The sequence below is a fragment of the Dromiciops gliroides genome, chromosome 1 (assembly GCF_019393635.1).
Source record: "Dromiciops gliroides isolate mDroGli1 chromosome 1, mDroGli1.pri, whole genome shotgun sequence".
Classification (NCBI taxonomy): Eukaryota; Metazoa; Chordata; class Mammalia; order Microbiotheria; family Microbiotheriidae; genus Dromiciops; species Dromiciops gliroides.
The window spans coordinates 32,119,995-32,180,717 of NC_057861.1; the positions used below are offsets into that span (position 1 = coordinate 32,119,995).

Consider the following 60,723-nt stretch of genomic DNA (forward strand, 5'->3'; position numbering starts at 1 on the left):
CCATTGTTTATTGGAAAGAACCAGAGGTCACCTTAACCACAAAAGTCCTCTTAGTTACAAAAGCTCAGATCAAGCCAGTCTCAGGCTTTCACATTTGTCTAACCTGACTGAAGACTCTCCCTGGCCCAGATGACCTGGCCCTGTTTTATCAAGAGGCCAGTGACCCAGGCTGGTGTTTGGGACCATGGTTGCTGATTTACAAAAACCTGGCCTTTGCCACTCCTCACCAGAATGATATGATCTCTGTGAAGCCACCGCCGTCAACCACCATTCTCTGTTCCTGGGGTAAAAGGGAAGTTCCCTATTGTAAGAGGAAGGGAGGTGGTTGTTGCTGCTTTTTTTAAAGGCAGTCAGTATGAAGGGCTCCATTACTCAGGGGCACTGAACAAGAGATAACAAGCAAACATTAGCACCATCAGTGTCAGCTCTATTGGAGGAGGTGGCATACATTGACTAAGCTCTTTGGATCATCCAGTTTCTTCCAGAACTTTGATCGCTGGAATTCAAGAACAGAACATGTGAGTATTCCCCAGGCAAAGCAATGACAAGATCATTATTAATCATTTCTTTTATTAAAGTTTCCTACAGACCTACAACTCCCACTTCCAATCCAGGCCCCTGGAACGAGAGGGCAAAGCCAGCCTCTCTGTGCCATTTTTGCCATCTCAGAAACAAAACACAAAGGTAAATACTCTGGGCTGCTGACTCAACTGCTGAGCCAGCTTTTCTTGAAGAGTGGAGCCCAGCTAAAGAGGTATAACAAAAACACTGGCATCTCAAGCCATAGAGACAACTGGCAAGTCCACTTGACGGGTGTGGCACCTAGCATCCTATTACAGTTTATTTGCTTTAAAAATGGTTGGCCATACAAGTGGAGTTCAAGTATGGAATCATGACTGTTTATGGGAATAAGTACAAAAGTTGGCACCAGTTACCAGCAATCACAGACAGAAAGGAACTCAATTTCAGCTCTACCTCTTTTCTAACTTCCAAACACCTTGGCCAAGGCCCTGCCTCCAGTGTCGGGCTGGGGATGCTCAGAGATACCACGGACAGAGGCCTTTGGGTTAACAGCTGTGCAGGACCCTGGCCACAGCCAGAACGGAACACCGAGGCTGAGCGAGGGCTCAGCCAGATGGCGTGGTACAGAATGTACAACCCATCAATGGCGCTACTAAGAGCCTTGGCCTCACCCATCCAGCAGTCCTTCCCACAGACCAATTTGAAATGTTTTTCCATGGTCCCTTCCTCCCCGCAACCCCCCAACACTGTGTTCCCTGCAGCACCATATTCAGAACCTAGCCCCATCTGCACGTCACACGGAGTGCAGAGAATAATGCTAAAGACATTTTGGGCTCAATGGGACAGGAATTTTCTTCTGTTTTTGCAAACGGATGAACATTAGCGCCATGATAAGAAAAAGCCTTTCCCTGAAAGGAGAGCCACTGATTGGGGGGGAGGTGCCCCCAAGCCAGACTAAGACAAAGTCCTCCCTAGCAGCCTATTCCCAAGCCCTTTGAGTCAAAAAGGTGGCCATCAGGTGATTGGAAAGGCTACCAAGAATCACAGGTCCAATCACCAACAGTGATCCTAAGGCACGGCACAGACGTGCAACAATGAGGAATTTGCATTTTATCTGCATGATAAGTATTTTATATTTTGATAGTTTCCCTGAATGGTGCTGTGAGCATCAGGCTCTTTTTTTAATAGAAAACAGGAGAATCTCACAAGTTGCAAAAATATTTCTGGAATATTTCTTAGCGAAATGATTGGGAGTGAGCTCTTTGGGGTCAGGTATGGGAAGGAGAGGGATGAAGAGGAAGTATCAGGTACAGAACCCTTACTACAAAAACCCCAGTCCCAGCTCTCTCTGCAATGCTGTCCACAGGGCCTGGATTTCTGAGGCTGTGGAAGTGTAGACAGCGTGTAGGCAAGTGCAAACTTTGCAGTGTGGCTTCTTAAAGCAGCAAGGTTTGGGGAGTGGAAGGTGAACGGTGCTAGCAATGATCTCCCCCCAAAAGCAGATTCCATGGAAAAAGTAAATAGACCCAATGTAACACTGCTGTGCCCGTTTGGGATTTGACAAGCAGCAGAGAACCCCAATCTTGCTTTGCCCCTAAGCAAAGACAGTGCCCATCCAATACTAGCCCGATCAATGTGGAATTGGCCTTTGAAGACAGAACTAGAATGAAACATGCTGAAATGAACTGCAATGGGAACACAACTCTGAATACGGCTGGAATAATGGCAGGTAGGGAAGGTTTTCTTCTACCCCGACTTAATCAGCTATCAATACTAGGACGTTAAGACATCTCACTGAGAGCTGCAGACAAACTCTGAGGATGTTGGCTTCATTCTCCAGCCCAGCTTATACAACCCGTTGGAATTACACCAATCAAGTTGCGTCACACTACCTCCCAAAGAAACTATGATTCTAAAAACACAACATGTTCTGGCCCCACAAGAAATGGGGGCCCCAGACAAGACAGTCTGACATTTTCCTCCTCCCATGCGTGCGAGGCCCAGAAGGTACCCCATGGATTGGGGAAGTTTCATGGGAAGAGGGAGCAATACCAACTCCTTCAAAGCACTGCCGTAGGGATGGAGGTGCGCCTACAGACTCACTGAAGGATGAAGCCAGGGTGTGGAGGCAGCCTCGGAGGAGGTCTCTGAGGGAGGGCCGGGGGGTACGGTGAGGCAAACTGAGGAGGGTATCCTGGCTGGGGGTTGTGACTAAGAGATGGAAGGCCCATCCTGGGGGGAAGAGGAGGGCACTGCAATCCTGGGTACGGAAGAGCCTGTCCTGATCCCATGGCCACTGTAAATGGAGTCGCGAACCGTCCAGCAGGGACTGGGGGTGGTGGTGGAGGAATACGCCGAGGCACAACCGAAGGGGGCACACTGGCATCTGAAGCTGGGTAGGTCACCATGGGGGCTGGTGTTGGATCTGGCACCCTGGGCTGCAACTGGACTTGGGCCTTTGGAAGTCTCTGGCCCTTGAGCACCATTTCCTGAAGTTTCTCAATTTTTACTCGACGTAAATGGGCTAGTTTCCGTTTGTTCTGATATTCGTCGATGAACGAATCTAGAGGGACCTCTCCATCAAGGAACTTCTCCGCCATGTTCTGAAATAAGGAGTAAATACCGAGTTAGAGGGTCTGGGATCAAAGCAGAAGCTACGATTCTGTGCTAGAGAGCCTCCGAAGCTCCCTGGCTCCCACATGAACAAACAAGGTGGAGGAGAAGAGAGCAGCAGCCTTACGTTCAGGCAGTTGGGCCCCATCACTTTGGGGACAGCCTCCTGAAGGAGGCCAGGTGGCCAACAGAGAAAGAGCTCTGAGAGTTCCCTGAAAGGTCTCCTCTTGTCTGCTCTCTCATGGCAGCTGGCTACAGAAAAAGGAAGACAGCCAGCTGTGCTCTGCTCCATACCATCTGCACTCCCAACCATCCGCATCTGCCTGAACAGCCCCTGGCACCACACCTGCACCCTGTAGCTCTCCAGCAAAATGCAGAAATGCAAGTTTCTAATGGATTGGCCCTGACGCCATGGACAGGGACCTCTCTGTTCTACTCTGGAGACCTTTCCCCAGTGCTGCAGCTTAAAGGGAGGGAATAATGCGATGTTCGATTCAACATGTATTGAGCACCTACTGTATGCAAGTATAAGGTCTTTATGCCAGGTGCTGGGAATACAGAGACAGAGGGTCACCTCACCTCAGTATCTTCTTCAATCTTGGCTCCCTCTGTTTGAAGAAGGGCGAGCAATGTCTCCAGAGAAGCATTGCTGGATTGCCGATCTGTAAGAAGCAAGAGAAAGGAAGGTGAGGCACCCAGACATTTCTTGGGAGTCCCTGGAAAACACCCCCCTCCTCCTTGGAAGGTACACATACCTTATCTTTATTTTAATTTGTGTGTGTGTGTGTGTGTGTGTGTGAGAGGCAACTGGGGTTAAGTGACTTGCCCAGGGTCACATAGCTAGTAAGTGTTAAGTGTCTGAGGCCGGATTTGAACTCAGGTCCTCCTGACTCCAGGGCTGGTGCGCTATCCACCGTACCACCTAGCTGCCCCAACACCTTACCTTTTACAGAGTTTACTTTAAATTGGGAAGTCAATGGGAGTCACATGTTCCTGCTGATAATTAACTAACTTCCTGGGAAACAGTGCTTCCCATTGCTCAAGAACACAAATGCTACTTGTGCTAATATACCACGATAGGCCACGGTATTAACAAAAAGAAAACTGCTCAAGCCAAATTCACTGTCTCTCTGAGTACCGTTAGAGTACTCAATACTCAGACCAAATCATTTCCTGAACTTTTTTCATACATAAAATATGAAATTTCATATTACAACAAAATGTTCTAAGCAGAAAGGTTTGGGAGAAAGGCAAAGGGAACAGTGACAGTAATTCTTTTTTCCACATTTAAGGAAATAGATTTGTCAATATTATGCTGGGGGGTTATATTCCATTACATGGGAGGAGCCACATGACAGCACGCCAATTCTGTACCTCCAATTCTGTTTCCAGAAGATTGCCATGCCCCTCTGTAGTCTAGGGAAGGTTATATAGTCTTAGGATAATTAAATAAAATCTGATTGTAAGAGACAACAAAATTGCAAAAATGACTTCACACTGACACTGAATGACTGCTAGCATCTAAACTTTGTCTAGGACTACCACCTACCTGGAAAACGCCCTCCCTTGCCTTTTTATTCTTAAAAAGGCTGCCCCAGGGAAGTTACCTAATTTGGTTTTCTTGATCTGATAGGCTTCAAAGAGAACCTGTAGCTCCTGGTATTTCTGGGTCAGACTGGCTTTCAAAGTGTCCAGTTGTGGTTGGTATAAAAGATTTCCTTCTGCCAGGCTCCGGTTGTTGGCAAGAGTCATCTCTTTGTTAAGCTGAACATTCTGTGTCTGCAGAGGACATGGAAACAGGAGAAGCAAAAGCGTATTATTTTAATTTATCAGCAAGTCCCACAAGGCCTCTCTCTCACTCCAAATGCCCCCACATCCATGTGGTTCTGAGCATCTTTACTCCAGGGCTGTCTACAGGGGAGGCAGGTTTCAGGTCATACATACACAGTCCTACTGGTTCATATACAGTGTTAGGGCCACTTCAATTACTACTCCCCTCCCCCAAAAAAAACTTCTTTAAAAAAGAGAAATGGCTTTTCCTGCATCTTTTCAGGGCACTGTTTGAACCATTCCTCAGTTATGTCTTTAATTTAAATATCTGCAGTGTGCCTCAAATTGCTGAATTTCCAGAGCCACCTCCTACTCCCACTCTATGGATTTAAGACTAGATTTTTTTTAAAAAAAGAGGTTTAAGAATCAATTCTTTCAGGGGGCTCAGAGAGTAATTTGGGGTGGAAAGTGGTACAGTGTCAACTCAGCCTTAATAATCAGATTTCGAGATCAAAGGAAAAAATGGGAGAGCCTAGGATTTCGTTAAATCTGAAGGGGCATTGATTCACTGATCTTCAGCAAGGGGGACGAGGTGGGAGTTGATGCTTCTTTCAGACCCAGCTCTTTAAAGCTGTTATAGTCTAATAAAAGATGACACAAAGTTGGAAAGGATCTTTCTTCTCCTTTGGTTCATCAGCCAACACCCTGCTTTCTGTAGTCTCCAATAAATGGGAAATTATTCAGTAGAACATTAAAAAACCCGCTTTCTTAAAACTTAATACAAACAGCTGGGAAGTAGGAAAGAAATCAGTCAATAAAGATTTATCAAGTGTCTACTATGTGCCTGGCACTGCATTAAGGACTAGAATAAAGAAGAAAAAAAGTCCCAAGCCTCCAACAGACATTTACCCAAAGTCAAAGCTTACCACCTACTCAATATTTTGAGGGACGTAGCAGAGTGCAGATTATGTTAAAAATAATAATAGGGGGCAGCTAGATGGCACAGTGGATAAAGCACTGGTCCTGGATTCAGGAGTACCTGAGTTCAAATCCGGCCTCAGACACTTGGCACTTACTAGCTGTGTGACCCTGGGCAAGTCACTTAACCCCCATTGCCCCACCAAAAAAAACCAAACAACAACAACAAAAAAACATTAAAAATAATAATAATAATAATAGGCATCTATACTTGCAGTTCTCCTTTTCTCTTTCTGAGGATCTCTTATATATACCACAAACAACCCACAGTGACCTCTCTAGGTTTTTCATTTCATCAGGACAAGATTCCTTACCAGTTATTTGTGAGAGTTTTCTGTCCACAGCCTCTGGTCCAACCCAACCTAGACCTCTAGTTTTCTCCTTGATATTTCTTGCAGCCTGGTCATCTGATCTATTTTAACTGCTATTTGCTTCCTCTCCCAAGAATTTAGCTTGCTCATATTCATTTATAGACCATGCAGAAAGCAAAGTATATTCAAAAGAATGTACCCACAAAGGAACAAAGACAAAAGCTTCTCCCTAGTTTTCTCCAAGATATCCACAAGACACCATAAAATGACAAAGCTCGGCTTTCAACTTTCCATACACATAATACTATCATGCAAATTAGCTGAGCCCCAGGCAGAGCTACAAAGAAATTAGGCCCAGCATAAAATCAATCAAGCAATAAGATAAAATTTAAATTAAAAGTAAGACTAGTCACCAGGCTCGGGGAAAGGAAGGCAGTGAATATTTCAAATTCAGGGCAGCCAGAGGAATAATCTACCTCCCCTGCGGTTTTCAGTGATTAACTCATACCATTCTGTACACAGGGGGAAGTGACAGGAAAAAAACCCAGGAGGATCAGAGCACTAAGGACGAGTTCTAAAAACCGTGATCTTTAATACACATCAGTTTATTCTCAGGACACCTTACCTCCACAAGTATAACTGAATTCATAAAAATACAAGAGCCATACAGGGGGCGTGATGGTAAAGAAACATGCCTAACTGACATTGTTCCCTTTCAAAAGCCAGTTTATGAGGCTTTTTAAAATTTTCCAAAGAACAAAAACACCTCAACTAAAAGATGAACTGTCTACTGGAAGTTAATCAAAGGAAACTCTCTTTGACTATGCATTACAGGCTCAGAAGTACCTTTCCCCTTAGCCCACCATACCTAAGAGTCATTTCAATAATTTAAGGTAGGGCAAGGCAAATAGTCTAGTATCAATTATAAGTTCAACAATAACTAAAATCGTGCTCTACCAGAACATTCTATTACTTGACACTTACTAGCTGTGTGACCCTGGGCAAGTCACTTAACACCAACTGACTCACCAAAAAAAAAAAAGTACAAGGGATACACACAATCAAAAACTCACAAATGGGAAAATAAACTATCTCCCAAAGAAACCATCACAAAAATATTCAATCTTCAAATGAACCAGAATTAAAATGGGGTTAAAGGGCACCAGTGAGAAAGCCTGAATGACCAACAGCACACTTCAACATATATGGGCTTTTACAGTCTTGGAATATCATAGACAAGGAAAAAAGATAAGGAAACTCATACCCAGAAGAGGCTAAGAACGATCATGAAAGCAAGCCTACCAATTACCAAAAACAAAACAAAAAACCCCAATAAGATATGAAAACTATTCACAATCAGCCCCGCCACCTCTGCCCTTTTGGATTGACTCAAAATTTAAATGCATGGACCTTGTCTAGAAGCATACCTGGGAAAACCTGTAGAAAGAAAGCACACCACATTTCAGACACAAAATTCACAGAAACCTCGTTACCTCAAGACACTAAGAATCCATAGTGACAGTACTGCTATCTTTGAGAAAGCAGGCCCTCCACTATTATCTCAAATGAAACAATTCCCGTAAAGCGATTTGCAAATTTGAAAGCACTATATCAATATCAATAATAATCATTAATAATAGTAATTATTGGCTGCAGCCGGCTCACACTCACAAATCATAACAATAACACTGTTAGCCCACCAGGCCCTGAGACCCAATGAACAGATGTCCTCAGCAGAGATCTGGTGTGTTTTTATGGTACTTACAAAAGGCATGCATGCATTATCCTGGGAGCACAAAGTAGCAGAGAACAAGAGGAGGCTGAGAGAGAAAAGCCTCTCTTAATTACCAAATGGTAGCTACACACATAATCTTGGGGAAAATGTCTGGAAGCAATAATGGTCAGAGCTGGGTCATGATTTATACTCTTGCGGAATGTCCTCCAAACCAGACAGACTACAAGGTGGAATTTGAAGACCCGGGCTATCCACGATCTGGCACTTCCATCTACAATTATAATCCTGCATCGACAAACACTGTGGTAGAAAATCTGTCATTGTTTCCATGCCACTTTTTCCAAAAAAATGCACTCTGAACTAATTACACAAGCACACAGAGGTCCTACATAAAAGCCTTCCTATTGGCTTACTTCTTAGAAAGACCCATTTGTGACAGAAAAAACTTACTCCATCCACCCACTTGCCTCACCAGACAGTCATGGATCACTGTGGCCAAAAGAATGAATTACACAGTAGCCAGCATTCATCCCGGTGAGGCCCTCGGTATTTAATTAGGCTGATCCTCAGAAAACAGACACAGGGGCTAGATCCACACTTAAAGCTTTTCTAGGATGAGGATCAGAGAGATGAAATGACTTACCAAAAGTGATCACTCATCTAGTGGAGTCAAATGCCTCATTTGAACCTAGGCCTTGCCTGACTGCACATGCCATATCCTTCTGTTGCACTATCATACACTACTTCTAAAACAGGCTGAAAGTGCCTAGGAGAAACTAACTATACAGCATTGTTCAAAAACTCAAAATAGAGGACAGATGGAATCTGTTCTAGGAGAGAGGGAGGGAGGGAGGGAGAAAAAGAGAGAGAGAGAGAGAGAGAGAGAGAGAGAGAGAGAGATACTCTTGACAAAGGACTAAATTTTAGAAAACATTAATCATCAGAATATTTGTATTTAAACAAAGAAACAGCAGAACAGTTGTCTCACTGGTTCTGTACAATTTTAAAGTTACTTATTTTGAGTTGTCTACCTCAATGATCTCATCTGTAAATTAGGGATTATATGGCACCAGGCAATTGTGAGAAATAATTAAGTCTGAAGCTCGTAGGCCTTAAAATTTCATTCAAGATTTTTGGGACACCCTGTATTTTTTTTTTTTAAGTGAGGCAATGGGGGTTAAGTGACTTGCCCAGGGTCACACAGCTAGTAAGTGTTAAGTGTCTGAGGCCAGATTTGAACTCAGGTCCTCCTGAATCCAGGGCCAATGCTTTAACCACTGCGCCATCTAGCTGCCCCAACACCCTGTATTTTTAATGACATTAAAGTACTTTAAAATAATATCCAGGTTCCAGCAAATAATGCTTATCTAGCTAGCCTATACTACAGGAAAGGCAAGAGACTGGCTCTTTTACTAAATTCTGTTATCTCCCCCAGCACTGAATATAAAAGGCACTTATTACATATTTGCTCAGTGAAGATTAAATATCCTTTATTAATGTTTACTATTAATAAAAACAGCCATGATGCCTAATAAGAAACTATTTTACACTCCCATCATGACAACCCAACCTTTGCTTGGAAGCAGAGGAAGAACAAAAAATAATTGATTATAATCATGATTGCAGCTAATTCTAAGCAAAACTACTGAAGAGACAGCAGTATTATTGCAGAGTAACACTGAACTGTATTGGCCTTCCAAATGAAAGCCACAGTCCTTAGTTTAAAAATTAAAAATTTTTTTAAAAAGGGATTCTGAGATGTAATTTCAAACATCTATCAAGATAAGCAAATAAATGATCTGAAGACGACTCACGCATGTCATTATCTTTTTTACAATGTGCTGAAAAATGACAATTCTGTTACACTCCATTAGTGTACTTGCCTTTCTCTAAGTTTTGAGTCATGCCAATCATTAACCAAAGCTTGTTTTGTTGACAAATTAAATGAAGTCAACGATTGTTTTAAGCACATGTGAACAAAAACCAGAATAATGAAATAATTTCTGTGTTAGAAAAATTCAAGTCATTAAGCCATGAACACAATAGATCTGAAGGATTAGCCTATAAAGATCAACTTTATGCACTAAGGTTCACCTTCCAACTGTAATTAAAAGCCCTATGGTTCAGGCTAACAATAACCAAAGGAATGGGTTGCCTCAGGGGCCAGTGGGTTGCCCTTCACTCCAGGTTTTGGAAGCCAAAGGTGCTTGACCATTTGTTGGGTATAATGGGGGATTCCTTATCCAGTCTATCTGGGTTAGATTAAATGGACTGTGAGATCTTTTCCAACTGAGATTCTATAAGCACCAAGCCAACACAGTCTCCAATTACTTCAATTCCAATTCCTACAGAAGTCTTACTGGAAAAAAAATAACAGCGATTTTTGGCTGGCTAGTTTGACGTGTTTAGATCAATAACAGCATGTAAAACCTTGTCTTGCAAGAATGCCCCAAAATACAGCAAATCCGTGGGCTGTGTGAAACCATCTCCAAGGATACAGCCTACTTGTAAAGGAAATTTACCAGCTGCTTATCAAGAGTTCAAACAGGACAACCTGCTCAACAAACAGAAAAATACATTACTTCATAACCAACAAACAGATTAACAAAAGCTAAAATCTGATGCGTTTGGCAGAAGACAGCCCAAGTCTCTTTGCAGAGATTAAATTTGAGAGAAATTAACAAATGGTGGTGGGATGGAAGCTAACACAATCTTGTCCATGTGGAACTGATTTGCTTGTGAAAAGTTAACATCATAAAAGTTTCAATTGAAGGACAAATGACCTAGTCTTCAAAATGGAGAGTGAGGAAAACAAGAAGAAATGGAACCAGTACAATCAATTTGATGGTTCCTATGTGTGACAGTAATCATTCTCATTTTTTGTTTTTTCTTTTGTTTTTTGTTTTGTGGGGCAATGAGGGTTAAGTGACTTGTCCAGGGTCACATAGCTAGTAAGTGTCAAGTGTCTGAGGCTGGATTTGAATGCAGGTTCTCCTGAATCCAAGGCCAATGTGTTATCCACTGCGCCACCTAGCTGCCCCAATCATTCTCATTTTTGCAAGACAAACATCAGAGACCATGTTTCTTTGTTAAATATTTGGTCAAGGGGCAGCTAGGTGGCACAGGGGATAAGCACTGGCCCTGGATTCAGGAGGACCTGAGTTCAAAATTTGGCCTCAGACACTTAATACTTACTAGCTATGTGACCCAAGGCAAGTCACTTAACCCCAACTGCCTCACAAAAAACAAACAAACAAAACAAAAATAAAGATTTGGTCAAATTAAATACTAACAATGGACTGTTCCATCCTCTCCCTACTGAACCATTTCTAGGTAGGTGACCCTGTGGTAACTAATGGAATTTGGCAGACTGATTGGGATGGGTCACACCTGGCCTGTCCTGAGTAATGCATGCTGCAGCTGTCAGCAGGAGAAACCACTCTCCACAGGCAGCTGGAGGGACCTCCCCTTTTGGGGGAGGGAGAGTAAATGCTCACTGAGTCTCTTTCCTGAGTCACTTTCTTTCCAGTCATCGGGTGAGCAGATGAGAGAGAAGTTTTTCCTGGTAGTTTGTCCTGTGGGCCCTGACTGCAAATTGGTTTCCCATTGAAGCTACGAACCCCAAGGTGGTGAGTTAACATAGGAGCCCTGCTCTTTTGAATTAGCTGAACTTGAAGGAGTTTGGGGATTATACACACTTAGGTTAGAGTTAGGGGGATTATCCATTTTTCTTTTTCCCTATTCCCTTGTCTTTGACTTTATTAATTTCACCGTTGCTGATTATTTTATTCCCATTAATAAAACCTGATTTGTTTGTGGAAAAGAGGCTGTTAGGCTCCTTTCTTCTTGGCCTGGGAGAAATATCTAAAAAGGCAGTTTGGAGGGGAGGGAGCTTTGGGCCTAGAGGTCCCTCATTATTTCCAGGACCCCAATATTACGGCAAGCCACTCAGTTACCTCTCCCTATATCATATTTGGCCCCAACAACCCCCAAACTGGTCACAATTTGTTTGTGTGTTTTGGGGGTTTTCATTTTATTCTTATTTTGAACTTAACAAACACAAAAAGAAAATGAACAATTACACATGAAAATAATAGTATCTATTAGCTTGCTTTTCTATAGACTAATAGTAGCTTGCTTTTCTATAGACTAATTTTTACAGTGTCATATTATATTATGAAACAGTTTCAAAACTGTCCTGCTTGTCTATGTTTCCTTCTAAACTTGCTTTAATTTTTTTTTAAATGCATCAATGGCCATCTTTCTTTTCTTTTGGCAATTCTATCACTAGCTCTCACCTCCTTCTAAAACTGTCCCCCGACCATGAAAAACACAATCTTTGCCATAAATTGGCAGTCAAGGAAAACAAATCCATCTACCATGTCCAAAAATATATGCCTTCCTGCGCCTTGATTTTATCATCCCGTGCTTAAGAAGCAGAACAACATGCTTCCTCACCAGCCCTCTGGGATTGGGGCTGACCAAAGTTCATAAAAGTTTGGTGTAGAAATTAAAATCAACAGGGAATCAGAACTGTGGGCGGGAAGGTGGGAACGAAGGAGGAGACATCAGTCATAAACTATTAACAATTAATTCAATGTCATCTGTCACAAGAGAAAAGAGATGACATCCAATTTCTACTCCTTACTACTTGGGTGACTTTTGGGGACCTATGTTTCCTCGTCTCATCTGTATAATTAAGCAGAGGGCTGGACTAGATGATCCCAAGTCTCTTCAAGCTCAAAACGTACATCCTAAGGGGCAGCTAGATGGCGCAGTGGTTAAAGCACCGGCCCTGGATTCAGGAGGACCTGAGTTCAAATCCGGCCTCAGACACTTGACACTTACTAGCTGTGTGACCCTGGGCAAGTCACTTAACCCCCATTGCCCCGCAAAAAAAAAAAAAAAAGAAAGAAAGGAAAAAAACACATACATCCTAGAATTCCCCACTAGATTATAAGCTCCCTGAGGGCAGGGACCATCTAATTAATTCATCTTTGGAACCCTCTCAGCGCTTAATATGAGGAAGCCCTTTCTTGTAATTAAGCACCAAAAGGGATCTCTTGAGCTCTGCCAAGTACATGCTTGTGCTTGAGCGCTTTCTCTCTCCCTGTCTACATACACATATGTGCACATGAGTGCAGATGCATGCACATAATAGGTACTCAATATATTTTGTTAAATCAAATTAAATTTAGAGGAAATTACTAAAATTTTCAAGTTGATCTTTTGACAGCTACAAATAAGCAATTACTTATTATAGCAGGTTGATTCTAGGTTTAAATTTACTAAGAATCTAGAGCTTTGAGTGGTTTTATATATATATATATATATTTTTTTTTTTTGGTGGGGCAATGAGGGTTAAGTGACTTGCCCAGGGTCACAAAGCTAGTAAGTGTCAAGTGTCTGAAGCCAGATTTGAATTTAGGTACTCCTGACTCCACGGTGAGTGCTTTATCCACTGCACTACCTAGCTGTCCCCAGTTTTATATTCTTAAAAAAAAAAATTAGGGGCAGCTAGGTGGCACAGTGGATTGAGCACCGGCCCTGGAGTCAGGAGTACCTGAGTTCAAATCCAGCCTCAGACACTTAACACTTACTAGCTGTGTGACCCTGGGCAAGTCACTTAACCCCAATTGCCTCACTTAAAAAAAAAAATCACACACTAGGCAATTTTTAACACAGAGCTAAGGAATTCAACTTAACTCAAGAGAAATACATATTCACAAGACTAATGTTAATGGAGATTCAATACCAAATAAGAAAGTGTCATTTAGTCTAGAGGTCTATTTTATTTGAATTCCAAAGTTCATGGAGTAGAAAAAGAACAGTCCTAATCAGGCATCCTAGTTTAATCCAACTAGGTTTTATAGAAATAACATAGCCTAGCACCACTGGAGGACAAAGGGGTTAAATGGCAAAATTTTCAAAAAGTATTTTGGACAGAAATATTTCTAAAATGTATCATATTCCCTTTTCTTCTTGAAGCAAAATATATTAAACAATTAATAAAATGTTTTAATTCATGCTCAAAATCTCAAAATTATCTTTAACTTCTTTCTCTCTCATTAACCCATCACATTGTTTTTTTTTAGTGAGGCAATTGGAGTTAAGTGGCTTGCCCAGGGTCACACAGCTAATTAAGTGTTAAGTGTCTGAGGCCGGATTTGAACTCAGGTCCTCCTGACTCCAGGGTCAGTGCTCTATCCACTGAGCCACCTAGCTGCCCCAACAGCCAAGTCCTGGGTATCAATTCTATCACCACCCTAGTTCTAGCTTTCATTACCTCTCTCAGAAACTACCGCAGTAGCTGCCTAATTGGTGGTATCCCCTTTCTTGCTCATCCTTCCTAATATCCCATGTCTAACCACAATAGTTCCTTGCTCAAAACCCTTCAGCAACATTCCATAACTTATACAATAAATCAAATCAATGACTCAACATTTAACTAAGCCCCTACTATGTAGCAGGCATTGTGCCAAACACTAAGGCTACAAAGAAAAAGAAAAGCAGTTCATGCCCTCAAGGAATTTATATTATAATGGGGAGACAGGTACATAAACAGGTACACAAACATATACATACACACATATTTATACATATACCTACACACACACACACACACACCCTGGTGGAAGGCAGCATTAGAAAAAGCCCTAGTAGCTGGGATGACCAAGGCGGGCTTCCTTATGGTGGCAGGTGATGCTTGAGCTGAGTCCTGAAGAAGGCAGGGAGATAGATAAGACAGGAGAGAACATTCCAGCTATGGGAGCCAGTTAAAAGCACTGAACAGGAGATGGTGTATCCAATGTGTGAGAAGTAGCAGGTAGATCTACGGCTAGACTACAGATTATAAGGAAAGGATTAAATAAGGAGACTGAAAAGATAGGAAGGAGTCAGGTTGGGAAGAGTTTTAAACACCCAAGAGAATGGATTATATTTGACAGAAGTAGTCACAGGCAGCCACGGGGTGGGAAGTGGGGGGGGGGGGGGCAGTGACACGGTCAGATCTATGCTTTCGGGAAATCTTGTTGATAGTGGGAAAGATAAATTAGAGTGGGGAGAGGTTTGAGGTATGTAGTCTAATCAGAAGGCTACTACTAGTCCAGACAGAAGATGACAAAAGTCTGAAACAAGGTGGTGGCTAAGTAGAGAGGGGACACGTTCAAGAGATACTGTGGAGAAATTAAAAGACTTAGCAATAACTGGGGTGAGCGTGAGGAATCATGTATGACACTGAAGGTGCAAGCTTAGATGACTAGAAGGATAGGGGTGCCCTCAAAAGCAATAGGAAAATCCAGAAACAGGGTGGGGTTGGGAGGGAAAGAATGACTTCCCTTTGGACTTGTGGAGTTAGAGATGCCTGCAGGACATCCAGTTCAAAACATCCAATAAGCAGTTGGTGATGGGGACTAGAGCTCAGGAGACCAGGGTCAGATACATATTGTACACTGGGGAACCATTTTGATGGAAGCTGATGAGCTCATGAAGACCTAGAACAGAGCCTTTGGGGACACGTAACATGGATGAAGAGACAGAGACAGAGAAGGAATAGTCAGGTAGGAGAACGGAGAAGCAGAGTGATAAAAACCTAGAAAGGCCAGAGGATCCAAGAAAGGTGGTCAGTAGTGTCAAATTTTGCAGAAAGGATGAGGAATGAAAAAAGGCCATTAGACATAGCAATTAAGGGGGCAGCTAGGTGGAGCAGTGGATAAAGCACCGGCACTGGATTTAGGAGTACCTGAGTTCAAATTCGGCCTCAGACACTTGACACTTACTAGCTATGTGACCCTGGGCAAGTCACTTAACCCCCATTGCCCCGCAAAAAAAAAAAAAAAAAAAAAAGACACAGCAATTAAGAAATCTTTGGTAACTTAGTGGAGAGAAGTTTCAGTTGAATGGTAAGGTTGGAAGCCAGACCTCAAAGAAGAAAGGAAATAGAGGCACCCAAGTGCAGATGACTTTTTCACGGCATTTCACTGAGAAAAGGAGAGTTGGCATCATAGGATCTTAGTGAGGATTTTTAAGGATGGTGGAGACTTGAATATGTTTGAAGGTAGCAGAAAAGGATCCAGTAAAGATGGAGGGATTGAAGATTAAAAAGAATGGGAATTTTTACAAGTGTCTCAGGTAAAGGCCTCAGTTCTCAAATATATAGAGAACTGATCCAAATTTATAAGAATATAAGCCATTCCCCAACTGACAAATGGTCAAAGGATGTGAATAGGCAGTTTTCAGATGAAGAAATTAAAGCTATCTATAGGCATATGAAGAAGTGCTCTAAATCACTTTTGATTAGAGAAATGAAAATTAAAATAACTCTGAGGTACCACCTCACATTTCTCAAATTGGCTACTATGAGAAAAATGGAAAATGATAGATGTTGGAGAGAATATGGGGGAAATGGGACACTAATGCCCTGTTGGTAGAGTTATGTACTGATCCAACCATTCTGGAAAGCATCTGGAGCTATGCTCAAAAGGCAACCAGGCAGCTGGGTGGCGCAGTGGATAAAGCACCAGCCCTGGAGTCAGGAGTACCTGAGTTCAAATCCAGCCTCAGATGCTTGACATTTACTATCCGGGTGACCCTGGGCAAGTCACTTAACCCCAATTGCCTCACTTAAAAAAAAAAAAGGCAACCAAATTACATACCCTTTGACCAAACAATATCACTAATAAGTCTGTATCCCAAAGAGATCATAAAAAAGGGAAAAGGACCTACATGTGGAAATTTTTTATAGCAGACCTTTTCATGGTGGCAAAATATTGGAAACTGAGGGAATGCCTATGGATTGGGGAATGGCTGAACAAGCTGTGGTAAATGAATGTATGGGCAGATTTCAGAAAAGTCTGGAAACACTAGTATGAACTGAAACAAAGGAAATGAACAGAACCAGGAAAACACTGTACACAGTATGAGCAACACTGTATGATGATCAACCATGAATGACTCAGCTCTTCTCAGCAATACAAAATGATCCTGGACAAGTACAAAGGGCTCAAGAAGGAAAATGCTAATCACATTCAGAACTGATGGACTCTAAGTGCAGATAGAAGCACATTTTTTTCACTTACTTTATTCTTTTTCATGTTTTTTTTTTTCCTTTTTAATCTGTTTCCTCTTTTGCAACTGTGACTAATATGGAAATATGTTTTACATGATAGCACATGTATAACCTGTATAAAATAGCCTACCATTTTTGGATGTGGGGGAGGGACAGAGAAAAATTTGGAACTCGAAATCTTGTAAAAATGAATGCTAAAAAGGGGCAGCTAGTGGCTAAGTGGATAGAGCACCAGCCCTGGAGTCAGGAGGATATGAGTTCAAATCCAGCCTCAGACACTTGACACTTACTAGCTGTGTGACCCTGGGCAAGTCACTTAACTCTCACTGTCCCCCCCCCATGCTAAAAATTGTCTTGACATGTAATTGGAAAAAAATACACTAAAAAAAAAAGAGAGAGAGAGAGAGAGAGAGAGAGAGTGGGGCTATATAGCAAAATAAGGTCAAAATGGGTACATGATTTAGACTTAAAGGGTGATACCATAAACAAATTAGGGAAGCATGGAATAGTTAAGCTGTCAGCTCTGTGGATAGGAGAAGAATTCATGATCAAACACAAGACAGAGGCCATTACAGGATATAAAATGGATAATGCAGAAAATGGGGGGGGGGGCCCGCAGATTTCTTTACAGCCGGTTTCTCTGATAAAGGTCTCATTTCTTTCTTTTTTTTTTTTTTAAGTGAGGCAATTGGGGTTAAGTGACTTGCCCAGGGTCACATAGCTAGTGTGTGTTACGTGTCTGAGGCCGGATTTGAACCCAGGTACTCCTGACTCCAGGGACGGTGCTCTATCCACTGCGCCACCTAGCTGCCCCTAAAGGTCTCATTTCTAAAGTACATAGAAAACTGAGTCAAATTTATAAGAATACCAGTCATTTTAGGGCAGCTAGGTGGTGCAGTGGATAAAATATCAGCCCAGGATTCAGGAGTTCAAATCCAGATTCAGACACTTGGCACTTACTAGCTGTATAACCCTGGGCAAGTCACTTAACCCTCATTGCCCTGCAAAACAAAACAAAAAACCAACCAAACAAACAAAAAGAATGCCAGTCATTTCCCAATTGCTAAATGGTCAAATGTGTGTGTATAGCCCAAAAGGCTCTGTATCCCCAAAGAGATTTAAAAAAAAGGAAAAGGACCTATATATACAAAAATATTTAGAGCAGCTTTTTTGTGGTGGCAAAGAATTGGAAATTGAGAGGATGCTCATCAACTGAGGAATGGCTGAACAAGTTGTGATATATTATTGTGACGAAATACTATAGTGATATAAGAAATGAAGGACTTAGCTATTTTCAGCAGTACAAAAATCCAAAACCATTCCAAAGGACTTATGATGAAAAATGCTATCAACCATTAGAGAAAGAACTGATGGAATCTGATCAAAGCACAACTATTTTTTACTTTTGTGTGTGTGTGGTTTTTTTGAGGGTCTGTGTTTTCTTTCACAACATGACTAATGTTGAAAGATGTTTTGCATGACTGCACAGGTATAACATATCAAATGCCTGCCTTCTCAATGAGGAGGGAGAGAATTTGGAGCTCAATGTTTTTAAAAATAAATGTTAAAAGTTGTTTTTACATGTAACTGGAAAAAATAAAATTTCTAAAAAAGAGTGGGGTCAATCTGCTAGGGAAGATAAGAGATGGGATTAAAGGCTCATACATGTAGAAGCACTGGAAGTAATAATGCACAGAGGCTTCTGAGATGAGAAAAGAGGAAAATCTCAAGTCACTGGCCTCAATTTCTTCAAATAATGAACTTAACCTGGCATTAAAGACATTCACAAATATGTTTTACATGATTATACATACAGAACCTCTATCAGATTGCTTGCTGTCTTGGCTAGGGGGAAGGGAGGGGAAGGGAGGGAGGGAGAAATACTTGGAACTCAAAATCTTACAAAAATGAATATTCATCTTTACATGTAATTGGAAAAAATAAAATACTATTATTAAGGAAAAAAAGACATTCACAATACGTTTCCAATCTTATTTCGTTCTACTTCCTTTCACACATTTTATATTCTGACAAGGACTCTGCGCCCTCTCCTACTGCTTTGCATTTTGAGAAGGCTGAGAATGTACTTCCTTCACCAAACCCTACAGTTGAGAGAGATCCTTCTCTTTTCCTTCAATGACCAAGTCAGATGTTAACTCCAGCATGAAGACTTCCATCCCCCTCCCAGAAAGAGATCTATCTCTTCCTCCTCAGATGTCTTAACTTTTAAGCAAAGGAGCAATCTAGGTAGTTTATCTTACATCAAACTTGATTTGTATACATGACTTAATCCCTACCCCAACAGACTGCAAACTCATTGTGTGCAAGAACTGTTTGAACAAACAACACATTTCAACACAGAATAAGCAACACGTTTAAGGCAAAGGGGATAAAAAGCTGGATTTTTTGGGGGTTTCTTATGCAGCTTTTGAGCAGCTAGGAGGCAAAGAAGATAGTATCACGTTGGGCCTGAAATCAGGAAGATTCATATGACTGAGTTCAAATCCGGCTTCAGACACTTACTAGCTGTGTGACCCTGGGCAAATCACTTAACCCTCATTGCCCCTCAAAAAAAAAAGAAAGAAAGAAAGAAAAAGTCCCCAAACCCTTTCCTAGACCACACACTATAAAGCAACCTAAGTGCTAAATATACGCTTGTTGATTAACAAGAGCTTATTGTATAAACATTAAAAATTACTCATACTCTATAAATATATACCAATGGGCAAGGTGATATAATCCTACCAAAAAGCAAACAACCCCCCCAACAACCATTCAACCAAAGCTTCCAAGAATATAGGATTTAAAATTTTGCCCATGCATGAAAGTGATTAGGCAAGTGACCACTAAAATTACACATAGATGATTAAATGAGTACTATATACAGCACAGATCTCTACAAGAAAGTTCTGCTACAAAGACCACAGCAAAATTACACTATAAAAGAACTTGAAACAAGACTCCATCAATTGGGTTGGGACACAATTACTGTACATACACTTTACTAACCAACAAGGTTGGCACAGTTCTGTCTAAAGTACTCTCCTGAATATTTTATATAGGTAAGAAGTGCTAAAAGAATAGCTGATAACTTGTCTATAAAATAAGACCTTCTTTTGGGGTCCCAGCCAGGATAAAAAAACAATTTTTGGTTTTATTGAAAGTGAAGGAGTATCAAAGACATCAAGCTTACACGGATGACTGGAAAAAAGGGGAAAGCCAGTGACATATCAAAGGGCAGGATAACAAGAGGCCAGCTAGAGCACTGTGCTGGCTCCCACAGAACACTCAAAGCCTAGCCTTAGCTAGCGCCTTAGCTACAGTCAGATAGAAGATTTAGGAAAGTTATGAACAAACATCGCACAGAAAGAAGAGCAGAGATGACTTCTGATATAGCATCAGTGGAGGAAACATGCATGGAATGGAAAAAAAATTATTGTAGAATTGTAAAAGGATAAAGAAATAAAACTAAACTCTTTCTTTTTTTAAATTCCTAGGCATCTACACAACACCCTGACTACAATCCCAAAGCCCAGGTCCCATCCAACCCCATGGGCACAACCTTTGGTTGGCTTCACCCCTCAGACTTGGGCTATTGCTTTATCTTGTCTATCTCCAAACCACTTCTGGGCTTATCCACACCACATCTCCACTCTCCCTTCCCCACCCCACCCCACCCCCCCTTTCCAGTTCCTCTTTTTGTGTTCTTTCCCCAATAGAACGTGAACTGCTGAAGAGCTGAAACTCATTCTTGCTGGTACTTGTTTTGCCAGGACTGAAACAATACCAGCATATACTACACACTTAACAAATGCTTTGCCTATCTATTATCTTTTTTTTGGGGGGGGGGGCTGGGCAATGAGGGTTAAGTGACTTGCCCTGAGTCACACAGCTAGTAACTGTCAAGTGTCTGAGGCTGGATTTGAACTCAGGTCCTCCTGAATCCAAAGCTTCATCCACTATGCCACCTAACTGCCCCTTACCTATCTATTATAAGGATGTCCCCAAAGATCTTGATGTCATTTTAAGCTCTTTAAAACTTCACTAAGGCCTTTGGGGCACCTCGTATAAGCCTAATCAATTCTAAAATTCTTTTAATAAGATCAAATACATAAACTGAATTTCAAAATATTCTCTGGGACATTAAGGCAATTTTTTTTTGAGGGGCAATGAGTGGCTTGCCCAGGGTCACACAGCTAGTAAGTGTCAAGTGTCTGAGGCCGCATTTGAACTCAGGTCCTCCAGAATCCAGGACTGGTGGGTGCTTTATCCTAGGCGTCACCTAACTGCCCCCAAAGGCAATTCTTTATTCAGGATTTAAAACAGGAAACCTCATGATGAGAAGATTTAAATACTAAGAGTAAAAGAGACTTAACTATTAGAACAAGGTAGAAGCAATGATTAATTCCTAAAACCACTTCTACATTCCAACCTAGACTAAAGTCTGAATTCAAGTGAAATCTTATTTGCAAAAACCAAGCCATTTCAATAAGTATTTGTATTTCAGTCCTGGGGATTTAAATTAAGGCACAGTACTTTCAATGAGGCTTTATGATTCACTCAGCAGTTCTCCACCACCAGTGACAAATCACTCCAGAACATGCCTCCAGGAAATCGACCCTACAAAAGGGTGGAGCTTTTCTAATTTTCCACAAAGCAACCCAGTCTTTCAAGCCCTCAAACGTGTTTTGGAGTGCATTTTCAATTTGGAGTTCCCCTAGCAATAAGTAGAAAGATTGAGGACTGAATCCATAGTGAAATCATTAGTAACTATCAATCAGTTACCTCTCAAAATTTCTATCCTTTTACTTAAGTGTCCCAAGAGGCCAAATTTAGCTAAAGTAATCCCCCCGTCTCTGTGAGACTACTCCTTTTAAGGGAGTACAGTGCAAGTCCAACAGGGTTAAGGCAACCAGATAGAGAAACACATTCCTCTGCAATGTAAAAATAACCTTAAATAAAAATGTCTTTCACATATGAGCCATCAACTTAATGAATCCCCGAATTATAAAACCAGTAAGCATATGACCCATTTGAGGACCTTACTTACATGGCAGAATATAGGACTTGAGGCCAGAGGAAACAATGATCTATATGGCAGAGACACTTTTTAATGGTCTGGGCTCTATTACAACTCATTCACAATAATAAAAAACATGTTACAAAAGCATAATACCTAGTTGTCTTTAAACCCAAGAAGGAATGCCTTCAAAACCCAGCCACATTTTCAATACACCACAAAATATCCCCTCAGGCTGGAAGAACCTTACTCTACAATTTAAAACACTTTTCTCTGCCAATTAAAAAAGGAAAGCTTTGGAAAAAAAAAAAAGGAAAGCTTTGGGCTCCAGTTTAGAGGCTCTCTTATCATCTCAACTATGGAGCTCCAGAATCAACTTTAACCCAACAACTTTGGTCTCAGGAACACAAAAAAGTAAACTAGGCATCTCTTGAGCTCAAGAATTAAAAAAAAAAAACCTGCCCATAAATTTCATGTAAAGGAATCCTTTTGTCTGGCTATGATGCACTCTTTCATTAACCGTAACATTAATTATCCCAGAAGACTAAGACAGCCATAAATTTCATGAAAACAACACACCCAACACTGTCATATCACACTCAAAAGTTCGGTTTCACCCAAGCGTTCAGAAAATGCCACATATGACTTAGGAAGAAACATGTACTGTATGATATGCCACGTATGACACCATCATTAGGTGAGTTGACTAAGGTATTCTGGCATCGACCTAAAGTTTCCTTGTTTTGTAAGTGTTACACCCTAAAAAGTAAACCATCACTGAGTAATTTAACAAGAACTCTGTGGCCTAACCAATTGCAATAAAATCAGTTTTGAGCCTGTAAAAGCATCCTTGTATGAAGGTCAACTTAAAGCCAAAAAGTAATAATACTATTAGGTTTAAGTTAAAACTGAATCAGCCTTCCCCATCAAACAATCATCTCTCCCTTCCAGCAATGCTCCAAGTTGTCAAGGTCCAAGGTTCTAGCCTACAAGTTATTTTTAAGAGCCTCAGAGTCAGTCAGAGGAATTGAACCTAAAAAGGTCTTTCTTCCCCAACCGAAAGGCTATTTTTGTTACCATTCCATGGACACAGTTACCCTGGTTCTCAATGAAACAATATGATCGCATAGAGCAAATTGATTTGTAGGTATGTGTTACAAACCAGAAATAATAACTATGATTTTATTATTAAACTTAAGAAAGAAAGCATCCAGCTGACAACCAATGATAGCTCTCACAACAATTGGAGGGAACAGAAAGGAACCAAATCTTTTCTTCTTCTGAACAGATAAGACTCCAATTGAATGAGCAAAGGAACTGGTGGATTTATTATTATTTTTCAAAATGGAAAGTGCCACACTGAGACCATAAATGGGGTAAATTTCATCTCAGAGCAGCCGGAGGAGCCAAGTTCCGAAGCCCTTGAATACAAGGAGTGTATTAATGAAAGAGCCGATACGATCGCACTACAGTGGCCTCTCTGTAGTTCAGGACAATGATCTGTTGAGGGTTTTCAGTGTTTCTGAATGTGTAACCTAGACACAAGCCCCCCTTTGAAGGGGACTGGCTCAAAGCTGTATGATTGCTCCGATAGAAAGTCTACATGGACTTCTGGGTGAGAGGTATTGCGGTGTGGGCGTGGGAAGACTCGAGACTTCGGAGACAAAGGAGGGGTGGCAGATGAGCCGGGGAGGGCTTGATTTAAGCCTGGGTCCACCCGTCCAAAGTCGGGATGGGTTCCTCTGGTCTGGAGGAAGGGAACAGAATTCACATTACCAACCTCGTGAGCACTACTGTCGTGATGATAGTAAACCACACCACAAGGTATTGGAAAAGATAGGGGGAGATGGGGTTCTACTTGCCTCCTGAGGCTGGGCAGGACCTGGGCACTAAGTGAAAGAAACAGGGGGTGAACCTCTCGTCTTTCTCCTGTATCTTTGCTACCATATTACTTGCCCTCCCTTGAAAGACAAAAAAGAAAAAGAAAAAAGGAAGGAAGGACCCGATTTCATCCACATATGCCCCTCAAAAGGGCACCTGAGGGTGCGATGCTCTAGTGTCTTTCTGGTTAGCCCCAAACACCCTCTCACTGGGCACCAACCCCCAACACTCCAGACCCTCCGATTTCTTTTTCCCCTCCTCTGCATTTCAACCTTCTCTCCATTTCGGAAAACCTCCACATCTGGAATCCCATGCTCTCACACCCGCCTCCTGGGGTTCTTCTTCTTAGTGGCCCCTGACCCCCTTAACCCCCTATCTCAGGCTCCCTCAGCTCCTAAATATCCTCCCTCAGTTTCCCTCAACTTGCAAACTCACCACTCCGGATCCTTTTCAATTTGTGGATCTTTTCCCTGGCTTCCTCTGTCGCCCCAGACTTGCCCCTTCGGGTTCCCTCAGCTTCGGGTCCCCCCTTAAAGCCTCTTCCTCCAGCCCCCCGCAAAGCACCCCCCCAAATCCTCTACTTCCTCCTCCCGAGCCTCCCCGCCAGGCCTCCAGAACCCTAATCCTCCTCCTATTCTCCCAAACCTCCCCCCTCGGCACCCATCCCCCTCCCTCAATCCCCCCTTAATACCCCTTCAAGCCTCCTCCGGCCCTCGAGGCCTTCAAGCCCCCTCAAAAGCCCCTCACTAGTGCCCGCCTCGAGCTACTCAAAGCTCGCTCTTGGGCCCCTCTAACCGCCCGCCCCGCGAAACCCCTCCGGGCCCCCGCGCCCCCCGCCTTCCACGCCCCCCGGCCCCGGCCCCGGCCCCCGGGCCGCGCTCACCTCCTCCATCTCCTGCACCATGCTCGTCAGCTGCTCCTCGTCCTCCAGCAGCTCGTTCAGCTGCACCAGCGACAGCCCCGCGAAGCGGCCCGCGACCCCCGCCGCCCCCGGCCCGGGCCCCGCCGCCGCCGCCATCGCCCGCTCCGGCCCCGGCCCGGGCCCCACTACCGCTGCCCCTGCTCCCGCTCCCGCTCCCGCTCCCCCCGCCGCCGCCGCCGCCGCCGCACCTCCGCCTCACGACACCGCCGTCGCCGCTGCCGATCTCCTCCCTGGCTCCCTCCGCCCGCCCAGGCCGAGGCGCGTGCCCGCCCCCTCCCGGAGCCCCGCCCACCCCGCGGCGTGACACCGCCTCCTGATGACGTCACCGCGCTGTGGAGTGGGGGAGGGGCTCCTCCCCACGCCCACCCAGAGCACGGTGGGCCGCCGGAATGGCTGAAGTGACGTCAGACGGAGAGTGCCATCCGTTCCCAGCCTCCAGCCCCCAGCCCCACACTGGAATGGAAACCCACGGGCGGTGGTGACGTCAGAGAGAGGATTCCCACCCACAAGGTTACTGGAATGGAAATCCGTGGTCTGCAGTGGGAGAGCAGGATCCCATCCCCCCACTACCATACTAGAGGCATTGGAATTGGAGCACATGGGCCGTGGTGACGTCAGAGGAAGAGAGGAATTCCTACCTCCAGGATCATTGGAATGGAAGCCCCGTGGTCTATAGTGACGTCGAAGAGAGAAGAGGATTCCCCATCCATCTTCTCACCCAAACTAGAAGCATTGGACCGGAAGCCCAGGGTCTGTTGCACCACCATAACCATCACCATCACCATATCCAGACATTGGAATGGGAGTCCGTGCGCCGTGGTGACGTCAGAGGGGGCCCAATGGTCTCTGCTGACGTCAGAGGGGAGTCACATTCATAGGCTCATATATTTAGAGCTGAAAGGGACCATAGAAATCATGGAGTTGGGGGCAGCTACGCCGCGCAATGGATAGAGATCGGACCTGAGTTCAAATCCAGCCTCAGATGCTTGACATTTACTAGCCGGGTGACCCTGGGCAAGACACTTAACCCCAATTGCCTCACCAAAAAAAAAAGAAAGAAAGAAATCTTGGAGTTCAACTTCCTTCTTTTGGCATATAAAGCCCAGGTAGATGTAAGTGATTTGTCCAAGGGCTTGAGGCAGAATTTGAATCCAGGTCCTGTGCTCTTTCTCCCATACCATGCAACCTCTAGGGATATTGAGATAGCGCTGTAGTCATGACATGGGCAGCGCCATATAGCCCCATCCCAAGGCATGGGAGTGGGGTGAAAATGAGCTGTATAGTAACATCAGAAGAGAAACTGGATTTCCTCCCACTAGGGCCAATGGACTCTGAGGAAGAGACGGGAAGAGGGATTTCTGCCCTCCTCCTGTTGGTGTTTTGAACACCGGGGACCAGTTTGTTCCTCAAGGTTGCTATGACAAAGGGAATTTTTGGATTATCTCCTAGGCAGGCCAGGAAGGTGTCCTGCCCATCAAGAGAAGAAAAGATTGTTGATTTCGGGCTGGAAGGCACGTCACACACCAGCCAATCCAGCCCCCTTTATTTCACAGATTAGCTAAAACCCAGGGGCAAAAGTGACAAGCAAAAGCCGAAACCTCAAACCGTAGCTTTTCTGTGGAAGCTCTAGCCAGGACCAGTTGGATTTTTAAATTAAGTACCCGGCCTGGGCTAAGCACTGCAAAGTCCCAATTTATCCGACCAAGATCTTGTCAGTCCCTGGCATGTTGGCTCCGCCGTAAGCCAGTGAGCTCCTAGAGGAACAGCACTAATTTTGCTCCCTCGAGGAGCTTACATTCTAAGAGGGGAGAATACCCCCCCATACCTCATCCGGAAGTGGCCTCCGGGGAGGGGATCTTCGGTCTGGGGAGTCCCAGAGATGCTTAGATACAGTTAGCATGCCCTTTCCTGAAGCTATGATACCTGTTGATTTGGGTACTGTGCCCATAGCAAGAAGGCACCACCCTACTCTCGGAAGCCTTCCAGAATCCTCCTCCCACTCCTTGATTGGCTTCTTACTCACCTCAGATGTTCCTAGAGCACTTTGCTTGGATTTCTTTCCTTTGCTCCCATCACACCCTACCTTGTGCAATTTATATTCCTCTGATAGAACGAGAGCCAGGACCCTTTCTTTGCCTTTTACTTTGTATTCCCATAGTAGATGCTTGATAAATATTTGTTGAATGAATGAACCATAGCTTTGTGATATGATTTCAAAATGGACATTGAGATAAAATGAGACACCCAGGGACCGGGACAAAAGGTTGGGAGCAGGAGAACCCAGGGTTAGCATCTCTACTCCATCAACTAGCCTCTGTGATTACGGACAGGTCATTAATTTCTATGAACCTCAGTTTCTTTATCTGTAAAATAATGGCAAGGCTACCTCCTAGGTAAAGAAAGTACTTTGTAAACTTTGGGGAGCTCTAGATGTGTGAGTTGTTATCAAAATGCAGTGGAAAGTTTCAAAGAGAAAAGTCACCACCCGCTGAGTGCAGTGGGAAGGTGTCCAGAGACCTCTTCCAGGAGAAATATCTCATCTGTAAGTTACTGGTGCTGAAATAAATCGACTACAATGAAGAAATTATAGAGGTTAAAAACCTACTTCTTGTTGAAGGGTTTTCATGCTTAATCACAGGTTCAGCATTCATAAAAATAAACCTAAACCCAGATTGAAGTTTCTGATAATCTTTTATAGAGAAAAGTAAGTCAGAGAAATAAATTCTTTTACATATTTCAATCTCATACATTGTTTTGGCCATGAAAGTTAAAAAGTGTGATTTGTGATCCCATGCTTCTTTCAATGTCACGAAAGTTGAAATTACTTTTGTTAAAACAGGATCATGATCTCATTCATCCCCTAAGGAAACAAACCGAGTTAAACAAACTATTGAGGTTAAACTAAGTCAGATTATAGATTAAACTACATTTTCTTGGGATTTTTTTGTTTTTTTTTATTTTTTTTGTGGGGCAATGAGGGTTAAGTGACTTGCCCTGGGTCATACAGCTAGTAAGTGTCAAGTGTCTGAGGTCAAATTTGAACTCAGGTCCTCCTGAATCCAGGGCCAGTGCTTTATCCACTGAGTCAGCTAACTGCCCCCAATTAAACTACATTTTGAGAGGTCACAATGAGCTGATTGAGAGGGGAGATTTATATGCCTATAGAGTCAGAATAACTAAATCATCTTGGGAAACTCAAACTCTCTTTTGGCTTCTTATCTAAGGAATGTCAAAAAATCTTCCCTTAATTCTATCATTTCATAAGTCAGATTTTAGCCAAGCAAGGTTAATATTAACAGGAAACAGCCAAATATCTATGAGAAATACCATAATAAAATGTAATCATGAAAATTGAAAGATTTTCATTACAGATGCTAGATTGGATTCTAGAGAATAGAGGAACCAGGGCTCTTAGACAGCATCTAGCCCAACCCTCCCAGAGGCCCAGAGATGGTGATTTGTCCAAGGTCACTGGGAAAGGAGGAAGGTCAGAGCCATGGTAGAGATCCAGGGACTTGAAAGAAGAGGAAGATTTTAACAGATGGAAAAGGGGAAAGTCTGCTCTAGTCACCAATAAGGTTTTTACCTTTCATTCTTTTTACTTTTCTTCTTTTTTCTTTCTGTCTTTTTTTTTTTTTTTGCAATTGATGTGAAGGGATTTGGCTAGGGTCACACAGCTTGTGTCTGAAGTTGGATTTGAACTCAGATCCTCCTGGCACTCTATCCACTGTGCCACCTACCTGCCCCAACCTTTCATTCTTATCTAATTGTATTCTGGAGCCCCATCTCCCCAACTAGACCGTAAACTCCTTGAGGTCAGGGACCAGAAGCATCAAGGACCCAGCCCATGCTTGGTGCTCAGTTAATAATACATGTTGATAAGAAATGACAAGCAGAATGACTTCAGACAGGCCTGGAAAGAGATGTATGAAATGATGTATTGTGAAGTGAGCAGAACCAAGAGAACATTGTACACAGAGACAGCAATATTGTTTGATGAAGAACTGTGAATGACTTGACTATTCACAATACAATGATCCAAGATAATCCCAAAAGACTAATGATGAAACATACTATCCACCTCCAAAGAAAGAACTGATATTGATGGAACAGACTGAAGCATGCTTTTTTCACTTTTTTTTTGGTTTTTTCCTTTTAATCAAGTTTCCTTGTACAAAATGACAACTATGGTAATGTTTTGCATAATCATACATGTATGACAAATATCTGATTGGGAGGGGAGGGAAGGGAATAAGGATAAAAATTGGAACCCAAGACTATAAATAAAATAAAATCAGGAAAAAACCACACCACATGTTGATTGTGGGGTCCCATGGAGAGATGCTTCCTCTCATTCACCATCAGAGGCAGGGTAGTGTAATGGATAGATCACTGGATTTGGCATCAGGGAAGCATGGGTTCAAATACTGGCTCAGATACTTTACTAGCTTCATGACCCCTCTTTAACCCTCAGTTTCCTTATCTGTAAAATGAGGACAACAATAGCACCTACTTTGAAGGATTGTTATGTGTAAAGAATTATGTTGGGGCAGCTAGGTGGTTCAGTGGATAGAGTACCAGCCCTGGATTCAGGAGGACCTGAGTTCAAATCTGACCTCAGACACTTGACACTTGCTAGCTGTGTGATCCTGGGCAAGTCACTTAACCCTCATTGCCTCGCAAAAATTTTTTTTAAAAAAAGAATTGGGGCAGCTAGGTGGCGCAGGGGCAGCTAGGTGGCGCAGTGGATAGAGCACCGGCCCTGGAGTCAGGAGTACCTGGGTTCAAATCTGGCCTCAGACACTTAACACTTACTGGCTGTGTGACCCTGGGCAAGTCACTTAACCCCAATTGCCTCATCAAAAACAAAAACCAAAAAACAACAACAACAACAAAAAAAAGAATTATGTAAATGTAAGCTATTTATTATTAAAAGATTGAGTTCGGGTTTCTTCTCCATGATTAGGAACGGAATGGAGCTAAACAAGTCACAGTCTTTCTTATCACCTCACTAGTAACCAACAGTACATTTTAGTTAGCTAATGTTAGAGCAGCAACCAGGGGGTCTTACCTGTCCCTCAATCCTGTGGTTTGGGTCTCACACGAACCGACAATGTGTTTTCTTTTGTGTGTGTGTGTGTCTATGTGTGTGAGGCAATTGGGGCTAAGTGACTTGCCCAAGGTCACACGGCTAATAAGTGTCAAGTGTCTGAGGCTGGATTTAAACTCAAGTCCTCCTGACTCCAGGGCCAGTGCTCTATCCACTTCATTACCTAGCTGCCCCAAGCTAGATATTATTTATTTATTTATTATTTTTATTCTGAACCTAACAAATGTGAATTAGAATGGACATTTGCCTAAGCATAGTAGGACAGAAAAAGATTGTACAAGAAACTCCAGATCCTTATTCTGTACAACTCTCTTTTTTTCCTGAAACAATGAGGGTTAAGTGACTTGCTTAGGGTCACATAGCTAGTAAATGTCAAGTGTCTGAGGCTGGATTTGAACTCAGGTTCTCCTGAATCCAGGACCATTCTTTACCCACTGTGCCACCTAGCTGCCCTCATCTTTTGTTTTTAAGTATATAAGTTCAATGTGCAGCTTTCAAAGCTGTCCAGTTTGTCTGTGCCTCTTTCTCGAAATTCCTTTTGTTCTTTTTGCTCTGTTAACAAAAAAAGATGCCTTTTCTCTTTTCACTTCCCTCTTTCCCTTCCAACCCCTTCCCCAGTGGAAAAAAAGCAGAAAGAAAAACAAAGGCTTTCTAATGAACATACACAGTCAAGCAAAACAAATTCCCTTTTTGGCCAGATCAGTATGTTTTCATAGCTCTAAGTAGGCTTGGTCATTTCCCTTGTAAATTAGATGCCTGGGAACCTAGAGGGCTGTGGGTAAATGAAGGGGATTATTCCTGAACCTCTGAGGATATTTTATCCAACTAAAAATCAAATTAGAGTCACACCTCATTGTAGACCTACCCTTGATACAATGTATCAAGTGACTTCCCACCACCTCCCAAGGTAGCCTATTCCTCATTGGGATGCCTCTTTGTTAGGAAGTTTCTCCCAACCTCTATCTTGAACCTGCCGCTTCACTATTCCCACCCATTGCTCATAGTCCTCTTCTCTGGGGCCAAGAAAAAACCATTCTCTGTGGAGTCTCAAAAAAAAAAAATCCTACAACTATTTTTCTTGGGGCTGTGGGGTTTGGTTTTGTTTTTTTGGTCTGTGTTTTCTTTTGCAACATGGCTAATATGGAAATAAGTTTTGCATGACTGCACACGCATAATCTATATTAAATTGCCTTGTCAAAGAGCGGGGAAGGGAGGAAGGGAGAGGGTTTGGAACTCAAAATTTCTTTTTAAAATGAACGTTAAAGATTGTTATTATATGTAATTAGAAAAAAATCAATTACAAAAATTTTCACTTATAAGAATAACAACAATTCTCCGAGTCCAATCCCTCTTTTACATGAGGAGCCTTCACATACCTACAGAAAATTATCATGTCCCTCTGAAGTCTTCTCCAGGTTAAATACACCGAGTTCTTTCAACCAGTTCTTGATTATAGGATAGTTGTGAGACCCCCTTACCACTGCCTCCCCTGGTTGCTCTTTTCTGGGTATTCCCCACCTTTTCAGTTTCCTTCCTAAAAACGGGACACCCAGAACTGAATTCAACATTCCCTATCCAAAGTGACCAATAGAGAATACACACAGTAGGACTTTTACCTCCCTAGCTTTAGATCCTCTCACTCTCCCGAGTCAGCCCAAGATATCATTAACTTTTTTTCGGTTACCATATCTCTTTGTCATCTTGCAGTGAGCTTGAAACCACTGAAACTATCAGTTCTTTTTTTGAGATGCTTAGCAACACCTCCCTCATCATGTACTTGTGAGGATGATTTTTTTATAACTTTAAACATTAGAATAGTGTTAGTACCCAAGTAAATGCTTAATAAATACCTTATCTGCTCATTCAAGTTCTTCTTGGATAAAACCCTATAATCTAGCCTGTCAAGTCAGCTCCCTTTGAATTCTGACTTTTTCATCCAGTATTTGCATGGCAATAGTCAGCCTATCCACCCTCTCCCAGGAATCTCTCCTAGCTTTGTGTCATTGGTGAATTTGATTAGCATTCCATTTATTCCTTTATACCAGTCATTGATTAATCATCTTAAACAGCACAGAAATACACATGGATGCCTGGGGTGTTCGACTTACTCCTTTCAAATTAACTTTGGATGGAGACAGCTAGGTGGCACAGTGGATAAAGCACCAGCCCTGCATTCAGGAGGACCTGAGTTCAAATCTGGCCTCAGACATTTGATACTCACTAGCTGTGTGACCCTGGGCAAGTCACTTAATCCTCATTGCACTGCAAAAAAAAAAAATTAACATTAGATGATAGACTATTCTTTGTGTATAACCATTCAAGCAGTTCCAAATCCACCCAACTGTACTATTGTCTAGCCTGCATTTCTACTTCTTTTTTACAAGTAAAACATGGAGAGATCTGGCCAAATGCTTTGTTAAAGTCTAAGTAAGCTATATCCATAGCATGCCCTCATTTTTTCAGTCTGTAAACACTGCCAACAAGGGAACTGAGGTCAGTCTGGCATGACTTTCTGGGTGATGTCATATTGGCTCTTTGTGGTCACTGCTTCCCTTTCTAGATGTCCACTAGATATCTTGCTAATAATATTGCAACTAAGCTTTCCAGCCAAGCCTGGGGCATTTGACTTGCAGCTAGGTATATAGAAAGAGACAAGAGTCCAAATTAGCAAAGAGAATATAAGCAGGATGTTGCATGCCTGCTTAAAGGATGAAAGGAATGGGGCTTGTGGGAGAGAAACATATGCGGTCCCAGAGACTCTTCATCAGAGACATATGTGGAGAGAAAAGTTACAAACACTTAGGGTAAGCTAGCTCTTTAACATGTCCCTGATTTTCAGTCTGCCTTCGTGCTACCATGGACTACCTTGAGTGAGATCAGACCTTCTCTCCCTTGAGTCTTGTGAAATCCAAAACTAATTCCATTTTGTTTGGTTCTTTCAATTTTGTGATTATCTTCCATTTTGGGAGCTAAGCCTTGCTTTGCTATAAATTATATGATTGTGGGGAAGATGAGATTTTGATAGGATTCTGGGAAATTGGGGAGTGGGTACTGAGCACAAAATGTTCTGTACATCATGTGATCAATCAGGATATTCTATTTTAAAAAATATTTTCCCCAATTATATGTAAAAACAATTTTTAACATTCATTTAAAATGTTTTTGAGTTATAATCTCTTCTCCCTCTCTCCCCTCCCCCCTCATTGAAAAGCCAAGCAATTTAACATAGGTTATACATGTGGAGTCATGCAAAACATATTTTCATATTAGTGATTAGTCATGTTGTGAAAGAAAACAGACTCCCCTCCCCCCCAAAAAAACCCAAACCAAGAAAAATAAAGTTTAAAAAAACCTTTGCTTTGATCTGCATTCAGATTCTATCAGTTCTTTCTCTGGAGGTAGATAACATTTTTCATTATAAGTCTTTTGGAATTGTCTTGGATCTTTGTATTGATGAGAATAGCTAAGTCATTCACTGCCGACGATCATACAATATTGCTGTTAGTGTGTACAATATTCTCCTGGTTCTCTTCACTTCACCTTGCATCAGTTCTTTACAGGTTTTTCTGAATGCATCCTGCTCATCATTTCTTATAGCACGATAGTATTCCATCCCAGTCATATACCACAACTTGTTCAGCCATTCCCCAACTGATAGGCATCCTCTCAATTTCCAATTCTTTGGCACCACAAAAAGAGCTGATATTCTTTTTGTTTGTTTTTGTTTTGTTGTTGTTGTTGTTTTTGTAGGACAATGAAGGTTAAATGACTTGCCCAGGGTCACATAGCTAGTAAGGGTCTGAGGCCACATTTGAACTCAAGTCCTCCTGAATCCAAGGGCCTGTGCTTTATCCACTGTGCCACCTAGCTGCCCCTGATATTCTCTTTATATATATATTTTTTGGGGGTGTGTGTGAGGCAATTGGGGTTAAGTGACTTGCCTAGGGTCACACAGCTAGTAAGTGTTAAGTGTCTGAGGTCAGATTTGAACTCAGGTCCTCCTGACTCCAGGGCCAGTGCTCCATCCACTGTGCCACCTAGCTGCCCCCTGATATTCTTTTTTGTTTTTTGGGGTTTTTTTGCAGGGCAATGGGGGTTAAGTGACTTGCCCAGGGTCACACAGCTAGTAAGTGTCAAGTGTCTGAGGCCGGATTTGAACTCGGGTACTCCTGAATCCAGGGCCAGTGCTTTATCCACTGCGCCACCTAGCCGCCCCCCTGATATTCTTTTTTTTTTTTTTAATTAAGTGAGGCAATTGGGGTTAAGTGACTTGCCCAGGGTCACACAGCTAGTGAGTGTTAAGTGTCTGAGGCCGGATTTTGAACTCAGGTCCTCCTGACTCCAGGGCTGGTGCTCTATCCACTGCGCCACCTAGCCGCCCCCCTGATATTCTTTTAATAACCACAAAATGTACCAGGATATTCTTGTAACAACGACAAGGTTTATAAAACTCTGGCCAATCAGAAAGAGAGAATGCCTGTATAAGTCAAGATTGTATAAGTTGATTGGTTCCTCATTATTGACTATTAAAAAGGTCTTTTGGGGGACAGCTAAGTGGCATAGTGGATAAAGCACCAGCCCTGGATTCAGAAGTACCTGAGTTCAAATCTGGCCTCAGACACTTGACACTTACTAGCTGTGTGACCCTGGGCAAGTCACTTAACTCCCATTGCCCCGCAAAAAAAAAAAAAAAAAAAAAGGTCTTTTAACTGCCAATGGTGTTCTTGTACCTACTAAGAAGGTCTTGGACCCAAACAGCAATTGCTAGCCTTGATCAATATGCTCTGATTTTATTGCCTCAGTCCATATCAATTTCACTCTGGACAGTTGGCAAGCCAACCAGAATGTCAAGGGAGGGACTCTGGCTCCTGAGACAGCCTCTTAGAAGCACACTAAGGAACTTCTCCATGTAGGACTGCCTCAGAGTTCATACTACCCCTTGACCTTGATCTCAAATTCTTCTGAGCCAAGGTAAGCCTCCACATTAGTAGAATCTCTACATTAGTGTCCTTTAAGGAAATAAAGCCAATGGAAGACACTTAGGGGAATAATGGGATCTAGTAGTAGTATACTAAGGGGGAACCCACCTGGAGAAATTTCTCATGTCATGGAACCAGAGAAAGCTCCTGGTTCAACTAGGAATAAAAAAAAGTAGGCTATTGTGAGATTTAAAATTGGATACCTCCACTTCCTAACCTTTCCCTTAATTTATCTCCCAGACTAGTAAATGGAAGAAACCTCTGGTCTATAGTTAGAGCTTTTATTGTGTGGTAGTTACCAGGTGATGTTGATTAAAGGGATAGGAAAGTAGAAATACAAAACAAATAGTCTTAAATCTAAGCTTAGTCTATATTCCGTATAAAACTCACCAAAAGCCCAAGGCCACCTTTGGGGGGAGAGAGAGAGAGAGAGAGAGAGAGAGAGAGAGAGAGAGAGAGAGAGAGAGAGAGAGAGAGAGAGTCAAGCACGTGCTGCTAACGGCGAGCCGGGCCACATCCAACTCCAGTCTGCATCTGTCTGTGTGTTGCGCCAGTCATCAGACCAGGAGAGCAGGCAAGAGATCCCACTTCCATTCTCTCCTTGCGTTTTTAAGCTCGCACCCCGGAAGTGGAGTGCTTAGCAGCCGGGCTGACACGTAGCCTGTGCATGGCCATCGTCAGTCTCCTCCCTGAAAGGGTAGTCCTTTAAAAACTGGCGTCTTTCTGTATTCACTAACCGACTGGTAAAAAACTTTTTACCACATTCCCCCCTTTGGCTCCTCAAGAAATAAAGTGTTTCCTTGATGGAACAGTAAAAAAAATATATATATAATAACTAGTGCTAACTAATAGTATGTGAACAACAGTATAGAAAAGGAAGAGAGGAAAGTTTTGTCCAGAGGGGCGATTTTTTTTCCTCATGAACTGACTCTTTGACATTGGTCTTGCAAAGGGAGGACCTCTGCAGAGAGTACATGTTACAGATGGCATATAATAACAGAAAGGAGATAGTAAAAACTAACAAAACAAAACAGTTCATATAAAGTCTCTGAGTTCTCTTGTCTTCTTGAAGTGGTAAGATGTCATCAGGAGGAAACTGGATTCTGGTAACTGGATTCTGGACTCTGGTCTGGAAAGCTGGATTCTCTTCTTTAACTGTTTGAAATGCTGCATTTCTACTAAACCTTAGCATAGCATTGTCAATGATCAAATTAATAAATTCCATTACACTATTAAAGTGTGTGAAATTTGGTCTAAAATTGCAAGAGATTTAGCTGACAAATTATTCTGGCTTAAATACAGCACTTTCCAATTATCGCATATTAAAGAAATTGAGATTGGCCATTGAGCAACCTCACCCCAACCAAATAAATTATTGGTTTTCCTTGGAAAGCCCTGTCTAAAGGGTCATGCCCTCCACTTCTTAAAGGGTACACTCCTTTAATGGTCAATGGTTTTAAAACTGCTTTTAGAAAAGTGTGTGCACTGACTTTGATTAAATTTTCAGTGGGAGATAGAAAGGAAAAACTTTGCCAGCAAGTATACCTATGTGTCGCTGGAAGGACAGACAAGAGACTCAGATAAGAAGAAAGGGAATCTTTGTTCCCAGTCTGCAGAAATTTATAGCATTATGAACTAGAGACTAAAATTTGTGAATAAATTGTAATATCTACTATAAATTTTCAAATTGTGGTTTGAATGTTTTTATAAATACTAAAGTGTTTTAATGAGTTAAGACTGTCAAAGTCACAAAGACCCTGGACAAGTCACTTAACCCCATTTGCCTCACTTTTCTCATGTGTAAAATGAGCTGGAGAAGGAAATGGGAGACCACTCCAGTATCTTTGCTAAGAGAACTCCAAATGGGGTCACAAAGAGTCACAATTTAAAAGTGACTAAACAACAACAACAAAGAATAAGAAAACAAAAGGAAATTATTTAGTTCATTGGGTGATTTTAAGCTAACTAGAAAGAAATGGGCCCTGAAATTTGAAATGTTAAGAGTAAATAACCTTTGGGAAAATCAAGGTTCTAAATACTACCATTTGAGATTGTAAACCAAACTTGATTTGATTGAAATTTTGTCCTGAAACTAGATTATGTGGTCTCATTCCCAGTAAGATGTGATCTCCTATTAGAGAAATTGTAGTAAATCAGAATTAAATGCAAAATACATTAGCCATTTAGCACTATGCTGAAAAATGCATAAATCAAATAAACCTGAGTTAAAATCCACTCTTAGACATTTATTAGTTGTGCGACCTTAAGCAAGTCACTTCACTTCTGTCTACCTCAGTTTCTGAATCTATAGAGGGATAGCAATAATAGTACCTACCTCCCAGGGTTGTTGGGAGGATCACATGACTGTAAAGTGCTTGACACAGTGCCTGGCTTGTGGAGATGGTAATTCTCTGTCACTTAAAGAGGGCTTTTCTAAATTGGCATTGACTCTATTCCTCAAAAAGGGAAGAATTTCAGTCTTACTACTTATAACTGCCCTATGATGTAAGTTGGCAAATCGTTATGCTGATACATCTAAGAAATTTGAATAACAATTGGGAGATTAAAAACTAAAAATTTTAAGGTATTACAGAAGGCAGGGCTCTAAAACTCTTTAAATTAAGCTTTAAAACCAGAAAATTTCTGGCATGTAGAAAGTACTCTGTTTTAGTAAATGTAAGTACTCTATATTGGTCTTGAATGCAATCTATATAGAATGCCAAAATTGATATGATAAATTATTTTCTATGTAAAAGAATGCATTAGATTGAAGTAGTGTCACCTGAATGGTAATAAATTTTGTTTTATGTTTTCTTCTTTTGTGATATTTGGTGAGCCATTGTTGGACAGAGAGAGAGAGAGATTGATTTAGCACAAATTTTACAGAGCTTCTAGTTCACCTAAACAATAAAGTTCTGTTATATCACTCACAGAAGAAAACATTCTTCCAAATTAGATTTTACTTACTTTTTTAAAAAGAGAGAGTCAAGGTTACTGTGAGAAAATCAACTTTTCCTTTAATCTAAATAGTTCTCTTAATCCAGATGCTGTTAGATTATGAATTTAGCTGTTAAAAGAGTGTAGTCAAGGAGCAGCTAGGTGACGCAGTGGATAGAGCACTGGCCCTGGATTCAGGAGGACCTGAGTTCAAATCCAGCCTCAGACACTTAACACTTACTAGCTATGTGACTCTGGGCAAGTCACTTAACCCCAATTGCCTCACCAAAAAAAAAAAAAAAAGAATGTGGTCAAAATGTTTGAAACTGTTCAATGGGATATGCAGGCCTTGAGTATGTTTTGGTGACAAGTTCTCAAAATTGAGTTAAGGATTTTACATATAAAATTGCATGAATACTGTTGGTGGAGTTGTGAACTGATCCGGTCATTGTGGAGAGTAATTTGGAACTGTGAACAAAAGGCTATAAAACCGTACATAACCTTTAACCCAGAAATACCACTACTAGGTCTGTATCCCAAAGAGATTAAAAAAGAAAAAAAGAAAAAGACCTATTTATACCAAAAATATTTTATAGCAGCTCTTGTGGTAGCAAGGAATGGGAAATTGAGGTGATGGCCATCCATTGGGAATGGATGAACCAGTTGTAGTATATGACTGTGATGGAATACTATTGTACTATAAGAAATGACAAGCAGGATGATTTCAAAAAAACCTGGAAAGACTTACATGAACTGATGCAAAGTGAATTGAACAGAACCATGAGAATATTGTATACACTAACAGAAATATTTTATAATAATCAAATGTGAATGATAGCTATTCTCAGCAATACAAACATCTAAAACCATTCCAAAGGACTTATGATGAAAAATGTTATCCACCTCCAGAGAAAGAATTGATTAGAGTCTGAATGCAGATCAAAACAAATTATTTTTCTCTTTTTTTTATGGTGGGCTTTTTTTTTTTGGACTTTTTTTTTTCAGGGGGGTGTTTTGTTTTTTTTACAACATGGTTTTACTCTTCTCTTTAAAAAAAAAACACGTCTAGGGGCAGCTAGGTGGCACAGTGGGTAAAGCACCGGCCCTGGATTCAGGAGGACCTGAGTTCAAATCTGACCTCAGACGTTTGACACTTACTAGCTGTGTGACCCTGGGCAAGTCACTTAACCCTCATTGCCCTGCAAAAATAAACAAATAAAAATTTAATTGAATTTAAAAATAAAACCATTTCTAACCCTGTGGTACCTCTCCCATTCTCCATAATCCTTCAGAGATCCCTGATAGGGAGGAATTCAAGAGTCACATTTGCTAGTTCTTTCAGTACCCTGGGATGGGGTTTGTCTGAGTTCAGTGACTTGAACCCATGGGGGGGGGAAGAGGTGTTTTTTTACTATCTCCCTACTCATCTCAGGTAGGAATCCTGTGTTTTAGCCATTTTTGTTCTGAACTTTACAATCCAAAAATCTTTTTCCTTGACAAAGGAAATGGGGGGAAAAAACCACCACACTGAGTTGGGCAGCATTCCTTTCTCTCCATATTCAGCTATCATCATTCCATCACTTCCAAGCAGTGGTCTAGCCTGATCTTTGATATTCTTCTTTTTCAAAAATCCTATTCATTTTCCTTCACTTTCCTTACCAGCCTCAGCTCATTGTGAGCTTTAAGACTCTGGATACATTCTTATAGGCCCATTCCAAGTTTCTGTTTCTTCCTCTTGACATGTTGTAGGGTTGTTGCTGTTGTTTTTTAAACTTGGCTAATGAGTTCCTTGTGCATCCACATCAGTCTCTTTAGAAAACTCCGGTTTATTTCTAAATTGAAACACATGTCAACTGGGTCAACTAAAGGTCTAACCAGACTTAAACATGTAAAGAAGACAATTCAATTAATTTCTCCCTTTGAATTCATAAGGGGCAGGTTTCATTGGCATAAGGCACACCCATTGGCAAAAATTCTTCCTACTGATACCATGAGGCATCTTCTTTGTGACTTACCATCTTTTTTTTTTTTTTGAGGCAATTGGGGTTAAGTGACTTGCCCAGGATCACACAACCAGTAAGTGTTAAGTGTCTGAGGCTGGATTTGAACTCAGGTCTTCCTGACTCCAGGGCCGGTACTCTATCCACTGCGCCATCTAGCTGCCCCGTGACTTACCATCTTAAGAGAGCTATATGGGGCACTGATAAATTAAGTGACTCGGCAGAGCAAGATTTAAACCTAAGTCTTTCTGATTCTCTATCCATTCTGGCCCACTTCCTCTCTCAGAATTCATAAAAATTTTGGTTAAGATGGGTTTGGTGGGAAGCAGGGATAATCATGGGTGAAAAAGGTAAGATCAGGCCTGGATCCTGAATGGTTTCACTTTCTAGTTGCCTTCAGGATGTCAGAAAGAAACAGGTCACCAAATAAGTAGTTAATAGTTTCAAAGAAAACTTTCCTCTGCAAAGTTACAGCCAACTCCCAATGGAGTTGTGAAAATTCTCATTTTTCACAAAGTGTGATATAGAGGAGTGAAGAAATCTTCGAAAGCTGTGGACTCTGGCTGCTAAACTCCTGGGTATGGGGGAGGCTGAAGGAGGTACAGGACTCAGTTTTGATCTGGTTGTTCCCCAAATCTGTTTTCTGCTACCAACCTGTCTGCCACACACCACTTCCTTTGTCATATCTACCAAACCGCAGAATATCTTGTTTTCAGCTCTGCGCCCCCATCCCTGCCCTGAAAGACTGTCATCAGCTCTCTGGCTCTTGAGGATTGTCGTGGGGAATGAAGAGGAACTGATGGGGTGGTAGGCTTGAGTGGTGGGCAGACTATATGAGTAATCATCTATCTCTTTGTTCCCCGCCTTAGGTGGGTTTGTCGGGTTTTCCCCTGTTCTTCCCTCCGTCTGTAATATTTGTGGTTTAACTAAGATTAGATTCTGCCAAGCTCAGAGCAGAGTGTGGGCCAGCCTTTCCCTTCAAAGAAGGCATTGTCTTAGCCTGCCCTAGATCCACAATGTTGGGAATTGTTTAGAAAAATCTAATTTTTTTTAATAAGACCCTCAAGGGTTAAACCTCAGAAGGCATTTTGGAATGAAGTAGCTGCTCTCGAGGAAAAAAAAGTGTATACAAAACTATTTGTCAGTATATGCACCCACTCTTCATGCCAGTCAAATGAGCCTATTAGATATTCCCCATATGTAGTATCTCATCTCCCATTTCTGTTTTTTCGTGGGCTGTTTTTGTTGTTATTGAGTCAATTTGGTCATGTCCAACTCCTCAAGACTCCTTTTGGGTTTGGGGGTGGTTTTTTTGGCAAAGATACTGGAGTGTTTGCCATTTCCTTCTCCAGTTCATTTTATACTTGAGAAAACTGAGGCAAATAGGGTTAAGTGACTTGTCCAGGGTCACATAACTAACATGTATCTGAGGCTGGATTTGAATTCATGAAGAGGTATCTTCCTAACTCTAGGATTGGCACTCTATTCACTGTACCATCCAGCTGCCCCAGTTGGGCTGTACCTCATACCTAGAAGGTATTCCTTCATTACCATGCCCATACCATGCCCTGATCCAGGAGTCATAGTAGATACCAGAACCTTCTTTAAGCCTAATGACTCATAGAGTTTTAGATTTTGGAATCAAGAAAACCTGAGTTTGACTCTTGCTGCCTCAAACACTTACCAGCTAAATGACCCAAAGCAAGAAACTTGTTTGTGCCTCAGTTGCCAAGTCTGTAAAATGAGGGGGTTGATGGCCTCTAAGTTCCATTCCAACTCTAATCAATGATCAAGTAAAGGATTCCTAGCTTCCCCCCAAATTATAGTACAGGTGTCACCCCTTACCATTCCTGGTACCCCTAGCCATTAACACTTTCTACTGCTATTAAATGATATTACAAAAAGAAATGTAACTGACTACCTTGCCTTCCATTGCCTGAAGGCCAACTGTTATATTTCACTCCACATTCAGGGTTCTCTAGTATTCTTATACTCTTATGGGGGTTTGGGGTGTCTAAGCTCCCTGCAAGTGACTCCATTTCCCACTAATGGTGTTCCCCAAGACCTATTTGTACAGAAGTATTTATAGCTGCTCTTTTTGTGGTGGCTAATAATTGGAAATCGAAGGAATGCCCATCAGTTGGGGAATGGCTAAACAAGCTGTGATATATGATTGCAATGGAATATTTTTTTGTTTTGTTTTTGTTTGGTTTGTTTGGTTTTTTTCAGCAACAGACATTTATTTTATTTTCCAGTTACATGTAAGGGTAGTTTTGGTTTATTTTTTTGTTTTTTGGGGTTTTTTTGGTGAGGCAATTGGGGTTAAGTGACTTGCCCAAGGTCACACAGCTAGTGTTAAGTGTCTGAGGTCGGATTTGAACTCAGGTACTCCTGACTCCAGGGCCAGTGATCTATCCACTGCGCCACCTAGCTGCCCCTGTAAGGGTAGTTTTCAACATTCATTTTCATAAGATTTAGAGTTCCAAATTTTTCTCCCTCCCTCCCTCCCTTTCCTCCCCCCTCCACAAGATCGCAACCAGGTTATATATGTACGATCTACAAGTGTTCTTTTTTTTTTTTTATCAGTTCTTTCTATAGGGGTGCATAGTCAGCTTCCTCATTAGTTCCTTGGGATTGTCTTGGATCATTGCACTGCTGAGAGTAGTTAAGTCATTCACAATTGCTCATTGAACAATACTGCTGTCACTACACACAATGTCCTCCCAGCTCTGCTCACTTCACTATACATCGATGTTCATTAGTCTTTCCAGGTTTTTCAGGGATCATCCTGTTTGTCATTTCCTGTAGCGCAAGACCATTCCACTACAATCATATAGCACAGCTTTTTCCATCATTTCTCAATTGATGGACATTCCCTTGATTCTCAATTCTTAGCCTCCACCAAGAGTTGCTATAAATATTTTTTTGTATGATTTTTCCCCCTTTTCTCTTTTTCATGATTACTATTGTTAACTGTTTCCCTTCCATCTTATTCCCTTCCCCACAATAGTTGAAGAGTGATAGGATGAAAGAAGATAGATTGCGATGGAGTATTACTATGCTATAAGAAGTGACAAGCAGGATGATTTCAGAAAGGCCTGGAAAGACTTGTATGAACTGATGTATAGTGAAGTGAGCAGAACCAGGAGAACATTGTACACAGAGACAGCAATATTGTTTGATGAAGAACTGTGAATGACTTAACTATTCTCAACAATACAATGATCCAAGACAATCCCAAAGGACTATAGTTGAAACATAGTATCTACCTCCAAAGAAAGAACTGATATTCATTGAATACAGACTGAAGCATGCTACTTTTCTAAAGGGCATTTTTTTTCTTGACTGATTGATTGATTGATTGCAGGGCAATGAGGGTTAAGTGACTTGCTCAGGGTCACATAGCTAGTCAAGTGTCCGAGGTTGGATTTGAAGTTAGGTCCTCCTGAATCCAGGGTCTTTGCTTTATCCACTGCACAACCTAGTTGCCCCAAAACATGCTACTTTTCACTTTCATTTTTAAATTTTATTCAAGTTTTCTTATACAAACTGACTAATATGGTAATGTTTTACATAATCATACATGTAGAAAGGCAAATTGTAGGGGCTGGGGGCAACCCTGCAGTTCCATTGAAGCACTGAGAGTAGCATTAGGTTTTACAAAGACATATTTACTTCAGAATGTAAAATCACAACTACACAAACCAATTCCCCCAACATGTGAGAGACATAATCCTCTCCCTCTGTGGACCCCCTGAGTCTGTGGTGGGGATGAAGGGGATTAGGCTCAAAGCTTAGCTCTGTTTCCATAGAACGCAGTCCCATTTCCAAGTCTTTCTAAACCCTCCCTGAGCTCAAGTCCTGGGCACCTTGGCTTTTCAGGATATCCATGCCAGGATGAGTGGCTGCAAGTCTGTCTCCAAGGTCACTACAGCTTGATTTCCAGGTCCCATGAGGATCGCCTCTGGCACCTGAAACTGCAGACAAACAACATAGAACAGAAACAAACACACCCATGCTGCTTTCTCAAAATTTGTATAAAAAAGACAAGCAGGGGAAGGGCTCCTTCCCCTCTCACTGGTTCAGCTCATAGCATCCATGGCATGAAATAACTGAGATCATCACCCTCTGGATGCAGCAGATAAGAGAAGCCCAAAAGGGGTGATGGGGAAAAAAAGAGATGGAAGGGTTCAGTGTCATCAGTTTTAAAGAAAAAGGCAGCCTGGGGCAGCTAGGTGGTGCAGTGGATAGAGCACCAGCCCTTAAGTCAGGAGTACCTGAGTTCAAATCCGGCCTCAGACACTTAACGCTTACTAGCTGTGTGACCCTGGGCAAGTCACTTAACCCCAATTGCCTCACTAAAATAATAATAATAATAATAATAAGGAAGGGAGCCAGCCAATCAAAGGAGGTTATGGCCACCCATGTAATGGTAGATGCAGAGGGCTCCAAATTAGGCCAATAAGCCAAGCTCCAAAGCCCCCCCCCCCCCCGCCCCCCATCACTATGTTTGGAGAACTGGAAATGCCCATACTAGCCCTGGATACACAGTTATGGAGGCACAGTGGAGAGAGAGCTGGCCTCACCCAGAAAGACACAGCACACACTGGCTGGCTATGTGACCCTGGACAAATATCTGAACTTCTCAGGGCTCTAGGCAACAGGTTAAGACAATAGGCCAATCTACACCAGTGGAGTGAGTTTTATCACTGGTCCCATCCCGCTCCCTATACTTTCTATTTTCTTCTCTGTGTAGAAAGTAAACTTCTTGAGGACAAGGGATTTCCCCCTTTTTTTGTATCCAAAAGGCTCTGCATAGTGTCCAATACATTTGCGCCCACCTCCAACCTATGTTTTCATTGGTCTAAGGAATTACTATGAAGGAAACTCCCTTATCAATGTAGATTGGCAGTTCTTCTGCAACTTATAATATTGGAGTTTCCTGGGGAACTGAGAGCTTCTATGAAATGGTCAGTCATACCCCAACCCCCTTCCACTGCTCCCCACTTTGATTATCTCTTATTTATATTTTATTTGTACATGGTTGCTTTTATGCCATCTGCCTACACTCCTAAGTCTCCATGACTTTTGATTCTCTTCCATCTCTATCTTGTTTCTAAGCACTCGCTTGCATGTTATCTCTGCCATTAGACCAAGCTCTTTGAGAATAGTGTCTTTTGCCTTTCTTTGTATCTCCAGTGCTTAGCACAGTTCTTGACACCCAGTAGGTGCTTAATAAATATTTGTTGGTTGACCATCAGAAAGCAAGACTTGAACTCAGGTCTGCCTAATTCTGAAGTCTGCCTCTCTACCCTTATACATAGTAGATATTTAATAAATGTTTGAGACAATGAGTTGAACCAAGTTGAGTAGATTGAAATTTATTTACCTTTGTGATAAAATAATGGAATTTGGAAGACTCCCCTGGGCCCCACCTGATTGATTTAGTATTGTTTGAATTGGGTGAGAATGAGAAACTGACTAAGTACCCACGTAAGGATGATTGGATGGAGGCCACACCTGGCCAGCCCTGAGCGACGTGTTGGTGTACTACTGACATCAACAAGAGACCACTCTCAACCAACCAGCTTGAAGGATCTCCCCTCTGGGAGAGGGAGAGAGGAACTAGGAAGGGGATGCTCACTCATAGAAGAACTCTTTTTTTGGTGAGGAGTAATGATCCTGGCAGCAGATGGAGAACAACAGGGGGCCTCTCTTAGTCGTTTGGAAACCAGCTTGATGGTGAGAGATTTCACGTGGGTTGCTAGGAAAGGAAATTGCTTTCTTTCCCTCTGGCTACACCGAATTAGATCTGAGCTAGAATTTCCATGCTATAAGGAATCTGTTCTCAATCTCTCTCTCTCTTCACTAACTTACAATATATATTTTAATAAATCTTTAAAAGCCTAAGCTCTTGCTGAATTTATAAGTGATTTTAGCCAGCTTCCCCCCAAGACTGGGGAGGGGCAGATTAGAACCCACAATTTAGATTTTAAACAACACACCTTGGAGCTTGAGTCTGGGGAGTGAGGGGAAATGTTTCCACTTGTTAGAACATCCTCACAGACCTGAGGCCATTGTGAGTACCATAGGGATTCATCCCACAAGGTTTCATTTAGGTCAATCAACAAACACTTATTAAACCCCTACCATTTACCAGGCACTGCGCTAGATCTTACATCCATATCTTATTCAAGGTTCACAGATCAACTTGATTATTCCTCATAGTCATTTACCATGCTCTGATTTCCCTAAATATACTGGGAATTCATTAGTCACCCAAAAGGAATATTAATTTAAAAAACAAACAAGCCAATCCCTGACTTTGGAAAAGAGACAAGTTGTACAAACCTTGAGTCCTCTTTAGAGCACTGAAGACTGACTTCATTTTGGTGTATTAGTCAAAGGTGAGAAAGAGGGAGGGACAAGTGGGCTATTTTGATGTTTGTTTTCCTTTTTTTTTCTAAGCTGGTTTTCTGTTGGCCATTTATAAACTGAAGAGGGCACGGGTGAATTGGCCATTAAGCTTGAGAAGAGTGGCCCCTAACCTATGGAGTTAATATTTCTCAGTCAACAAATACCAATCAATCAGTCAGTTAACAAGCCTATATTAAGCACCTACTATGAATCAGGCCCTGTGTTAGGTTCGAAGGACATAAGGATAAAGAATGAGATAATCCTTTTTCTCAGAAAGCTTACATTCTAATGGAGAAGACAACATAGATGTATATAAATACATTCAGCATAAATTATAAAGTAGAAAAATACAAGTATATACAAAGGAGTAAAAGACAAGGTTGTTTGGGAAGGGAGGGTAGTAGTAGTAGCTGGGGGAATCAGGAGAGGCTTTATGTCCCCAGGACAGAACAAGGTAGGCGTATACCTTCCTCTCTAGGCTACCTTTTTTACTTTCTCCAGGCACTCTCTTCCAAGTCTTGGAAACCTCTTCACTCTGGAAGCTTACTCTGTTGAGGACTTCACACATTGTAAGTACCCTCTGCCCTGGAAGCCTCACCTTCTGATTGGCTGGCTCTTCCCAGAACTTCCATTTGAAGATGCCTAGGCCAATCATGTTCATCCTTCCATAATTCCTCTCTGGGTTACATTCGGGACTTTCCTAGACTTTCTTTATTCCACTTTCCCCCTTCCTTTTATGTGTTGCCTTCCCCCATTAGAACAGAAACTTTTTGAGAGCAGGGGCTTTCTATCTGCTTGCATTTGTATTTCAAGCTCCAGCAGTGCCTGGTACATAGTAAGCACTTAATAATTATTTGTTGACTTGTTGAGAAATGAGTGAAAGTGGTAGTAGCAGATTTAGGTTTGATGTCTCCAGAAACTTCCTAACAATTGGAGCTATGTCATTGGAATTGACTTCTCCAGCAAGCAGGTTTCCTCTCACTGGAGGTCTTTGGCTAAAAACCATGTTGGGGGATGTTGAAAGGGTGATTCTTTGGGGGGCCATGGCAATGTTGGACTTCCAGGGTCCCTCCCAGCTCTGAAATGTTGGGATTCTTTGAGAAATACTCTAGTCCCAAACAAACAAACAAAGAGACATACTCTAGTCCTACTCTGTAGAGGTTCGATGGTTGGGGGTGTGGGGGCTGGTGGTAGTGGGGGAGGGTGCTTATTATTGTTAATATGAATATATGGATCACCTGGATTTGATAGAGGTACCTTGTTATCTAAAAGGAGTTTTATGAAGCCCTGGATTAATTGGATTAATAGGAAAACTCCTACAGGTACTCAGCCACTTGTTAGCTTAATTGCTTTGAGGAAATACACAATGCTCCTAAAATTCCAAATCTTAGGGGCAGCTAGCTGGCTCAGTGGATAGAGTACCGGCCCTGGACTCAGGAGTACCTGAGTTCAAATCCGGCCTCAGACACTTAAAACTTACTAGCTGTGCAACCCTGGGCAAGTCACTTAACCCCAGTTGCCTCACTAAAAAAAAAAAGGATTAATAGGAGCAAAATGTCCTTCAACTAGACTTGAAACTTAACCCAGATAGCTAGCAGATAAAAGCCTCTACCTAGTGACTTCTTTTCCCTCAGGATAGTAAGTCCCTATCTTATGGTAACATCTGGGTGATCTCATCCTTGCCAAACCCTGTTTTGGGAATCCTGTAATCTTATCATGATGCTTCAATATTTCCTCCATACTTGTTATAACTGAAATTGTTTAACTACTTTTTGCTTTTGGGTTGATTTCTGTATCATACTATTGAAACTGAAAATGCCCTCTACTCAGTGGACTAAAACCATATATACCCTCAGAAATGGGGAGTCCCCCCAAGCTTCTCTCTAAGGAGGGAATTCTCTACAGGATCAAGTGTCGTGTTATCTTTCTTCTTGGGACAATAAAATATTAAATTGATATGTTTTTTCTGTCTGCCTCTGATTTGTAGGAGAAATTAAACATTATTTCTCTGATCTGTTTATAGGAGACAGGCAGATACAAAAGCTATATTTTAATATTCAACATTATTAATCCCAGATGCTTTGAGTAAGAAACCTCCGTAAGCCATTTTGAACAGGAATCGCCTCTGCAACATGTCCAAGCAGTCATCAAACCTTTGATTGAAGGTCTCATGGGAGACCCCTTCGAATTCCCACTTTGTCACCTACTCCCAGTACGATCTTGGAAAAGTCCCTTAGTTTCTGGAGTCTTCTAGTTCACCATCTGAAAAACAAGGGAGTTGGGCCTCTAAGGCCCTTCCCAGATCAAGATGCAATCCTATGACCTGTTCCTTGCATGGTTCCTAAGTGCGTCTCTTTGCCTCCATGATGCCCCTACTCTGATACCTCATTGTAGCACAGAAGAGACCTTGGGTTCTCAAAGGTTCTGGCAGTGGAGTATAAGCTCTGGAAGGTTCTATCAACTTAGAAAATCTTTTGAGTATAGTCTCAGGGGTAGACTACATCCCTTTTACTTGAGGACCAGCCTGGTTAAATTCAGAGATTCTTGTCAATCAACCAGCATTTAAGGGCCATGTGCTAGGCACTGGGCTAGGTATTCACAATATAAAGATAAAAACGAAACAGTTCCTGGCTCAAGAAGCTTATATTCCATCAGGGGGAGCAATACATACACACATAAGATACTTAACCTCTCTCAGCCTCAGTTTCCTCATCTGTAAAATGGGAATAATAATAGCCCCTACTGGGGCAGCTAGCTGGCACAGTGGATAAAGCATGGCCCTGGATTCAGGAAGACCTGAATTCAAATCCAGCCTCAGACACTTGACACTAGCTGTGTGACCCCGTACAAGTCACTTAACCCCTATTGCCCCGGAAAAAAATTTAAAAAAATGTGAGAGATGTGGGAGTGCTTGTAGGCAGCAGTGAAGGGGCCAGCAGATGGACACCCACTTTGTTTTAGCTACAACAAACGAATAATAATAGTGTTTATAGATCATTTTAAGATTTTCAAAACTTATGTGTATTGCCTCATTGATTCTCACAAGAACCCCGGGAAGTGGTTGCTATTATTTTCCCCATTTTACAGATGAGGAAACAGGCTGAGGGAGGCTAATTGCTTCATGTGGATGTGTTGCTCCCCTTGATGGAATGTAAGCTTCTGTAGAAACTGAATCGGAGAGAAATTGTTACTTGCACAGGGTCACACAGCTAGTAAGTAAGTGTCCGAGGAAAAACTCACACTTAGTTAGGTCTTTCTGACTCCCAAATCCATTAGTCTATCTACTACATCACCTAACTGCCAAAAAAAAAATTCTGTTGTCAATTTTTTTGGTATAAATGGTTCTTCCGCTTCTGTCTTTGATCTCTTTAGGGTATGTATGGGGTGGGGCAGAAGAAGCATTGGCTAGGAATATTTTAGTGACTTTTTTCATGTAATTCCTTTTTAAAAATGTTTGTTTATTATTATGAACTTAATCATAATAAACATGTCTTTGCAAACTGAAATCTACATACACGTCAGTTTCTATTATCAGCTATATGTAATATAAATGTTTAACCTATGTGATTACTCTTCTTATTCTAGCTGTACTGATTTTGTTTGCACAAAAGCTTTTAAATTTTATGAAATCAATTGTTTTGGTTTTTGTATTGAGAGAGAGGGAAGAAGAGGGAAGGGGGAGGGAGGGGAGAGGAGGGGAAAAAGAAAAAAAGAGAGAGGAGCAGGAGGAAGAGGAGAGGAGAGAAAGAGGGACAGAGACAAAGGGAAGGCAGAAGACACACACACACACACACACACACACACACACATGCAATAGCCTAACAAGGGACTTTCCCAATTTTTGTTTATTGTAACAGTTTCAGAGGAAGGAAAATCTGCAGGCTTACTCATACCCCACTTCCGACAGCCACCACTAGCTACAGCTAGAGAGTATAGTTATTATTCCCAAATACCAGGATCAGTATTTTTCTGGAGGAAGATTACTTTTTAAAAATTTAATAGTATTTTATTCTTTTTCCAATTACATGTAGATATTTTCCAACATTCATTTTTATAAGATCTTGAGTTCCAAATTTTTCTCCCTCCCTCCCTTTGCTCTCCTTTCCCCAAGACAGCAAGCAATCTGATATGTTATACAGTACAATTATCTTAAACATATTTCCACATTAATCATGTTGTGAGAGAAGAATCAGAACAAAAGGGGAAAACCACAAGAAAGAAGAAATAAACAATGAAACCAACAACAAAAGTAAAAACAGTATGCTTCGATCTGCATTCAGACTCCATAGTTCCTTTTCTGGATATGGAGAGCATTTTCCACAAGATGACTTTTTAAACCAGGTGACCAGCAACTATATTTTCTACCCGAGAGTTCCTTATTTTAGTCATAGGGTAGTCTAATGCCTAACCATCCAGGTAGGAACAGAAAGGTCCTGGACTCTTTATTCCCTCTGTGGGCATTTTAATAGATATGAAGATATTGTCAAGAACACCCAGTCCCCAGCTCAAAAACTATGGTTCAGTCTTAGAGCCCTTTAGTCTGCAACTCTCCAATACCTGGCAAGCTTCTGTAGAGACTATTATTTTCAGTCAATTTGTATGATGCTAAAGCTACGACCACATGACTTTCAGGCATGTGGTTTGTTAGCTTTCTAGAGAGAAATTGAAACCCTTTCTTCTTGTTTCAAAACTGTGTCTTTTCTCATGCTACATACATTTGTCTTGGAAGGTTGGGTCACCACACGGTGACTGCTACTGTTGTCCCTCAGGGTTATAGACATATCCAGAAATAGTTAGAATTTCTATTACAGTCACTCACAAGCCCCAACCAGAGTATTCCCCAATGATTATCAGATAGACTTAATTATCTTTTAGAAAAAGTATTTATTAGTGTAAGGATGGGAATTTCTACTCCAACTTTAATGTAAGACCCAATTTCACTACTGAATCAAAGTTGTAAACTCAGTAGGGATCCTCAATTAATACGAGAGGAGCAAATTGCTTTGATCTTACCAAATCTTATAGTCTTTTCTCAGTCCTCATCCTTCTCAACCTATTTGCTTCATTAGACAATGCTCATCACTCTCTCTTCTTGGATATTTTCTCTTATCTGGTGTGTGTGTGTGTGTGTGTGTGTGTGTGTGTGTGTGTGTGTGGTCATTGCTGTTTCTGCCTCCACAAAATCCCTGTCATCTGACCCCTTCGCTCTATTCACAAGGCTCCCCTCTCAGTTCAGAACCTTATTAGCTCTTCCTAGATTACTGCAATAGTTTCTCAATTGTTCTCTGTGTATCGAGTCTCTCCCCACTCCAGTCCATCCTATGCACAGCTACCAAAGGAATTTTCCTTAAGCACAGATTTGACCATGTGAATCCGATTCAATAAACCTAGTGGCTTCCTTTGCCTCTGGGATAAAATAGAAATTCTTTTGTTTAGCTTTCAAAACCCCAAACTATCTTTCTAGCCTCACTGGATACTATTCTCCTCTTACCCTGCAGTCCAGCTAAACTGGCTTTTTCTCTTTTCTTCACACATACCACCTCATCTCTGTACCTTTCCTGGCAATCCCCTACACCTGGAATACACTCCTTCCTCATTCCTGCCTTATATAATCCTTCTCTTCCTTCAATATTAACCTCAAGCATCTGCATGAACTTTCCTGATTCCTCCCCCCTCCCCAGCCACACACACACTTCTAGTACCCTCCCTCTTAAACCACTATTTAACTATTTTGTATTTACTTCCCTTATATTGATTCTATATCTTTATATGAATATGTCTATCTATCACCTATCTATCTACACATATGTGTGTCTTGTCCATTAGATGGTAATTTTTTTTAAAGTAGGGATTGTTTCAGTCTTTTTACTTGCATCCCTAGAACCTAAAATAGTGCCTGGCACTTAGTAAATACTTAATCAGTGACTATTGAATGGTTGATTAATGGATCACTGAATGAAAGTAGATGATGCTACACAGACAACATTTGTGATTGGTTGAAGACTAATCCTGTAGGACTCTGTAGAACATTGCAGGCCAGTTTGGAAGGCTATAGTCCAGCCTTGGACACCTTCAGTCTCTGAAGTGACTTAACTCTTGTTCCTGTACCAAGGAGGAGAGGGAGTGAGGCCAGAGGGAGTGTTATATTCCCTCCACCACTGACCATGTCACTAGAGGGGCTGGACCAGTAAGAGATAACGCATCAACTGAGAGCTGAGAGACACATCAAAAGCAAAACCGGACTCATCAATATCAAGCAGCTTCACAAGTCTATGAAGGATCATCATTGTACTCTAATGACCACTCATTTATGGATGAGAAAACTGAGGCAAACCCACTCTTCCCAGGAACCTCCATGTAATTGTGGGAGAGTGTACCCCAGACTTTTGGGCAGATGTTCCTATACGAACTGTTCTTACTATAGCACATTAGTAATACTCTTTCTTTCTTCCTTCCTTCCTTCCTTTCTTTCTTTCTTTTTTTGTGGGGCAATGGGGGTTAAGTGACTTGCCCAGGGTCACACAGCCAGTAAGTGTCAAGTGTCTGAGGCTGGATTTGAACTCAGGAACTCCTGAATCCAGGGCCGGTGCTTTATCCACTGAGCCACCTAGCCACCCCCTAGTAATACTCTTTCTAAAAGCTAATTATATACAGCTGATTATCACTGGGGAGCATCCAATGAGGGTTCATTACCAACAATAGTAGAAAACTCCTAACCCCACAAAGTTACCACTAGACCCTTGAGTAGGTTTGTAGCCACCTTTGAGGATCCAACTCACCAATAACAATGGGAGTTGGGGAATTATCCTTGGAAGGGGTGTTAAATTGAGGATAGTTGTGACAGGAAAATCACCCCCAAACTAGGGTGTAGTCTCCCCTTGCTTATACACATGTATGGAGTCTATGTGGCCAAGTGGTTACTCATAGCTACCGAAAGTCCTTTTCTACCTTTGTGGCAGTTCCACAAAATTTCCTTTAGGATTACTTTCCATTGAGCTCTGAAGGTCCATTGATTGCCCTTGTAAAATACTGAAGATGCCTTTCCTGATTGAGTCTAGTTTGTCCTTTGGAGACTCAGCTTTTAGGAGTCATTAGCCAAAGTTGATGGAACTTCTAAGTCTTCTTCTTCCTCTTTTTTTTTTTAGTGAGGCAATTGGGGTTAAGTGACTTGCCCAGGGTCACACAGCTAGTAAGTGTCTGAAGCCAGATTTGAACTCAGGTACTCCTGACTCCAGGGCCCATGCTCTATCCACTGTGCCACCTAGCTGCCCCCCTTCTAAGTCTTCTAACCTTTCATAGTTCACAGGGTTATAACCTAGTCAATTCTGTCCCTGGATATTCAATTGCCTTTTCTTGAGGGACCTTCAGTATGCCCTCAGCAAGTTTCCCTCTATTCTCAGGTGGTCTTTTATTAGTGCAGTCTTCCTCTTAACATGGTTGATGGGAGTAGGGAGAAGAGAGAAGGAGCCACTCTCTCTCTCTTCCCTCTAAGACCAGGTCCTTCCCAGAGACCTGGAATACTCAGCTCCCAAATGTGGAGTCTTCTTCCCGACTGATAGGTGACACAGTGGATGGAGTGCTGGGTCTGGACTCAGGAAGACTCATTTTCCCTAGTTCAAATCTGGCCTCTGACTTACTAGCTATGTGACCCTGGGCAAGTCATTTATCCCTGTTTGCCTCGGTTTTCTCATCTGTAAAATGACCTGGAGAAGGAAATGGCAAACCACTCTAGTATTTTTGCCAAGAAAACCCCAAATGGGGTGACAGAGTCTGACATGACTGAAACAACTGAACAACCAACAGTAAAATCTGTCTTAGTTTACTGTTCTTATGCATAATCCCATAGGGCATGACTTATTCTTTTTAAGCAATCACACAAATATTGTCTGTGTGATGTCATCTGCTTTCATCCAATGACCCTTTCAAACTAATTAAGGAGTTTTCCACACCTAGTTTACATCTGATTAATGGATTCAATTGAGACATGGTCTTCTATGATTAATTGGGGTGGGGTTTTACCTCTACCCTGGCATTAGCAAATTTAAATCATTGACAAAATATCCTCTTGAAATTCCATAATATACCAGACTGTTGCCACACACTTATAAATAGCATAATTGCTGGTTGGGAGATGATCTCCAAGTACCATCTCTTTGTGCAATTATCAGAATCTTTGTGTCATGGTGTTGTTCCTTTAGGTATTTATTGATATGATCTCAGTGCTGGGAACCCAGGGCTGATTTTTAGAATTCACATTATAGGGGCGGCTAGGTGGCACAGTGGATAAAGCACCGGCCCTGGATTCAGGAGTTCCTGAGTTCAAATCCGGCCTCAGACACTTGACACTTACTAGCTGTGTGACCTTGGGCAAGTCACTTAAGCCCCATTGCCCTACTCCCCCCCAAAAGAATTCACATTATAGATTTAAGGCTGAAAGGAGGGACCTTAAAGTCCATTTAGTTCAATACCTTCATTTTACATATGAGGAAACTGAGGCCCAAGGAGATGAAGAGACTTGCACAAGGTCACAGACAAAAGAGGAAAGATTTGAACCCAGATCTGAACTCTAAATTCTCTTCATTTTCCACTATTAATTTGCTTTCCTTCCTCCCTTCCTTCCTTCCTTTCTTCATTTCTCTCTCCTTTCCTTCCTTCCTCCCTTCTTACTTTCCTTTTTCTTTACTGAAGATCTGGCTCAGGCTGAGGTGCTAAATGTGTTGAAACAGAGAGGCTACATTTAGAACATTCTAATTACCATATGATTTTGCATAACCACTCTCCAGAAAGAAAAAAAAAAACCTGCGAAAACACATTTATTCTTAACCAAAATTTCTTCCCACTTCTGTCTCTAAGCTGTTCCCTCAACTCTCTCTTCTACTTCCATGTTGTTATTCTTCACCTTTTCAAAAGTCTGGTGAAAAATCACCCAAAGTCAGGTCATCCATATGCTTCCATCCCAAGGAAGTCTGACCACTATCCAGTGGTGACTTTGTTCAACACCATTTTCTCCAGCCCATTATTTTAGCCTGGATAATACTAATTAGGGCTCTCTAGGATTGAAATAAGTCCAACAAACACCTATTAAGTGCCTATTATGTGAAAGGTTCTGAGCTGGGTGCTTACAAAGATTAAAGAGTTCCTGCCCTCAAGCAGCTCATAATCTATTGGAGAACATAAATGAAGCATAAAAGATCAAAAGGAAAATTAAATGATCCTTCCAGTTTATGTTCCTAGTCCTATTCCTAGTAGATAGATAAGGAAGACTGCCAAAAAGGGAGACCTGGGTTTGAATCCTGACTCAACAAATCACTTAAACACTCTGTATTAACACGATCTTTGAACACACGCCTCGCAATTCCATGATATTTCATTTTCTGTCTCCCATGCCTGGAATATGCTCCCTCCTTGTCTCTTCCTCCTGGCTTTTTTTTTTTTCCAGACTCAGTTCATATTCTACTTTCTGCAAGAGGCTTTTTCCAGTCCCTGCCCCCACCCCATCCCAATGCTTTCCTTCAGTTCCATTTGCATTGTCTATAATTTGTATGTACATCATTATCTATGTATTGTCTCTCCATTATACTATGAGTTCTTGGAGGTCAGGGATTGTTTTGCTTTCCTCTACATCCTCAGCATTTATTGTAGTACTTAGTATACAGTAGGTGCTTAATAAGTGCTTGTTGATTGAATGATCCTACTTAACTAATTGGGAAACATTGGACAGGTCACTTAAATCTCATATTTTTATTTCAACATCTCTAAAATGGGCTAAGTAATCATTTCTTTACCTACTTTGGCCTTAACAACTCTCAAAGAGCTTTTATAAAATTACAGAAGGGTTCCAGTCTGTGAAGGAAATACCAATATCAGTGGAATTTAAAATCTTCAAAGCATTGATGGATCTCCTTTGCTAGGTCATTACGGGAGAAAGGTCCATATAAAAGTGAGTTGATACCATTAAGAAAAGAGGTTATAATGATCAACTGTGAAAGACTTGGCTACTCTGATCAGTACAATGATCCGAGACAATTCCAAAGGACTCATGATTAAAAAACTATTCTCTACCACCAAAGAGAGAACTGATGAACCCTGAGTGCAAACTGAAGTAGAATTTTTTTACTTTCTTTTTCTTGTCTTTTTTGCAACATGGAGAATATAGCAATATGTTTTGCATGATTTTGCATGTATAATGGATAGGATACTTCTCAGTGAGGGGGTAGGCGTAGGGAAAGAATTTGAAACTCAAGATTTACAAAGAAAAGAATGTTTTAAATAAATAAATAATGTTTTTTTTAAAAGAAAAATAAGTTATAAGCTTTTTACAAGGGTGACATATGTATGAAGGAAAATATTTTGGAAAGACAAAAAATTTTTTTTCAGGGCAATGGGGGTTAAGTGACTTGCCCAGGGCCACACAGCTAGTAAATGTCAAGTGTCGGGGCAGCTAGGTGGCACAGTGGATAGAGCATCGGCCCTGGATTCAGGAGGACCTGAGTTCAAATCCGGCTTCAGACACTTAACACTTAACTAGCTGTGTGACCCTAGGCAAGTCACTTAACCCCAATTGCCTCACCAAAAAAAAAAAAAATGTCAAGTGTCTACGGCCAGGTTTGAAGGGACAAAAATTTTGACCAGTAAAATGCCCAAGCATAATTCCAAAGGCCCCATAATGAAGCATGCTACTTACCCCGTCAGAGAGCTGATGTAGTCAGGGTAAAGAATGAAATATACATTTCTGGAGAAGGCCAAAGTGGGAATTTGTCTTGCTTAACTATGCATATTTGTTACAAGGGTTTTTTTTTTTCTTTTTTTCTTTTAAAATTTTTGGAGAGGTGAAGGGGAGAGAAAATAAATCCTTATTAAATGAAAAAACCCTAAAAATAAAGATAAGGGGCAGCTAGGTGGCACAGTAGAAAAGGCACCTGCCCTGGATTCAGGAGGATCTGAGTTCAAATCCAGCCTCAGACACTTGACACTAGTTGTGTGACCCTGGGCAAGTCACTTAACCCTCATTGCCCCGCAAAAAAAAAAAAAAGATAATAGACTGCTGGGGGGGGGGGAGTATGATGACTATTAGGCTTCTTTTTTTTTTTTTTTTTGGTGGGACAAAGAGGGTTCAGTCACCCACTATACCACCTAGCTGCTCCCGACTTTTAGACTTCTAATTGGCTTCCCTACCTCAAATCTCTCTTCTCCCCTCTTCAATCCATCCTCCACCTAGCTACAAAATCGACTTTCTTAAAACACAGTTGACCATGTCGCTGTCCTGCTCAAGAATTTTCAGTGGCTCCCTTTTGCATCTTGGCAGCTTGCCCTTCAAAGTCCTTCATAATCTGGCTCCAACCTTCCTTTCCAGATTTATTTCACATTATTCCCCTTGCAGCATTCCATGATCCAGCCAAACTGGCTGATTTGGTATTTCTAAGAACTCAGTATTCCATATCCTATCTCTGTTATCTCTGTGTAGGTTGTCCCCTATGCCTAAGTGGCACCCGCCTCTTAGAATCACTGAACCTCTCAAGACACTGACCCCTCTTCCAGTTCAGGCTTCTTCTCTCCTCCCTCCTTTACCTATCAGGGAACATCTAGTCTCCCAAATGGAATGCAAACTCCCAAAGAGCTGAGGATTCTTTTTTTTTGTCTCCTTTTTGTCTTCCTAGACTGAGCACAGAACCCGACACAAAGCTGGTACTTAATATTTCATGTTTCATTTTTTAAAAATTTTGTTTTGTTTTGTTTTGTGGGACAATGAGGGTTAAGTGACTTGCCCCGGGTCAAACAGCTAGTATCTGAGGCCAGATTTGAACCCATGAAGATGAGTTTTCCTGACTTGGCCTGGCACTTTATCTACCTAGTTGCTAAAGGACCTGGAATCAGATCTTACTTCTGATATTTGCTACCAGTGTGCCCATGAACAAATCAATTAAATTCTCTAGTCCTGGTTTACCTTATCTGAAATATAAAGGCATCTTAGCCTTAAGTGATCATGGGGTCCCTTCCAGCTCTAGGAGATGTTTCATCCTATGATGTGACAATGACTCAAGACTCTTCACCATCTTACTTACTCTCCCCTGTTAAACACACCAATTAATCAATGTCTCTATTAAGCCAGGGTGCCCCAAACTAAACACACAACTCCAGTGAGGGCCATGTCCTCACTATTCCTGAAATCTCTGCCTCTGTTAATGCAGATCCATAGTGATTTTGGGGGGGGGGGGCTGCTTCATCAAACTACTGAATGACTCATCTTGAGCTTGTAGTACACTAATACCTCCAGATCCTTTTCAGGCAAATTCCTTTCTAAGTATGAGTCCTGCCACCCCCCACCCCCCACCCCCTCAATCTGGTACTTCTGAAATTTATTTATTTTTTTATTTTTTGCATTTTTCTCTTGGATTTCACCTGACCAGTGTTCTAGGCTGTTAACATCTTTTTTTCTGATACTGACTTAGTCATGGCCAATGTGAGCCAATCCTTAGAGCTTTGCATAGTCTGCAGATTGCTGCTTAAATACACATTTGTTGAATTGAATTCGATGTGTGTATGATGTTGTATTAACATATCAGTTCCTGGAGGAACAGACCTGTATTCCCTGTCTGGGATGGAGTCCTTACCCTTCCTGCCTCTTGCCCTTTAAATGGGTCAGTCCTTGGGTCCTTTGACCAGGATAAAAAGATCTTGCCTTAATGCAGGGAGAGAGTGGCATTACATAACTATTTCAGATGAATAGCTTCCTCCCCTATGGGAAAGTTTTAGTCAACTTCTCCGGGCCTCATCTGAATGTGGCCTATCAGTGGTCCAGCAACATTCCTTCAAGCAGATATTAAACACAGATAAGGAGGAGGGTGAGGGGAGAGAAAACAAAGTTGCGGTAGAAATAGGAAAGGTGGTTATTTGTCAAGCAGCTAGGGGGAGGAGTGGATAGAGAGCTGGGCCTGGGGTCAGGAAGACCTGAGTTCAAATGTGAACATTTCCTAGCTGTGGAACCCAGGGCAAGTCACTTCACCTTGTTTGCCTCAGTTTCCTCATCTGTCAAATGAGCTGGAGAAGGAAATGGCAAACCACTCCAGTATCTTGGCTAATAAAGCCCCAATTGAGGTCACAAAGAGTCAGATTCAACAACAACAACAACAACAACAACAACAAGGGATTGGTTGAAAGAACTATACACAAATCTGGGGGGGGAGAGAGAGAGAAGAGAGAGAGAGATGAATGGAGAGAGATAAAAGAGAGATAGGATAGAGAGTTAAAATAAAGAGATAAATAGAAGAGGTAGACAATAGAGTTGGATAAAATAGGAATAGATAACAAGATAGACAGAATAAATAGACATAACTAGCTAGAGTCCAGCAGCTGCTTTAAGACTTACTTTGAAAAAGCAGACACTCTACACTGTACCAAAGGGCATTCTGTAGAACCTTTTCATCTCTATCTAGTGGATAGGTCACTAGAAAGTATGCTAAATTTGGAGGCAAATGATCAGAGTTTGAATTCTGGTTCTGCTGCTTATTCCCTGTATGACCTTGGAAAAGTCACTTAACCTCTGAGAAAGGTTGAACTAGATAACCTTTGAGGTCCTTTCCACTTCTAGAAGTTATGATCCTCTCATTTAGTTAAACAACATTGATTAAGTACATATTATGTGCCAAGCACTAGGGAGTCAAAGATAAAAATGAAACAGTTCCTGCCCTCAGGGAGTGTATATTCTATTAGGGGCCTGGATACAATTTGTATATACAGGTAAGTATAACACGAGGCAAATTAAGGAGGAGAAGAGCCATGATGATGAAGATGAAGATGATGTTTGATGATGATGACGACGATGACAATGACACCAGGCAGTGTGGTACAGAGATCAGGGACAACTTCCTGGAGGAGGCAGCTCCTGAGTAGAGGTGGAGAAAGATATGGATTCTGAGTGGTAGAATCCCTGTACTTGGCCCTGACCCTCTCTATTTGGGCTCACTTTGCTCATCTAGACATCCTGAGATCAGGATGGGCTCCCAGCATATTCTGTCCCAGGGCTAAAAACTAATGTGGTGTCACTCTAGCATCTGGCCAAACCTAGCTCCAAAGGTCTATCTGTCCATCCATCTCTCTCTCTCTCTCTCTCTCTCTCTCTCTCTCTCTCTCTCCCTGCTCCTCTCCTCTCTTCTCCTCTCCTACCCTCCCCTTCTTTCCACTTACCTCTTCTCTCTTCTCCATCTCTATCTCTGTCTCTGTCAGTCTCTCTGTCTGTCTCTCTGTCTCTGTCTCTGTCTCTTTCTCCCTCTCCCTCTCCCTCTCCACTCCCTCTCTGTCCTTTGTCAGGGAGGGGTTGGCGAGCAGCTGCCTGAATCAGGGTCAGAGATCAGGGGCCTGGCATCCAGAGCTTTATCAGCCAGGAGCAGTGCACAAGCAACTTATGTAACATCCATGAGTCACGGAAGGACAGAAGCTCTGAGCTGGGAGGAACCCCAAAGGC

The 60,723-nt window shown here is 41.8% G+C and overlaps 1 protein-coding gene across 2 annotated transcripts; it reads right to left on the reverse strand.

Annotated features, from left to right (window-relative positions):
• Positions 1 to 553: 553 nt before the first annotated feature.
• On the reverse strand, positions 554 to 24,938 carry LOC122730114 (vacuolar protein sorting-associated protein 37B-like). 2 transcript variants are annotated; one of them, XM_043969342.1, is made up of 4 exons: positions 24,781 to 24,938; positions 4,743 to 4,914; positions 3,715 to 3,797; positions 554 to 3,125 (listed from the first exon to the last, which is right to left on the reverse strand). In XM_043969342.1, the coding sequence occupies exons 1-4, from the start codon at positions 24,913 to 24,915 to the stop codon at positions 2,622 to 2,624; spliced, it is 894 nt and encodes a 297-aa protein (XP_043825277.1). In that variant the 5' UTR covers positions 24,916 to 24,938; the 3' UTR covers positions 554 to 2,621. The 2 variants fall into 2 exon arrangements, with proteins under 2 accessions (XP_043825277.1, XP_043825284.1); XM_043969349.1 differs by lacking the exon at positions 24,781 to 24,938 and adding an exon at positions 23,879 to 24,200.
• Positions 24,939 to 60,723: the final 35,785 nt, after the last annotated feature.

Bases quoted from the DNA above. Each gene is read 5' to 3' on its own strand.
- LOC122730114 (XM_043969342.1), bottom strand. From the start codon at position 24,915: ATGGCGGCGGCGGCGGGGCCCGGGCCGGGGGCGGCGGGGGTCGCGGGC. The intron at 4,915-24,780 runs GTGAGCGCGGCC...TGTCCTCTGCAG, and splicing joins TGGTGCAGGAGATGGAGGAG to ACACAGAATGTTCAGCTTAA. The intron at 3,798-4,742 runs GTAACTTCCCTG...TGCTTCTTACAG, and splicing joins GATCAAGAAAACCAAATTAG to ATCGGCAATCCAGCAATGCT.